Source organism: Lycium barbarum, chromosome 5 (assembly GCF_019175385.1).
Source record: "Lycium barbarum isolate Lr01 chromosome 5, ASM1917538v2, whole genome shotgun sequence".
Classification (NCBI taxonomy): Eukaryota; Viridiplantae; Streptophyta; class Magnoliopsida; order Solanales; family Solanaceae; genus Lycium; species Lycium barbarum.
In genome coordinates, this window is record NC_083341.1 from 140,092,934 (window position 1) to 140,165,022 (window position 72,089).

The 72,089-nt window shown below is 33.9% G+C and overlaps 6 protein-coding genes and 2 non-coding genes across 10 annotated transcripts in view; 4 read left to right on the top strand and 4 right to left on the bottom strand.

The window, feature by feature from the left end:
* Positions 1-3,208: 3,208 nt before the first annotated feature.
* LOC132641900 (subtilisin-like protease) lies at positions 3,209-5,825 on the top strand. Its single transcript, XM_060359009.1, has one exon. It carries the CDS (start codon positions 3,382-3,384, stop codon positions 5,617-5,619), a length of 2,238 nt encoding a protein of 745 aa, XP_060214992.1. The 5' UTR covers positions 3,209-3,381; the 3' UTR covers positions 5,620-5,825.
* A 21,049-nt stretch (positions 5,826-26,874) lies between these two features.
* LOC132642831 (putative defensin-like protein 298) lies at positions 26,875-28,486 on the top strand. The gene is made up of 3 exons (XM_060359855.1): positions 26,875-27,071; positions 27,731-27,868; positions 28,210-28,486. Exons 1-3 carry the CDS (start codon positions 27,014-27,016, stop codon positions 28,317-28,319), a joined length of 306 nt encoding a protein of 101 aa, XP_060215838.1. The 5' UTR covers positions 26,875-27,013; the 3' UTR covers positions 28,320-28,486.
* A 3,366-nt stretch (positions 28,487-31,852) lies between these two features.
* LOC132643102 (small nucleolar RNA R160) lies at positions 31,853-31,932 on the bottom strand. Its single transcript, XR_009583547.1, has one exon. It is a non-coding gene; the product is annotated as a small nucleolar RNA R160 (small nucleolar RNA).
* A 184-nt stretch (positions 31,933-32,116) lies between these two features.
* LOC132643103 (small nucleolar RNA R160) lies at positions 32,117-32,192 on the bottom strand. The gene has a single exon (XR_009583548.1). It is a non-coding gene; the product is annotated as a small nucleolar RNA R160 (small nucleolar RNA).
* A 12,881-nt stretch (positions 32,193-45,073) lies between these two features.
* LOC132641903 (uncharacterized) lies at positions 45,074-45,822 on the top strand. Its single transcript, XM_060359014.1, has 3 exons — positions 45,074-45,178; positions 45,292-45,420; positions 45,639-45,822. The coding sequence occupies exons 1-3, from the start codon at positions 45,121-45,123 to the stop codon at positions 45,725-45,727; spliced, it is 276 nt and encodes a 91-aa protein (XP_060214997.1). The 5' UTR covers positions 45,074-45,120; the 3' UTR covers positions 45,728-45,822.
* A 193-nt stretch (positions 45,823-46,015) lies between these two features.
* On the bottom strand, positions 46,016-52,026 carry LOC132641901 (WPP domain-interacting tail-anchored protein 2). 3 transcript variants are annotated; one of them, XM_060359012.1, is made up of 6 exons: positions 51,534-52,026; positions 50,275-50,378; positions 49,445-50,009; positions 48,219-49,351; positions 47,953-48,120; positions 46,016-46,493 (listed from the first exon to the last, which is right to left on the bottom strand). In XM_060359012.1, the coding sequence occupies exons 3-6, from the start codon at positions 49,983-49,985 to the stop codon at positions 46,260-46,262; spliced, it is 2,076 nt and encodes a 691-aa protein (XP_060214995.1). In that variant the 5' UTR covers positions 49,986-50,009; positions 50,275-50,378; positions 51,534-52,026; the 3' UTR covers positions 46,016-46,259. The 3 variants fall into 3 exon arrangements, with proteins under 3 accessions (XP_060214995.1, XP_060214994.1, XP_060214993.1); XM_060359011.1 differs by having other exon boundaries at positions 50,275-50,387; XM_060359010.1 differs by lacking the exon at positions 50,275-50,378.
* A 6,097-nt stretch (positions 52,027-58,123) lies between these two features.
* LOC132639920 (uncharacterized) lies at positions 58,124-60,545 on the bottom strand. The gene is made up of 4 exons (XM_060356303.1): positions 60,474-60,545; positions 59,820-60,158; positions 58,814-59,706; positions 58,124-58,715 (listed from the first exon to the last, which is right to left on the bottom strand). The coding sequence occupies exons 1-4, from the start codon at positions 60,543-60,545 to the stop codon at positions 58,124-58,126; spliced, it is 1,896 nt and encodes a 631-aa protein (XP_060212286.1).
* Positions 60,546-68,545: 8,000 nt separating this feature from the next.
* LOC132641904 (receptor-like protein 9DC1) overlaps positions 68,546-72,089 on the top strand; it is a 5,435-nt gene continuing 1,891 nt past the window's right edge. The window contains exon 1 of the mRNA XM_060359015.1: positions 68,546-68,911. The gene's annotated coding sequence lies outside the window, so the exon portion shown is untranslated. The remainder of the gene's footprint in view (positions 68,912-72,089) is intronic.

Below are 72,089 nucleotides of genomic sequence, written 5' to 3' on the forward strand. Positions count from 1 at the left end.
GGTTCGGTCCGATTTTTTGATTGTCGGTATTTATGTCCAGCCCTACAAATACAAGATGAAAAATTAGAAAAACAAAAAAAAGACAGTAATTTGATGCGCGGTGGATCTACCCCTTCGTTGAAAACTTGTATAGTGCAGATAAATGATTTCTTCATATATTTAATTATTTATATTTTGACTCTTTTTAATGAAAATATAGACTTCGTCATTGATCAACAAAGCTAAAATATAAAAAGAAGGATTAACAATACTTTTGGTCCCCCAATTGTTGGCAAATTTTGATCTTAGTCTTTGTGAAATGTGCACTTTAATCCCTTTGCTTGTGAATATTCAAAATTTACCATAGTTACCAATTGTTTCATCACTTAATTACTTATGTGCTATTTCTTAAGCTTGTACTATTACTTTAATTATATTAACACTAATATAATTCTAAAAATATTACAAATATAACATATCTTTTACAAAAAGGGACCAAAACATATATTTCAATTAATTAAAAATTAAATCTACTTTGTCGAATATCATAAGGATTGAGGGATCAAAAGTTCTAGTATTCCTAAAAAGAAAGTCAAGCCTTTGGTGGCTTCAAAAAGTAATTAGGACATGACACTAGATGTATTAGTCAAGGAAATTAATATAGAGACAACCCTATGAGTTTCCTAGAAAAAACGTTTTATTTAATTGAGATGGACACTTTTTAACATATTGTGCCCAACTGAGAAATCTGTAGCCAAGTATGGAATTTTGTAGGAAGTAGGACATGCCTCCCAACGATACATGTCACTGACCAAGTCCAGCTTCCACAATTAAAGGGGACCAATGTAACATCACCTATGTACAAGTTCGTCTTGCAAATAAATTAAATTAAACAACTTTACCTTAGCTGTATTTTCCACAAGAAAAAGAACTAGGGAAAGCAATGTTACTATTGGGTTGTGACTAGGGGTGTTCAAATGAGACCGAAAAATTGATCCGAACCGGTAAACCGAGTCAAACTGATTTAATAAATCAAAAACCGACTCGGTTTGGTTTGGTTTGGTTTTAAATTTTCAAAAACCGATAACACTTAGTTTGGTTTAATGTTAAACAAAAAAAAAAAAACAAAAAAAAAAAACCGAGCCAAACCAATAACATATACATATTTTAAAATATGTATATATTTAGAAATTCAATACTAATTCAAATAATTAAAACGTAAAGTTTGGTCAATTTGTGTGAACTGCAAGATTTACTTTTGATTTTGAGATCCATTAGACCGTTTGAGTCCTAGTGGTGTTCTTGTATGGCTAATGCGCTCCGACTTCTTTTCTTTTCTACTGATTTTACATATCACTAAATAAGCTGCAAATTTTCATTCACAAAAAACAACAACTCTCATGTTAAAGAACAAGTTATTAAATCTTGATCTTGTTACAAAATTCGTTCAGTTTCTAACTGAGCGCTCCAGGTAGTGAATGACTACTTTTTTTGTGTCGAATTAGGTTCACTTGTTTTGTCCTTGTGTACCTTACTTGTATCAATTTCATTGCATTATAAAATTAGTCCTTAAAACCCACAAATCCTGGAAAAACCGAACCAAACCGATAAAATCGACGAAATCGAAACCGGTAGAATTTATACTATAATGGTTTGGTTTTGTTTCAATATTATTAAAATCAACTTAATTGGTTTGATTTGGTTTGATTTTAATCAAAAATCGAGTCAAACCGGACCATGAACACCCCTAGTTGTGACCCATTATTTATTGGCTCCATTAAGACCTTTATGATAAGAAATTGACGTTGAGCCTAAGTTAATTACATAAGATAATTTATCAAGTGAGGATTATTCAAAATCATACTAGCCGATGTGGGATCTCAACAACTTCCGCATTCCCATGCCGGTGAACCAAGAATTGGGATAAACTTGTTAGAAATTCTCATTTAGTGGACTCACCTATTTAATATAATTGTACATAGATTGCTATCAATTAAAGAAGCCCATTTTTCTGATCTAATGAAGTATTAACTTTATGGGCTAAATATATAAATCTTATTTTATAAGGTATGCGTTTTATATGCATAGAAGCCTAATTAACTCTTCAGTTATAATTGATGGGTAACTAAAGAGTCACACCTCTTCATGTCTCTTCCGAAGAGCTGTCTTACTATTATATACTCCTATATGGTTGCGGTCCCTAAATCTATTACTGAATTCTTTTTATCTCTGTCCCATTAAGAGAAGTACAACAAAAAAAATAACAAAACTTAGAAGATCATGACTTCCTCCATTGATTCTTACGATGGATCAAGGTAAATGTCCTTACGAATCCTCTAGATTTTTATCTCTGTCTAATGATTTTTGCGATCTTGTATGGACTGTTTAAAATTTTCCAACAGAACTTACTCTGATACCATGACAACTCAAATCAAAAGTTAGCTCATGAAGTGACGATTGCTCAAGACCATATAAAGATATAGCTCAAGACCGTATAAAGATACATTCTCATTCTAAATAGTCGATGTGAAAACTCAACACTTTATGCTAGTGAAGAATTTTATATGTATCGTGCCCCAAAAGAAAAAAGAGACCTTTACACCATAATGCATTGATTATATACGGTTATACACATATTATACATGAATTAAATACATTTATTATACATTCCTCGGCTATTTTTAGTTAAATGCTTGAAATGGACGCCTATTTAGTTAGTTCTTCGAAGAAGAATCTTAAATATATTCATGATTTTGATAAAACTACACTTCAACATCAAGCTATTTGTCTACCTTACGAGTCGTTAATTCCATTTGGACAGAACACTTGCAACTTTTTATGACTAAGTGTTTTATAGGAGTTAAACATTTGTCTTATGAAAGAATCTTACTGTATCCAAATACAACTATACTCGTCCTAAGACATCATTAGATAAACTGTTCGAGAAGTCCTTTTTTTTTCAAAAAAGAATCACTTTATATAATATAATTAAATTTAGCTAGTTTCATTCACACTACTGGCCTTTCTTTTCATTAAACTTTAGATCACACTACTGGCCTTTCTTTTCATTCACACTACTGGCCTTTCTTTTCATCAAAAAAGAACTATGTGGCCTTTCTTCTCCACATAGTTCTTTTTCCACAACAAATTTTCTAACCAAAATAAAGTGCACAATTAAATTTAACTGTGTGAGTTCACGTGTAATAACCAAAAAAATTCTCCTTCCATTATATGCTTAAGCTGTCTTAGTTGATTTTTCTTGTGGAGGAAAATAAACTCATGAACTTGAATGGTTCAAGAACAAACCATTATATATAGAGACTTTCTCCAAAGCAGAGGAATTCATCAAATTCACTTTCCAAATACATCATTCAGTTCTTCTATAGGTGCCCATTTGCAGCAATGGGGTTCTTGAAAATCCTTCTTATTTTCATCTTTTGTTCTTTTCCATGGCCTAGTATTCAGAGTGATATTGAGACTTATATAGTCCATGTTGAATCCCCACAAAGCCAAATTTCTGCTCAATCATCATCTATGGATTTAGAGAGCTATTACCTTTCTTTTTTGCCTAAAACTACAACAATTAGCTCAAGTGGAAATGAGGAGCCTGCTAGCATGATCTATTCCTATCACAATGTGATGAAAGGATTTGCAGCAAGATTAACAACCTCACAAGTGAAGGAAATGGAGAAGAAACCGGGCTTTGTTTCTGCACAGCCTCAGAGGATATTGTCCTTGCACACTACTCATACACCAAGCTTTCTTGGTTTGCAACAGAACATGGGCTTGTGGATGGATTCCAATTATGGAAAAGGCGCGATCATCGGAATTATAGACAGTGGAATTTTTCCTGACCATCCTTCGTTTAGCGACGTTGGGATGCCCCCTCCGCCTGCTAAGTGGAAGGTAGTGTGTGAGTCCAATTTCACGAACAAGTGCAACAACAAGCTCATTGGGGCAAGGCCTTACCAACTTGGCAATGGTTCCCCGATAGACGATAATGGACATGGTAGTCACACAGCGGGCACAGCCGTAGGAGCCTTTGTGAAAGGTGCTAATGTATTTGGGAATGCTAATGGCACTGCAGTTGGTGTTGCCCCTCTTGCTCACCTAGCCATATATAAGGTATGCAATTCTGTCGGTGGTTGTTCTGACAGTGATATTTTAGCTGCCATGGATGCAGCTATAGATGATGGTGTAGATATTCTTTCAATATCCCTTGGTGGAGTTGTGAAACCTTTCTATGATGACGAAATTGCTCTTGGGGCGTACAGTGCAACAGAAAAAGGTATTCTAGTAAGTTGCTCTGCAGGCAATACAGGTCCTTTCATTGGCTCAGTAAGTAATGCAGCCCCGTGGATTCTCACAATAGGCGCCAGCACGCTTGATAGAAAGCTAAAAGCTACTGTCAAGCTTGGAAATAGAGAGGAATTTGAAGGAGAAACTGCTTATCATCCAAAGAACTCCAACGCAACATTCTTCACTCTATTTGATGCTGGAAAAAATGCAAGTGATGAATTTGAAACCCCTTATTGTAAGCAAGGGTCACTAACTGACCCTGCTATAAGAGGAAAGATAGTCATATGTTTGGACGGTGGTAGGGTTCCAAGGGTTGATAAAGGTAAAGCCGTGAAGGATGTTGGAGGTGTTGGCATGATTATCATCAACCAGCCACGCTACGGTGTCACTAAATCAGCTGATGCTCATGTTCTTCCAGCAATGGATGTTTCAGCTACAGATGGAATACAAATTCTTGCCTATATGAACTCAACATCAAACCCTGTTGCTACAATCACGTTCCAAGGAACGATAATTGGAGATAAAAATGCTCCCATGGTTGCTTCATTTTCTTCTCGCGGACCAAGTGTAGTTAGTCCTGGCATCTTGAAACCTGACATAATCGGTCCTGGTGTTAATATCCTTGCTGCTTGGCCTACCTCCGTGGATGACAGCAAAAACACAAAATCCACATTCAATATGGTATCAGGCACCTCAATGTCTTGCCCTCACCTTAGTGGCGTAGCAGCTCTGCTGAAGAGCGCACATCCTGACTGGTCTCCTGCTGTTATTAAGTCTGCAATGATGACGACCGCGGATACACTAAACCTTGCCAATAATCCAATACTTGACGAAACGCTCCTTCCTGCTGATATCTTTGCAATTGGTGCTGGACATGTTAATCCATCAAGAGCAAACGATCCAGGACTAGTATATGATACTCCATTTGAGGACTATTTACCTTATTTCTGTGGTTTGAACTACACAAATCGACAATTAGGTAACCTGTTGCAACGCAAGGTGAATTGCTCGGAGGTGAAAAGTATCCCTGAAGCACAACTAAACTATCCTTATTTTTCCATAATCGGACTTGGATCAACTCCTAAGACATATAGCAGAACTGTGACCAACGTAGGTGACGCTACATCATCTTACAAGGTGGAGATTATTTTACCAAAAGAAGTTGTCGTGAAAGTTGAACCCTCCGAGCTAAATTTCTCCGAGTTGAAGCAGAAGTTAACATACCAAGTGACATTTTCCAAGACAACCAATAGCTCAGACATTGTAGTTGAGGGATTCTTGAAGTGGACTTCTAATAGGCACTCTGTGAGAAGTCCAATTGTAGTTGTGCTTGCCGAGTGAAACTACAAGACTAGCCATTCTAGTGTTAATGCTTTCGGGATCGAATGAACAAGTGCCTATAGTACTCATACATTTGATTATAGTGAAATGCTGTTTCTTTTCAGTATGCTAGTTTTGGATACGTGTGCTGCACGTATAATCCATGTTATTCGGTGCAAACTTTTAAAATCACATAATAGTTAATAAAATAATATTTTAAGGTTAAAGAGTGCAGGTGCTTTTAGTAAATTGTGAAATAGCATAAATTTCTATATTTGCCATCATAATTTATTAACAAATATTATATATTTAGATCACACTTATGTTTTTCAAGGGACATATAGAAATTGATGGTTATAATTTTAACGGAAAAGGCTCAAATAATATGCCATCGAACTATTAGAAATGACTCAATTAACACCGGTTTTAAAGTGCCAAATATGACATGTGGCTTCAAATTAGATGTCCATGTTGTTTAATTAAACTAGACAAATTTATGGATCGGGTTTTAGTTTTAATTTGTGCTGGTTTAATTAAACGACGCAGACCTCTAATTGGAGGCCACGTGTCATATCTGACATTGTAAAACCGGCGTTAATGAAAAATGGCATAGATGAGCCATGTTGATAACGGCGATGGCATGAATGAGTCAAACTATTGACGAATGGCATAAATGAGCCATTTTCGATAGTTCAATGGCATATTTAAGCCTTTTCCGTAATTTTAAACAAAGTAATAATATGACAATGATAATTGCTTACCTAGAACTTTGATCTGTCTTTCTTCTCCACTTCTAAATAAAAGAGTTGTCTTTTTTTCCTTTTCTTGTACCACTAATCAGAGTAAAGGGAACAAGGTCCTACGTCTTAGCTAGGAAAGAAAATTAACGCTTTTGGGGGTAGATATCTCAAAAGATCACTCAACTTTGAAAATATATGTAGCAAAGTCATTGAACTTTGCTACATATCAATAAAATCACTCAACTTTGTCTTCTTCTTTTATAAAACTAGTAAACTTATCCACGCTTCGCGCGATAATATTATCGACATAGTCTCTAACCCTTTTTCTAATACTCGGAGATTAAAAATAAAACTATTGATTTAGTGACTTTTATTTATATTTTTCATGCTTTAGGCTCTGTATTAAATTCAAAAATCACCTTTTAAGTTAGAACTGTCTCTCTTCTTCATCTTTCAACAATATCTATTTTTCATTTAGCTAATAAAAATAATGTCAATAAATTGCATAGCAAGACACTTTATTTTTAACATTCACTCACAAAATAGACTTATAAATTTAGAAAGTTCAAACCGCATCAATTTTTTTTATCATCCTCTTTGTCCAATAAAAATAATTTTGAAACATTTGTAATGAATTACAATCTAACCTTTATCAATATAAATCTAATTTTAAGAATAATCTTTAGATATTTAAGAAAACATAATGTATGTTGTAAACCATAATATACATTTTTCGTTTTCATTAAGAAATTAGTGGGACAACCTCTTTAAAAAAACACCATAAAAAGATCTTGTAGCAAATTTTGAGGAAGTTAAGTCCTTTGTGGTTCCGACTTTTTCTACTCTATGCATATGCATAGGAAAATAATCACATATTTTTCATGTTGTCATTTGTTTGGGAAGCACGTAGAGATAATTATACTTTCTCAATTGTCACTCTATCTTTTTTCTATTGCAAGTAATGAAAAGATAACGAAAATCAATTTGAATTTAGTACAATTAGCCCTAAAATTCAAATAGACATTTTAGGGTAACAAAAGGCAAAGTTACTAAATACGAATTAGCACTATACTTATTAAGTTTGGAACAGACTAAAAGAGTAACAACACACATGTATACCCCCACTTTTTTTTTTCGAACTCTTAAGGAGTGAATACCTTTCTCTCTGATGTTGTCGTCACCTATCAAAAACTCAAAATCATTTTAAAAGCAAACACAATAAAGAAAAAAAAAGAGAATCTACAACAGTGTGCATCACGAAAACAAAATAAACTAATACATGAAAAAGCTCCTCAAAGTGGGTGTATATATATGCGTTGTTACTCTTTTCCTTTTTCTCGACGTGGGTGTTTTTTTGCCAGTCATTTTCTTTTTCGTACTCCTATTTAACTCTTCTTTACAATCGATATTGTGGTGAGCTTTTTCATGTATTAGTTGATTTTGTTTTGAAATAACAAAAAATATGTACTCTTCTGAGGTGAACAAAAAATGATTTTAGGTGAACAAAAAATACGTAGGAGGGTAAATCATACGAGACAATGACATTTGGAACAGAAGAGTTAAATAGGAGTACGAAAAAGAAAATGACCGGTAAAAAAACACCCACGTTGAGAAAAAGGAAAAGAAAAAGATGGAACTTTCTGTGCAAAAATTTGGGAGGAGGAGCGGAATGCAAATGATAAATGAAAAGGAAGAGAAAAAATTGTGCAATGAATTAGATATGTTTTGTAGTTATAGTAGCCAATACAATTATAACTTATTACACTAATATTGAATGCATTATGATCGTGGTAATAAAATTAGTATATGGTGCACTAATTTTCGTACAAATAATCTAGGAAGAATGTTCCTTTTTTCAACGGAAATAATGGCTAATTAAAACAAAAATTAGAGAAAGTTTTTTAAAAAAACATAAAAAAAAGGAGAATTAACTGAAAAAGTAATATAATTAAGAAAAAATAAGAAAAAAAGATCATTAACACTCCCAATGCAAGATGACTCTTTGGTAACACTCTTCATTGTCTTCCATTTACTACAATTCTTAATGGTCTTCATAACTTTTCATTTTCCTTCTCTATTACAACAATAATAACGAATAGAAGAGGAAGAGAGTAAGAGAATTAAGAGGTATAATTAAGAGAATTAAATAAGTAATGTTTTTGTTTTTTTAAAATAGAACATTAATTTTTAAATGAGAAAAAATTTTAAAAAAGGAGAAAAATGATAAATGGTTTTCTGGGCCATAGAGAGGTGCCACATCACCTAGCATATGCCTAGCTTTATATTATATATAGATAGATATAGATTTCCATTAAATGTTTATTTATGTGTCATCTCATTAATAACATAATTTTACTAAGGTTAAATGGAAAATAATTAATTGTGCATGAACTTCTAAAACTATAAATAATTTGAGATAACTATTTTAATAACCACGACCGATAAATGAGACAGACAGAATAACTTTTTTCAACATATTTCCCACTGGTACTTTTCTTTTACTTTTTCCGTTCTATTTTTGTCCTTTTCTCACGCTTTCCCAAGGTTAGTCCAAAGGCATGATATATAAACAGGCGCTCAAATTTGGCCTTAGCTAGCAAACATGTCATCCAACTTTGGGTGTGCACAAATAGACACCTCAACTTGTATAAAGTTGAACACGTAAACAGAAATGATAATGTGGTACTGACGTGACACATAAATTTGGAGGTGTCTAGATGATCATTTGGTAAGTTGGTTTGTTTAACTGATAAAGTGAAGATAAATTGAGATGCCTACTTGTGCACACCCAAAGTTGGAGGACGTACTTACAAGCTGAGGCCAAATTTGATGGCCTGTGTTAACAATTATGCCTATTCCCAAAAAGAAAAATCTCTCTTTGTTCATTTGTACGAATCTTCAATACTTCCTCTTCCTCCTAATTCTTTGGAGATTTTTTTTATTCATCATACCCTGCAAAAGTTGGTAAACATAATATTTAAGCGGAACTTAAATAAGAAAAGAGTTGTCAAAAAATAACAGAATAATACCTTGATAGTATTTTTTTTGTTTTGTTTCCCACCTAGTTTCGATATTTGCATTAGAGCCCGACTATATTCGGATTCGCACTGCGTAGGGCCTCATCCGGTGAAAGCGCTCCCTGCTGAGGATTTTTCCATACCCAGGACTCGAACCCAAAACCTCTGATTACGAGAGGAGCAACCTCATTCGCTGCACCACATACTTTTGTTTGGTCGTTGATAATATTTCCTATCACTCTAAATGAGAATTCACCCTTTTAATTTCTTTATATCTTCTTATTTAGTAGAGGAATCACCATTCGTTATTCTTCCCCATCTAAAGTTGTACCACCAGAATCAAAGAACAAACATTAAATATAAAACGGTATAAAAATTTCGTTAAAAATGATCGGGGAAAACATGTTAGTAGAACGAAAACTAAAATCAGCAAGAGAAGCTTTTTAAGGATAAAAAAGATTGAAATATAATAGTATATATATGAACAATTCAAAAAGGGCATTAATCAGTTTTCCATTTACCTACTTCGTTAGCAAATACCGACGTCGAAATCATCATCGAACAAATAAGTAGTGAAAATGGAAGGACAAAGGCCGAGTCTCTTCTTTCAATATAATATCGCATTAGAAACCAAAAGAAAGGGAAAATGGTCAAAACAGATTAAGAAGTAGATGAAATAGTTATACTTATATTTACCGATGAGTAACTGATGCGGCTTTACGGTTTCGTAATTAACGTAGTTTGTGGCTGTTGAACTTTTAAGCACAGATTAGAATTGAAGTGAATGAATTCAAATCTTTAAAGTTCACCTGGAAACCAAAGCACCCATCTGTGTTTTTGGTTTCCGGGGTGCTTTTCATGTTTTTATATCCAATTTTCATATATTTTTTATATATCTATACCTAGTTTGCATCGGATTTAACGGGTGCTGGAGCACCACAAAATTGGTCCGCCCTTGCTTCTAAGTTAATAAATTAAATATATAGAGTGCTTCATTGGCTAGAGAAAATTAAGTTTGATTCGATGATGTTTACTTGAAGAAATAAATGGAATTAAAGTTATATTACTTTGTTGCATCATGAACATAATATTCTGTTTCTTTTTTATTTACATCTTAAGTGTTCGTTACGTTGTGAATATTGAATTCGAGTGTATGAATTTTTAACCTACAGAATGCAAGGTTACTACTTTATTATTGAATTGTTGTTGTCTACTGTCTTCAAAATAGAAAATATAAATAGTAATAGATTTAAATAAGTAGAATCTCTTATTCCGAACTCACATAATTTCTTGTGTATCCTTAATGATTATTAATTCCCTTGTAGTATTTGATTATTGGATTGTTTCCTCCCAAAATAGAATGGAGTTACCTTGTTGGAAATTGGAATAGCGCACTTCAAATTCCAACAGCCTTCGGATGCCAAAATTGAAGCAAATTACACGACTTTATATCTTCTTTTTTTTTCAAAAATAAAATAAAATGTAAAGCATATGACGGAAAGAAAATGTCGGAAATTGACTTTCAGTTATGAGGGAAGGCCATAGTATATAGCCAACGAATAGTGGATCTAGTGGCTTTTCCAAAAAATGGTGATACCTTTACGAAAGTCATGAATAAAATAAAAAAAATGATTAGTGCGAAAATTATAGAATCAATGATTTATCCAAACCTGAACCCGGCGAGTTTACCTTCTTCCCAACGCTTTAAGCTAGTGTAATAGTGCTTTTCTATCTGTACCCAATAAATTCTTCTATTTTCTTCAATGTGGGATACATTCCTTCATTTCATATTCACAATCAAAACCCAAAGATCTTAAGTGTTCTTTATGAATATTATTACTATACTTTTTTTGAGGGACAAATATTCATGGTTGGGGAGGTGGAGAATACAAATTTTGGGCCTATAGATTGCAAGGTTACTGCTTTAACATTGAATTATTGTTGTCTATTGTCTTCAAAACTGAAAATATAAATACTATCTAAAGGGATAAGGCACTGCTTTGGCCAAAGTTATTCCATTTGATAACTTGCCACGTCAGCGCTTAGAGTGGTAATTATTCCGTTTTTAAAAAGTTTAGGGGGTAATAGGACCCCTGAAAAGATAAGGTGTGTCGTAACAACTTCGGCCAAAGTTCAGGGGTAAATAATGCCTTATCCCTTAATCTAAATGAGTAGAAACTTTTATTCGGAGCTCACAGAATTTCTTGTGTATCCTTAGGGATTATTAATTCACTTACTATATTTGAGGTATTTTCTCCCATTATAGAACGAAACTACCTTGTTGACATAGCGGAACTACGAATTTTGAGGCAAGCCCTCAATATACATAGCCAACAAATTGGTGGACCTATATAGTCTTTTCGAAAAAATGGTGGTACCTTTATGTGAAAAGGCAGGTGCCTTTTCGAAAAAAGACACAAATAAAATTAAAAAATATAAAAGAATTTCTTTTTTAAGATTCATTCAATCATTCATCTGAATCTGAGCTGAGTGACAGTATGAGCTTACCTTCTTCCCAACTCTTTAAGCTAGTATAAAAGTGTTTTTCTATATTTACCCAACAAATTCTTCTCTTTTCTCTTACATCCCTTCATCTCATATGCACAATTTGAAGGTCATGAATTCTAATCCCGTTCAAATAAAAAGTCCAACAATTATCACACAATTCACATTTTCATATGGTTAGTGAGATTTATTTAAAGTTTTGTATTTATTATCCTTTTTCAACGAAATTCCTGTCATGAACAAATCAATCAAAATTTATGAATCATCCCAAGCAATCATTCTGGGATCTTTTGGCGGTCTCCATCAAAAAGTTAGATAAATATTTCATATTAACATTTACTCACATATAGTCTTTCTTTCTTTTTCTCATTCGGTGTACGATATTTCATTTGGGGCTTGAAAATTTGAATTCATCTGGAAAAGTCTTATATTAGGATAAAAACGCTCTCTATTAAAGATTTTGAGTGATTTGCACATGCAGGATATTCAAGTGTTATCGTTTAAACACAATATAGTCATTATAAAATCTTGTTTAGAAGGAGATTATTTTCTCGATATTTTTTATACTTTCTTTTACATTAGTTTTCTCATATGTATGTCAAGTTGTATGTTATGCTTCTTTTAGTATAAGTGTCATTGTTTAACTCGTTAGAAAACAGTGCAAAAATTAATAATCGTTTTGCCAGAATTTCTTATTTGATAGTTATAATAATCGTTAGATTTTGGTCACAAATCCTAACAAATCGCCAAAAATCTTTTCAGCCATTATAGTGCTTGCGAAATCAACTGAAAGATAAAATTTGTACAGTGCCTGCGAAACATTTATTATTTTAAAGTAATTCCAATATAGGAGTAAAAAAAAATTTAATTAAAAAAGGAGCATGTCGATGTTGATGTTCCAAGTTGGTAAAACAATTCACAGTGACTTTTTGTGGAAAAACATGAAGCCAACAGCAATAAACTCAATTAAAGAAACAATTAATTATGGTTTTTTATTGTATATGACGAGAAACTAGGAACAATCTATGATTTGGTGTAAGAACAATACTCTCTTCATTCTCTTATACTAAAAACAGAGTACAGAATTTTCATTTTATTTGTCTATTATAGCAAATCAAGAAATAATTACTATTTTCTTTCAATAGGAGTACTATTTTTACTATTTGATAACTACATAATAAAGCAAGACAGTGAAACATTTCCATAACAACATTGTTTTTCTCAATTTATTTTGACAGCTATAGCGAAATGTTGGTATAAGGTACATACCTAATAGTATAACAAAACATGAAAGATAGGTTCCACAAAAAAAGCATGATTGATATAGTGGAAAATATTGTTATAAAGGATGTTTGTTATAGAAAAATCTGACCGTAATCAAATTAAATTTTCAAAGCACAATTAATATGAGCATTTTGTTAAACAAACGCTTAATAAACTATTCTCTTAAGGGAAATGCTAGTCAATAGTAAACAAGTAAAAAGGGACCGAGGGAGTAATAGTATCTCCTAAAAAATGTGAGTCCGGAGCCAAAATGGGTTATTTTTGCAGCCATTAGACAAAAATGGTATGACTTTTTTTTTTTGGACCAAAATGGGCAGTTCGTGATCCATGCAACGAACTAGGTGTTTTTTTTTTTTATTTCGTGAATTAAATGAAGAAATTAATTTATTATTTTTTTTTCTTTGCATTTCGTGAATCAATTCACGAAATACCCCTTTTTTTATTTCCTGAATAAAAAAGAAAGTGATTTGTATTTTTTTTTTTTTTTTGCAATTCGTGAAATAAATGAAAGAAACATTTTTTTTTTTTGGCATTTCGTTGTGCAATTCACGAAATAGCCTTTTTTTTTTTTTTTTTTTTTTTTGCAATTCTTGAAATTAAAGAAAGAAACGGTTTTTTTTTTTTGCATTTCGTTGCCCAATTCACGAAATAGCCTTTTTGTTTTTTTTTATTTCGTGAATATTAATTAACTTAACTGTTTTTTTTAGCATTCGTGAAATAGTCAACGAAATGGGTGTTTTTTTTTTTGTATTTCTTGAATAAAAAAAGAAATAGGAAATTATAAAAACAAATTTGCATTTCGTGTATTAAAAAACGAAATAGGATAATTTTTTTTTTATTTCGTTCATATAAAAAGGAAATTAGAAAATATATATATATATATATATATATATATATATTGCATTTCGTGTATTAATGAACGAAATAGGTTTTTTTTTTTAATATTTTTTTTTTTGCATTTCGTAATCTAATGAAAGAAATTGTTTTTTTTTTTTTGTATTTCGTGAATAAAAAAACGAAATAGGAAATTATATATATATATATATATATATTGCATTTCGTGTATTAAAAAACGAAATAGGAAAATAATTTTAAAATAGGAATACATACATACATATATATATATACTATTTTATTTATTTATTTATTTCATTCATATACCAATGAAATAGGATGAATATATATATTTTTTTTTGTATTTCATTTATATAAAAATGAAATAGGAAAATAATTTATTTATTTTTCGTTTATATACCAACAAAATGTTTTGTTCCATTTCGCAGGTATATAACGAAACCTCCCCCCCCCCCCCCCCCCTTTTACCGTTTTTCTGCTCTCCATATCGTTGTGGTTTTAATTTTATTTTTTTGTTCATTTCTGTTGGTTCAATCAGTTTCAGACGAGCATTGAATACTTGTCAAAATAATATCTTTTACATTTCGTGACTTAATTTGCGAAATTTTTTACTTTTCTTCATTTATAAATATTGTCCTATCTTTACTTATAGTATATCCTTAGTCTTTCAATTTTCTTTTATCCATCTCATATCTTTCATCTATTGTTTTCTCTTATCTGTTTCATATCCTTCAACTTTTATTTTTTCTCTCATATATTTCATAAAAGATGACGGAAACTCATGTTAAAGTGTATTTATTTTGGGGTGGTGAAGTTGTGTATGAAGCTGGTTCGGTTAGATACAACTGTGGTCCTGAAATAGGGCAAAGGTTTCCAATTTCCCTAAAATATGATCGTCTGCAACGCGTCTTAAGGAGTAAAATGTTCGTAAATGATCCTGAACTATCGGTGGTTTAACTGGACAATGTCCAAGTTCATTTACAACCGATGGTTCACCAATTTATGGTGAGATGCCAATTACGGACGATGAATCTTTATCGTCATTTCTTCGTTGTCCTGAGATTTTTAAAAATCACATATGCATAGTGGCGCTTGACATGTATGCTACAGTTCAACGCTCTACCCAGGTCGAAGTACCGACCGACAATGAGTTCGATTTTAGAGGTACTACCTATCTCCCAAGTTTGAATATTGGTTTTTCAAGGGGTGTAGTTCAACAACAAACAATTGTAGGATTTGGTAGTCAGTCAAATGATACAACTAATTATGGTACACAGTATGATGGTATGGCTTCAACGCATGATCATAACTTTGATTGGAGTGGACAGAATCGTGAGACGGTTGGACCAAATAATGCTACTACGCAGTTGCATAATTTGAATTGCAATGTACGACACCCTTCACATCCTGGTCCAAGTGAATTGGACAGTGATAGGTAAATATAATCATATTTTATTCACTTTATTCATGGATTGTATAATTGTATTTGACTCGTAAATTCTATGAATATTTCTTATTTATAGGCATAACGATTTTGAAAATAACCCCACGTTGACTCAACTCACACAAATTGTGAGCAATAATGATTTAGCTAACGATATAATAAATGAGTCGGATAGCGATAGTCCATTAGATCATGAAGGGACAGACGATGATCAATCGTCTGCTGACGGTGACGATTCTGATGAAGATGTTGCGGCCACCAGTAATGTTAGTGATAATTATCATTCAAATGTGATCCCATATTTGGATAATATATAGAAGAAGTAGAACCGGAAGATTTTGCATACATGAGAGATAACGGGTCTGTTCGGGCTGCACTTTGGAATTCTAGTAATCCTAAAGTTATCAAATCAGGTTAGTTTCGTGCGACTAATTTTTGTAATAATATATTATTTTTGAATTTTGTGATTTTAATTAGTGTAATTAGGAGTTGATATTTTTTCTTGTACATGCAAATAGGTATGTTATTTCACAGCAAGAAGCAAATGAAAGGTGCAGTGAGGCTCTATAATATAGCTCACAAAAAAGAATATAAAACAGATCAAGCCAAAGGTACATTTTGGAAGGTTATTTGCAAGCGGCATGAGGAAGGTTGTAGTTGGATGATCCGTTTTTCGTTGATCGGAAGTGGTATGTGGAAAGCAGGAAAAATGATTGAGCCACATAATTGTGATATGGATGATTATACAGAGGATCATTTCAATTTGAATAGCAACATGATTGCTACTTCGTTGATACCATATGTTATGATCAATGCACAAATCAGTATTAAGTTTGTTCAGGAAACTATAAAAGGCATCCATCACTATACTCCTAGTTATAGAAAAGCGCAAAAAGGGCGTAAGAAAGCTTTTGAGATGGTGTATGGTGATTTCGAAGGTTCTTTTAGGGCATTGCCTCGATACATGGCTGCCCTAGAACATTTCAATCCGGGCACTATTGTTGAGTGGACACACGAGTCAACTACAATGCAAGGCGAACATATCTTCAAGTATCTTTTCTGGGCCTTTAAACCAAGTATCGATGGATTCAAAAGTTGCAGGCCGGTCATCTCAATAGATGGCACCCATGTCTATGGTAAGTATGAGATGAAATTGTTGATTGTTGTTGGCATTGATGCAAACGGAAATATTTTTCCACTTGCATATGCTATAGTAGCACGTGAGAGCTATGAGTCATGGACTTGGTTTCTCAGTTTATTATGGAGACATGTTGTTTGTCATAGAAAAGGCATTGGACTAATTTCTGACCGTCACCAAGGGATCTTGCAATGTGTAATGACACATGAATGGTTACAGCCACCCACCACACATCATAGATTTTGTGTTCGACATTTAAAAAGCAACTTTAACAAAAAGTTTCTTAACTCTGATCTTGAGAAGCTAATGTGGTTGGCTGCTACAGAGCACCAGAAGAAGAAATACCAAATGAGGATGCAACAAATCAAAACTTTGTCACCTGCAGCGCATATGTGGTTAAGCGAGCTTCCGAAGGAAAAATGGACATTGTATAAGGACGGTGGTTATAGGTGGGGGGCTATGACGACAAATGTCTCTGAGTCTTACAACGGTTTATTGAAGAAAGCTCGTGGATTGCCTGTTACTGTCATGGTTCGCTTGACCTTTAAAAATCTTGTTGATCACTTTGTTAAAAGAAGCGCCCTTGCTGCTCTGCTAATGGTAAATAAGAAGACCTGGCCGCCCAGTGTTGATAAGAAGTTCCATGAATATTAGGATAGGGCCGCCATGCAAACTGATATGATGAACTATAACATTGTGACTGGGCTCTTCGAGATTCTGACATTTGCACACGAAGGTAAGGGTGGAAATGTCCATAAAGTCTCTCACAATGGAAAAAATGTTCGTGTGGGAAATGGAAAAACTACCACATGCCATGTTCCCATGCAATTAAATTTTGTCGGATCCGTAAAATTCAGCCTAAGGACTATGTTAGCAAGTACTACAGTTGTAGGTATTACAAGCAAACATACAGTGGAAAGTTTTCTCCCTTGGGTGATGAGGCATATTGGCCTGCAAGTCCCTTTTGTTTAATTGCAAACACTGCATACGAGCGAACTTCTGGAGCCTAGAGAACAACTAGAAGGAGGAATGAAATGGATATTGCTCCTGCTCGCATGGCTAGGAGGTGTGGAACTTGCAGGCAAACCGGTCATAACAAAAATCGTTACCCCAATTGTACTCAGTAGTTGTTGTTGCTTGTTTACTGTTAAGTTTTTTCATGAGTTCTATGTTATTGTTATTTTATGTAATCTTTGTTATCTTATGTAATCTTCAATAATATGTTGTCGTCCTTACTTTAAAATATAAACGGTTCGTATTGTAGAGTTTAATTTTGTCTTTAATTTAACAGTTATTGTTAGATAGAACTTACACAACACTTTATTGAATGAACATAAAATTACATTATAATTGAAAATTAAAAAACATAACACATAGTTGGTATAAGGGAGTTCGTTAGGCATGTCATCATCCGATTTGTAAAGTTCGTGTGCTAAAACACTTGTTCTTTCATGTTCTGTTAGCGTTCGATTTGTTGCTGCAGCTTGTTCTTCAGCGAGCTTAATGATATAGTACCTACAACGTCTCACCAACATCTTATTATTCTCCTTTCGAATTTGTTTCACAGCTATCTCGTATTCTACCATATCCCTGCGTTCCATCCACACAGAGAATCGACGTGGCTTGGGTGCCCCCAATTGCTCAAGCTCATTCATGAGCATATTTGACTCATGGTACCTATGCTCCCATTCACGGCGTAATCCGCAGTAGTACTCACATGGATCTAATTTTTTCAGCATCCGAAAATCGTCCTCTCGTTCGTCAAGCATGTGCGGGTTGTACATGTCCATCTCAAAATCATATGGATCCCATGTTCCGCAGTCGTTGTTGGGTGACTCTAAACTGGAGCTATCATTTCTGTTTTCCGGGAATACCCAAGCAAAAGGTGAGGAAGAGCTTCCAGGAGTGTTCTCTTTTTTGTTCGACATTTTTTGGATAGTAAATGAATTTTTAAGTCTCAGTCGAAGATTTTGGATAATTTGCGAAATGCAAAATTAAAAAAAATGGCTCTTGCTTGTAAACGCTCACCCGAAGATAACAATGACCGGTTAGAGTTGTTTATAATGTAAATTTTGTTGCATTTCGTTGCATATGCACCGAAAATGTAAAATAAAAAATTAGAGTAATCCAAGTTTATAAATAACTTTTCGTCATGGACTTGTCAAATTTAAGTTTTTTATATGATGTTGCATACTTTGCGAAATGCAAGGATAAAAAATTGTCAGAAGCTTGTCAATAGCTTTCAATTTTTTATTTTTTTTACTTGGAAATTATTTCTTTTCTTTTTACATGGACAAGTCAAATCCAATTTTATTTAAGAATCTTGTCAGAAGCATTGTTGCAGTTATCTTTTTCCAAGCTTTTATATTTCGTTGCATACTTTGTGAAATGCAAATCTAAATAATTAGACAAGTCAGAAGCTAAAAAGGAAGCTATTTAGTAGGTTTCAATTCATTTTAAGAATCTTGGCAGAAACATTGTACACTTATTTAATTTTCTCCAAGCATTATTGCATCCGTTCAGAAGAAGCTAAAAAGGAAGTAGCTTTCAATTCATTTTAAGAATCTTGGCAGAAGCATTGTTGTTATATTTAATTTTGTCTAAGCATTATTGCATCCGTTCAGAAGAAGCTAAAAAGGAAGCTATTTAGTAGGTTTCAATTCATTTTAAGAATCTTGGCAGAAGCATTGTACACTTATTTAATTTTCTCCAAGCATTATTGCATCCTTCAGAAGAAGCTAAAAAGGAAGCTATTTAGTAGGTTTATTGTACACTTATTTAATTTTCTCCAAGCATTATTGCATCCTTCAGAAGAAGCTAAAAAGGAAGCTATTTAGTAGGTTTATTGTACACTTTAAGAATTATCTCCAAGCATTATTGCATCCTTCAGAAGAAGCTAAAAAGGAAGTTATTTAGTAGGTTTATTGCACACTTTAAGAATTATTGTAGTTATATATCTTTTATATTTCGTTGCATACTTTGCGAAATGCATGGACAATTTTTTTAGCATGGGCAAGTCAAATCCCAATTTTTTTTACACGGATTCCTTGGTCTTGACAGTTGAAAGAGCTAACATTTTCTTACAATTGCATTCATCCAATTTATAAATAATCGGACTATTTCAACCAAAAAATATAAAATTTCAACCAATATTCATCGTATTCGATTATCTATATCTCAATCTAACTAACTTCATTAATGTCTAAAAAACTTTTTTTCAGCGGATGGTTTTAAAAAAAAAACATAAAGGAGAGGGGAGTTGGATTATGGCGCTGTGAACTGTGGGGCTTGGACTACGACGCTCTCGGATGGGAGGCGGGAAATCGCTCACTCGATAATGAAGATGGACGAGATGGAGAGCTAGATGAAGATGAAAATGAATACGATAGCATTTCACATAAAATACAAATTGAAATAACATTGAAAAATGAAAAGGTACAAATACAATACTTAACTAGCCAACATAACAACAGAAAATGCTTATGGAAAATCATCTTCATCAGACATTTCGCAGTCTGAGTTCCAATCAGAGGTAACAATTAACCCCAATCTGTGTCCCTCCAAACGCAACCATCGCACACGCATCCTATTATTTTCTTCGCGAATGCGGTTCAATGCAACATTCAGTTCTTGGGGTGATGTGAGCGGCATGCCTATTGCACGGCGTTTTGGACGATGCAGGCCACGACTTCTTAAATCAGTCTCAATATTATGAGCTTCATCTAGGCGGTAGTTCCATTCTCTCCTCATTTTACTAATGTATTGTCTATTGTAGCGCTCGCTCGGATTAAGCGAGTACTCAAATTCACGTTCCAAAACCCATTTCCTACCCATTGACTCAAAAATGTCACCTGGGTGATATGTCATTGGGCCGCGTTGCCAGAAGAATGGATTCCACGATGACATTTTGAAAGAGTTTTTTTTTAGCGTGGTGAGATGAATAAGGTACTATGGAAGACTATTTATAGAAAAATACATGGTGCAGAAAGGTCTAAACCCCACATGCAATTTTCATATTTATTAAAAACAAAATTCATATAGAAGTATAATTAGTCAGAAATACACCATAATTCATATTGACAGAATATATGTTGCTATAATAAGTCATATATAGTCATAGATACACAATACATTTTCAAAAGAAGTTGTTAAAGCTCCTCATGCATCCCTACGGGTGCATCTTTTCCTCCCACCAGTGCCACATTGTGTTGGCCGGCGATCCCTACGAGATCTGCGTGGAGGAACCCCCTCATGCATCCCTTCCGCACTCTATAAATATCATACAAAATAAAAGTTACTTTTTAATGCGACACTTAAATTATATATATAAAAATTTAAATTCAAAACGAACATGTGCCTCTAAGTCCTGAACATCTGGCGTAGGTGCATATGCATCATTAAAACTGAGCCTCCTTCCATCACAGGGAAAATTAGCTGGAGGTTGAGATGAGGTACTAGTCTGAGGAACTTGGAAAAGGAGGTTGTCCAAAGCCTGTTGGCTCCAAGGTTGTGAGGAAGTCTAAATGGGGTGAAACCTTGTGGAGTGACCATATTAGATAAGTTAAATGGAGCCTCCGACCGAATCATAGATGGGCCAGACATATCCATGGTCGGATAGTGGGAGCTATGTATATCCATAGATGAGTGACATGGAGCTTCTGGGGCAGTCATAGATGGGTCGGAAAATTCCATCGACGGATAATATGGGCCATGTAAATTCGTATGTGGGTCATGTGGACTGGATGGGTGATATGGGGTGGGTAAATGCGTAGGTGGATGATTTTCAGCAGTCATAGATGGGCCGACATTACAACAGAATGCATGAGCCGGGTCTGGGTGTGGCTCTAGATCGTCAACTTGATCGTCATCAATAAGCTGGTGCGCTACCTGACCTCGACCCCGATGGTTACCAGCACGACGTACATTTGCACGATCCCGACGACTAGTTGGCAACTTAGGCGGTGCCACATAAACTGCTGGTGGTATATAATCGGGATCAAATGTCAACCTCGTCCCCATTGCAGCAGCATTCAGAGACTCAGTCGACATGTTAATAAACCTTTGCATCAATGCATTCATACCCTCAGAATCTGAAGGCCACTCTAACGGACTTTCCTGAACACTATAAGCCAAATGTCTAACTCCATGAATTCCACGAGCCTACAAAAAAATATATAACAAACAGTGACGTAAGAAAGCCACTAATATTTGCATGTAAATCGGTTCCAAATCCTTTATATGATGATTTAGTTAGAAAATATAATTAAATTACTTTCATAATCATGGTCAATTTATTATTATACAGTCTTTTTGCTAAATAACGAAAGAGATAAAGTATAAAAATCAAAGCACCTAGGTTAAGATTTTCATGGTAAATTTGCCTGAATACTGGCATTGGATGAGTGTAGTAAGTCAAATTCTTAGACTATTTTTCAAGATATATTAATTAGTACTACCAGTAATTTTGTTTCTACTCAAATGTTAGAAAACTATATAGTACATCAATAACTGTCTATTTAACTTGACATGCACCAAAAGTTACGTACCAGTGCTTCGTGCCTCCCTGCGAGGTGTTGGTATCCCATATCCACGGTACGTTCTGGATTTCCTATCAAGGTGCGGGAGTACCTCCGGTACCATTTAAAATATTCAGAATCCGGTCCGGGAGCTACAGTAGTATATGGAGCTTCAACTATTAGTTCCCGACGGCTTTCCCACAAATATTCAGTTTCCTCAAATATTTGCCCCATCTCCTGACTTACCTTAAATCGCTTGTCAAATGAAAAATGAAATGGTCTATGTGGGGGGATTGGTCCCGGAACAGACTGCTCCTTACCAAATTATCTGTTGACCCGACCCGCCATGTTCCACTCTCGGTAGATCCCACAAATGAGTGGCAACTGCAACATCCAAATGTCTTGACCACGTTGGCACCACTCCGGAAGTCCATCATTGATGGCCTCTGTATAAGGCTCCCACACAAACTACGATAGCAAAAATATTATACAGTCATTTATAATTTATACTACAAATTATAAATTTTCTCATTACAACAAACATCCATTATGCATTTTCAGTTAAGTAAAGATTAGAACATTCAAGCAATTTCCTTCCTTCTAAATACACAAAATTTCATCATTTCCAAACCGTGCAAATGAAGAATAAAAAATACTCAATAGTAGAAAGCGTATCATGACCAAATCCTTGCTAGGAGCACTTTCTTTTTTATTCAGTTCCAAAGCATAACAAGAACAGGCTAACTTGAAAATTCCATAATGAATTTTGATGGAAATAAAAACAAAATAAAATACTTTAGTAACCTTCTAGCCATTAAAACAAACCTAGACAAAATACTAATTATGCTAAAAGAAGAAATGGGATCTAAAAAATATCACAACAAGTAGCAAGTTGTAGCAAATTAGCTATAACAAATTAAAACAAAATTAACCTATTATCATAGTACGATTAAGCAAAAAATGAACAAATCTATAAAAACTCTATTGTTGTTATATTTTTCACATTTCTTATCAAAAAGATTTAAAAGGAAAAATACCTGATCATTAGTTAGGTTGTCTAAAACATCCCTACAAACTACTAGCACAGCTCGTGCCTCGCTTTCACGAACTCCACGACGAGTCCACTTTGCGCAAATACAATATCTCGTTCGTTTACTCTTGGGGAACGAAGTAATGGCTGCATCGGGATTATTCGCTCCCAATCCCAAACTTGTATAAGTAAATTTAACTATATAAATATTTTTTGAATTAAATAAAATAACCCGAAAATACACATGAAAATTGTGTTGTTATGGTTGGGTTCCGATAATGCGTTAATATTATTGTGCAAGCTATTCGGCAATATTATAATTTTTAATGATTTATTATACAAATTATAACACTAGGAAATCTAAAATATCATTTAAAAGATAGCAGAGAAGTTGACTATTTAAACGTGTATCAAGCAATACTTTTAAATTGTTAGCGTGACAACTCAAGGAAATATGGTTAGCTGACATTTAGAATTATACACAAATATTAATAATCCAGATTGCATTATATATAGTGGTACAATTAGTGTTTATAATAAAGCTCGACTTTCGATTCCTAATTTCATTTTTCAAAATTTGGGTAATGGTGGTTATAAGAATACTGCTTGATCTCTTATTTCTACTGAAGTAGAGCAATATATTATTGAAATTCACGTACCTGCAACAAAACAATAAATCCACAAACATCACGGCTATTGGCCATCGAAGCACGGCATAAACAACTGTACAAGTATGATAATGCTGCTGCTCCCCAAGCTTTCCCGCCTATTGCATCAAGGTCTATTATGTCAAGCAAAAAGTGTAAACTAAGCTTTGAACCACTATTATCAGGGAATATATATTGCCACCAATCAACCAAAGCAGGTACAACCTGGCCCTCTTTTGTACCTCAGCCTCATCAGTGTGTTCATCAATAATATCATTATTGGCAATCAAGGTTTCCAAATGATTAGATAATTGTGTTATTACCAACAAGCTATTACCTATAATTGTTTCTTCTCCGGAAAACCAACCAGTAAGGTCGTACATCAATTCCTGCCTCCTTGATTTAGTTATATTTTTAACATTTCTCTGCACCAATGGGTGGCCATCCACGGGAATGCCATATAACACCTCGACATCCTGCAGTGTGATGGTACATTCGCCAGTCCGCATATGAAATGTATGCGTCTCTGGACGCCATCTCTCAATAAGTGCAGTGATGATTCCTTCATCATACTGCACATTACCTACTGCTAAAACTCCCCCAAATCCACACCTCTCAAAGTAATTAAGGATGCGATTATGTAAAAGGTATTGCCTCACGTGATTCCAGAATTCATGATCTGCACGACGTATAGTTAAACACGCGTTCTTTCCAGTCAATGTTCCATCCCACACAGCCTGGGATCTATGCTCATGCTGGAGTATTAATAAATCATAGTTTTCTGGACCTTGATGTACAATGACTTTGGGGCGATCCATATCTATAACATTGCAACACCAAGCCACTGCTATTAGAATAATGGACAACACATTACAGAATTGTTTACTATATATTCAATAGGAAAATCAATAAAGGTCAAACTATAAGATATATTATCACGTGAGAAAAGAAAAAAAAAATAATAAGAGTACAACTGTCAAAAAATAATTGCAGTTCCCTATGTGGTGAACGAAATGTAATTAAACTTTTGGTTAAGCTCATAATTAATTGCCATAATAGTATTCATATTACATATAACTACTTCTTTTCTATTTAAAACAAAGCATATGACTGGAGAGGGGATGCAAGGAAAATATATTATTTTTTTTAACGGATCGGAATAGTATTTCGTCATTATCCAACGAAATACCCATTTTGGTATTAAAAAAAAGGACATGTTATTTTTGTCTATTAGCGTCAAAAACAACTCCAACTTCCTCACAGTTTCTTGATCTTATACTTTTAATTTGAAAATTAAAAATTCTTCATGCTTATCAACAGAAAATAATCTCCAACGACTAGTCACAATTTGAACATAGAAAATGACCCAACAAATGATACAAATATCTTTATGTTATATTTAACAATCTTACTTTCCTCACAATTTCTTCATTTTTTTTTTAACTGTTGTTCTATGAAAATGGCTAACTAAAAGAACATTTATAATATAAATTTATACCTTTTTAATCAGTAGCTTCAACGATTTTTTAAGTATTTTAATTGTAGTTCGTTGACCGATAAACTCTACTAACATTTTTTAAAAGCTTTTTTTAATTGAAGCAACGATTGAAATTACCAACTATTGATTAATTAAACTTGTAACTTTTGTTTTCTTTATTATAGTCTACTACACTAAGTATAACATATAAATAAATCAAAAAAATAAATGTGAACTAATTTATAATGACTAAATCAAAAACTATATGTAAAAACTTATAAAATTAATAAATTACCTCAATTTGAAGAAGATTATGGAGCAAAAGTTGAGGAATCCTTCTGATAGGATTAGTAGAAAAAAAAAGAATCAAGAACGGAAGAAGAGAAAGAATGGAGGTAGAGGAAGAACGGAAAATGGAGAAGGGAGAATGGAGAATGGAGAAGGAAAAATGGAGAATGGAGAGGATAAGGTAAAATAATATAGGGTAAAAGTGGGGAGCAGAAAAAGGGAATATGAACGAAATAAAAAAAAATCCTATTTCGTTGGAACATAAACGAAATGCAAAAAAAAAAAAAAAAAAATCCTATTTCGTTTTTATATAAACGAAATACCAAAAAAAAATTATATTTTCCTATTTCGTTTTTATATAAACGAAATATAAAAAATAATTATCCTATTTCGTTCATGTATCAACGAAATACAAAATATATATATATATTCCAATTTTGTTTTTATATGAATTGCAAAAAAACAAACAGTTAAGTTAATTAATATTCACGAAATAAAAAAAAGGCTATTTCGTGAATTGTGTCACGAAATGCAAAAAAAAAAAAACAGTTAAGTTAATTAATATTCACGAAATAAAAAAAGGCTATTTTGTGAATTGGGCAACGAAATGCAAAAAAAAAAAAAAAAAAAAACCAGTTTCTTTCTTTAATTTCAAGAATTGCAAAAAAAAAAAGGCTATTTCGTGAATTGCCCAACGAAATGCCAAAAAAAAAAAATGTTTCTTTCATTTATTTCACGAATTGCAAAAAAAAAAAAAAAAAAACTATTTCGTGATTTGTGTCACGAAATGCAAAAAAAAAAAATACAAATCACTTTCTTTTTTATTCAGGAAATAAAAAAAAAGGTATTTCGTGAATTGATTCACGAAATGCAAAGAAAAAAAAATATTAAATTAATTTCTTCATTTAATTCACGAAATAATAATAAAAAAAAAACACCTATTTCGTTGCATGGATCACGAACTGCCCATTTTGGTCAAAAAAAAAAAAAGGCATACCATTTTTGTCTAATGGCTGCAAAAATAACCCATTTTGGCTCCGGACTCTAAAAAATGTTACCACTTTATTCGGTTACACCAATTCCGAACAAATAGAGAGAGAATTGATCTTTTTTATTATATATCGTAAATCTTATTTGATACCAAATGTTAATATTCAAGATAGTGGTATTAAATGTTACAAGATCCTTACACCATGAGAGTCATATAAAGATCCCAAATCTTAATTGCATTATACGAGATTGGGAAGAAATGTAGTAGCAAATCTCTATACGATGCGTCTTTATTTTATTAACTTTCATAATTTGTGACCAAAGTTAATTTCAAGATTTGGTTATGGAAACAATTCCAATTGGGTATAACTTGTACTAATTAACTTTCTCTATAGAAGGAAAAGAGTTTTTAATGAACTAGCTATTATACAATGTGGTAAACATCAGAAGAACTTCAAATTCAAGAATAATTCTTTTATACAATATGGCCAAGACTTTGATGACTCTGTTTTTGATAGTCTCCTTCTTGATTATTTCACAAGGTCAGTCTATCTTCCTCTCTTTGTCCCTTTTTATATGTTTGTACAATCACTTATATACACAAAATTCGAGTAAAGTTTAATATTAAGATGAGATTTGAGTAAAAGGTTTTAAGAAGTTTCTTTTCAAAGTGATGGTCTTTACTCTAATAATATGGTGGATCTAGTTTACAATAACATGTATGATCGGTTGTCGCACCTAATATTTTTCAATCACACAATATATGTGGAGGTGAAAAAAAATCAGATTGTATGTATACATAATGAATTATATCGGTAATGACCCCAACAACAATAGATTTAACGCGAAGCACTTTTTTATCACTCGTGAATTCACATCACATCTGATATACACTCACTCAGTCTCAATTTATGTGATATAATTCGGATTTTGAAAGCCAAACAAGAAGATTTTTTATCGCGATTTATTCGTATGTTCTTAAATATTTTAAATTGTTAATTATTGTGACTTGTAGTGACTTATAGTACTTTTTATGTAGTTTCTAAATGTAAATTATTTTCAAGAAAAAACTTAAAGATTGTAAGTGCGAATTCACAATAAAAAATAAAAAAATTGACTCTCAAAATCAGAATTGTTTCACATAAATTGAGACGGAGAAAATATAACATATCGATAATTTATGTAACTTTGTTATTTTCAGATATGGTGATAGTAGAAGCATGTTGTAAGAGTAGAGAAGAATGTGATGGTATGGCATGCAATGTAGGGTTTGGAACTTGTGTTAGTGGGTTTTGCGTATGCTTAGCAGATCTCAAGACAGATTCCACCATTCATAAAGGTCCCTCCTTTCCTCTTTCTTTTTTTCTTTTTGGAAAAGTTTACGAATATGTCAATTCGGTCAAATAATTTACCAACATGACCGAAATATATACAAGATATACTCTATCCGTAACTTATACACTATCAGTGTATATGTTGTGTAGGTATGTATGTTCTGTGATTTGCGTAAAAAGAGTTTAACTGAGCCAAACAAATTCTAGGTTTGCCTAGTCATTTTCAATCACTCGTGAACTCACATCGCATGTGATACATATATACTATTTGGTTGTTTTTTGTAATGAGGTCCATCAAAATTAATTTGTGTCTATACTATATGCTGATGAATTTTGTGATCTTTAGGAAGAATGATGGAAGAATGCAAAGATTGTCAAACTAGAGATGATTGTGGTGAAATGAAATGTGAAATCGGGATTGCAACTTGTATTGACGGGAATTGTCTATGTTTATGATTAATTCGATGTTGTTTAATATTGAAGAATTAGTTAAATGCAATAAAATTGCATTACTTGGTTGTAAGATGACCAGACAAATTTTCTTTTTCTATTTTTAGAAGATCTAAGTTTTTTGTTTTGAAGGGACCAATTCTTAATTATATAATGTTGCAATGAGAAGGGCTTTTCCATTATATTCCTTTTCTTTAATTTATTTCCTTTCTTTTCTTTAATTTTCCTTCTTTCGAAGCCGAGTTCTTTCGCCAAGAGCATCTCTGCCCCACAAAGGTTGAGATAAAGTCTGCGTACATTCTATCATTTTCAGACAGACAAATTTCACTTGTGGAATTACGCTGGGTATGTTGTTGTTGCAATGAAAAGGGCTCTCTTTTTTCATTTTTCCCCCCTCTGAAAGATAACCCTTCTCATGCTCTCTGTGTCACTCTTACAAAATCACAACCTGCAAACATACGTTATTACCTTAGTAAAGTTTAATAAGCTCTGATTTGATTAAAATTTCTTTCAAGCGACACCATTTACTCAAAATATGGTGGATCTAGATCCAACTGCTTTAGCTTTAATCATATGATATTACTTTGGAATCATTCGTCAACTCATATCACTTGTGATAGGCATGGTTGTTTTAGCATGAAGCACGTTTTACTTGCCATAACAATCGTAATTTATATAACTAGGTCTTCCAAAAATCAATGTACGTGCATTCCACTTAACGAATTTGTGATCTTCAGATGTGATGACAAGACGGACGTATAAGAATGGTATAAATTGTCAAATGGCTTTTTAATCATGTTAATCTAATACCTCGAGGGAGAGTAAATTTTAAGGGATAATCATAGTATAAAACAACGTTTATTTGACAACACAAATTGGCAACAAAATAAGCTGGTCCTTATAAAGCAAAAAAAGTTTCGTTTCTACTTTCCTCCAATTCTCATCGATGCCTGATTTTCATGGTTAATTAGGAGATGTATTGAAAAATAACGTAAAACTACAATTTTACAAATATTTAGTGATAAAAAAATCTAATTCTGGCACGTTTATTGGACTGCACACATAAACTAATTTATAGCCTGTTTGACCAAGCTTATTTTTCCCCCAAAAATACTTGTTTTTTCAATAAGTACTTATTTTTTCAATAAATACTTATTTGAAAAAAAGTGAGAAAATAAGTGCTTCTGGAGATGCTTTTAATCATTAATTTAATTTTAATCTACTTATTTTATATGATTATTTAAGACTCATGTCTTAAAGAATACGATCAAACCCAACTCTCTAAGTCTTAACTCTTTAAGTGTAACACTGAACAACAGAACCTCGCATATCTTTGAGCCGTGAGGGAAAAGGAGAGCTTCACCAGAAATTTGAAGAAAGTAAAGAAAGAATAGTTGAATTAACACTACTAGTCATAAATCAAAAAATCGAACCAACCCCACAATAATCAAATCAATAATTTTTATTTTATTTGGGTTGGTTCAATTTTAGACATTTAAAAATCAACTAAATTGATTTAATTTTAGACAATTACCGAACCATGAACACCCTTAGTTACGGTTTGACCTATGGCCGAACAGACCTAATTTTAGACAAAAGTTAGACTTTAAGCGAAGGACAAAAACTAAAAATCACCCCTGAATAAGGGCAATCGTGCAAAGTGCCCGAATAAAAGAAACCTTATTTTATGGTATTTAGATGACATTCTTCTTTTCCAGTAGCTTGTTTTGAGAAACATTGAGATCATGAGATGCATAAGTCCCGAATGGATTAACAAAAATGTACAAAAGCTTCATTTGTCTGTCATTCTACAAGTCTATCTATCTTCCTTTTTTAAGTATGGCATCGTCTTTCCCTTTGGTTTGATCCACTAATTCAGAGATTAATTTGAATATCACATTTCAACCCAAGACAATTTCAAGATGTCTCAACAATTACCTGATAAACTAAGTTGTTCACATTTCCAGCCCACCAAACAAAACCAGTGGTGTCTTTGTCACAGCCACAACCACCCAAGGCTAAAGTTACATTAAAGAGCGTTTTTCATTAGACTCATCCTTGAGCCGTCATTCAAGCGTGAATACCTTCATTTAAGAGCATATTCCAGTATAGAAAGCCTCAAATTCAAAATCATGGCATGTGATTTTCCTATATTAATGATAATCAAATGAAACACCTTAAGTAAACTGGTCTACCAATATTTGTTATGGAAAACTCTGTAAGAACTGAGGAACAGGTTTATAGCCTCAAAACTTACAACTTATGTATTTCTTATTCTAAAAACATCCTTAGCCACTGACCAAAACATGAGAAGTCAAGCGACAATAGATAAATAAGAAAAATTAATGTAGCACCATGCTCGTAAAGTCTGAGGGTAAGTATAAGACGACAGACTATGAATTTTGGTGCTCAAATCCTTCACATTAGTCTAGTTAACTAATAAAAATGAGATTAATGTATTTCTTATTCTCAACACACATCTTTGCCACTGATGTAACATTGAAGAGTGGCAACAGATAATAAGAAACTTTAATGTAGCACCATGCTCGTAAAGTCTGAAGATAGTATAAAACAACAGACCATGTATTTTGGTGCTCAACAAATTGAGCCTACATCACTTTATCCGGACTTTTATTCCAAAAAACTGTTTGGACATAGAATTGTTACAACTTGCCGGAATTTGAAAAACTCCAAAAACCAAATCACTCACAAAAATTCAAAAACAACTCCAATACATTCATGTCCAAACAAAACTCCAATTTCCAAATACCTTTTTCAACTTGAAAACAAATAAGCACTAAGTAGTTTTTTTCTAAGTTGCGCGGACTCTTCACTTCCGTTGCCGCACCCGTGTCGGATTCTCCAAAAATGCACTCCTTTTGGAGTGTCCGACACGCACCCGCCGATATTTTATAAGAATCCGAGCAACATAGGTTGTTTTCCAAATTTCACAATTCCAACTAACCAATGAAACCATCTAATGCCTCCCACTAGCTCCACTAATCAGATCAACAACAACATGCCCAATACAATCCCACCAGGTGAGGTCTGGAGAGGGTAGAGTGTATACAGACCTTACGCCTACCTTTACCTTTTGACGAGACTAATCAGATCAAAAACATTCACAAAAGACCCTAAACAGAGTTTAACTAGTGCTTCCCTTAAGTTTAACCCCTTTTTACAAATAACAAATATATACTAACCAGTAGCCTAACTACAAAGAATCATCTAAAAGTTATCTTAATGGCTTAAGACATAATTTAAGTTCTTCTACTATCTTTACAGTAATGACAAACTATATAACTAACTTGAGAATAAAGGTAATTTTGATATAAAAAAGAATAACATTGGGCCTTGAAGGAATAAGGGGTGGCTTGTATATGAACTTTGTTGGGGTTATTATTTGAGTTCTATGGGTCTACTTTACTTCCCTATATATAAATATAATCCAATAAAACTTCACAGAAAAGATTTATTTTTATAATGAAGGTAAAATGAAAAAGGAAAATGCTCTACTTGGTTTAATGCAAATAAATCATAGCAATGCATCAGAGAACTTTGAAGGCATATGATATATTCAACATAATATTTCAGCTAAACAGTTCCTCATCATTTTGCTTTGCAACTTTTTCTAAAATAAGAAATAGAAGTCTTTCTAATAATAACCAGCCCCTACATTCCAATTTAACTACTTGATTTTAGTGGTCAAAGATCACAAAACTTGACCAAAAATGTTACATAATGAACTAAATATTTGTAATGAAATTAACTAATGGTAGCACTCAAGGAAAAAGATTGACCATTTTAATCAGAGAACTTTGAAGGCTAATATATGATATTCAACATATAATTCAGCTTATATATTCTCATCATTTTACTTGTCAAAAATAATTAAAAACTTCAAAAAGATTCTAAAAAGCAAAAGTTATTTTTTTTTATTTTGGCAAAGTAGAGCTGAATAAATGACTAAAATATTCAACCAAAAATTTTGCCAAAAAAATTAAGTTTAGCACCAGAAAAAAACCCTTTATCTCGTGTTTTCTTTGCAATAACAACTTTATATTACAAAGGGCTATTTGGTGCACAATATGTACATAACATACCATTTCCATATAACAAACTAAATTTCAAGATTCAAATAAAGTAAAAAAATATCTAGCAAAAAAAAAAAAGACAACTTACTACAAAAACAAAGCAATATATGCTCCTTGGGTACATTGATTTAACTGATAAAAATCAATTTTGCAAAACTATCCACAATTTTTTGCAAGTCTTTTGACTTTGTTATTAGTGAAAGGCATGGCTGCGCTCTTTTGGGGTAGGACTATTATTATGGTCATTTTATAGGGAAAGATTAGGGTTTGGGTTTGGTTTATAAAAGGGAAAATGGACAAAATTGCCCCCTAAAGTTTAGAAAATTACAAAACGTTACCCGTCATTTGCAGATTGTTTCAAATATGTATTTGAGGTTAATAAAATGTGTCATCCTTATCCTTTTGAGAAAGACAAATATAGCCTGCTACTTATGTAAGGGCAATTTGCACGATTGCCCTTATTCGGGGTCCTTCGCTTAAAATACTTCGAGATTCTAGGTTAGAATCTTGGTTCAATAAAAAAAATAAAAAACGCAAAGCAGAGTTCGTTGTAAAATTAAACCTATTCGGGCAAAAGTTAGGTCTTAAGACAGCTTTTCTAGAATTCCAGCAGGGTAACAGGCAAATCTCTGCCTTAAAGCAAACTCTGCCTTATAAGGAAGATTTTTCGTGAAGCCTTGCCTTGCAATTTTTTTTTCTTTTTGAAAGCGGGGTTCGAACCCAGAATGTCAGAGTATTTTTGGTCACTTTTTTAAGCGAATAGCAAAAATTAAAGACCAACAATTTGAGGGACAAAAATTAAAGATCAACACCTTTGAAGGGCAATCCGTGCAAAAAATAAATGCCTATGTAAATTTAAGATTGATTAATACTCCCTCCGTCCCACAATAAGTGTCACCTTAGCCAAATTTTTTTGTCCCATAATAAGTGTCACCTTAGGATACCAATGCATATATTGACTAGTTTTTTTCATCTTTGCCCTTGCACAAAAAATGACAAGTTTCTTTATTCAAGGCCAAAAGTTGGATTCATAATGTCGAATTTTGGGTTTCATGTGAAAATGAAAGTTTTGGACTATGGAAGATAGGATTAGGAAGAGGCAAAAGAAGTAGTAGTACTCTAAATGATGATGGTTAGATTCTCAACGTCAAAAGATGAACTACTTGTGCATGCTCTAATCATCAAGAAGAAAAAATATTTTTTTTACATAAAGGTAATTTGATAAACTTTACACTTCATCATTGGTTTCTTCATATGTGTGTTTTTTGCTAAGATAACACTTATTATAGGACCGAGGAAGTAACATTTTTAGAATACCTTTTACCAACTAACCAAATATCAAGATTTGTGAAGAAACAATCACTAAATGAAAGTAATAAGATTATACAAATCTCTTAATTAGTAGAAAAATTAGGAGGTTCTTGATGAATTAGATACTATATACTGTTGCAACTTGAAATAAGACGTAAACTAAAGTTAAAAAAGGCTTTCCTTTAGGTAATTGGACAAGGCTTCAAGGACTGTGTTTTTTGTAGTCGCCTTCTTCTTGATCATTTCATGTGGTTAGTACACATATATATACACACTAGTCTCTATGAACGTGTCTCGCATGTTAATAATAGCACGCAGATGTTCAGGCGACCAACATTAATTATGTTATTCCCCTGCTTCTTCCACAAGTGCATATTCGTTTGTGAGTAAAGTGCTAACAATATTTCATAATGAACCAATTAATTAATACCGTAAAGAACGAATATCATCTATTGCTACTCTGATAATGAAGAGCTTCCCTTGATGTGAGCAGAACTATCTATTTAAATTATGTTGAAAACGGCCTCTATTCCTGCTTTGAGAAGTAGATTGAAGGGCTTATCGCTTATCATACTGCTGCTCCCAGCACCGTTCCACAGCCGACCGATCTGCTGCCAACACTTTAGAAATATCGTTTTTGTTCAACATTTATTTTTTGTATAACTACATGTCAATATTATGTTCATATGTCAATATACATATATAGATCATGACCGTAGTTTAGGGCCTTTTCTTTTTTATTTATTTTACTTTCTTGATTGAAGGTATCAAAAGTTTTAGTTTCTTTTTAATATATTCTCTACTGCCTCTTATTATTTTAGTTTATCTAAACAAATTATAAAATTACTTTTATTCAAATAATTCTTTCAATCGAAATCAAAATGACATACTTCATCTTTTAGTGGGAAAGACTAATTTAGAGGATGCAGGTGTATTTTGTGGCACATTAATTAGCTCATCATAATTCTTTTTACTGTTCCTTAGTTTTAGTTAGACAGCTAACTTAATATATTTACTAAAATCCTTAAAAAAAACCTTCAATTAATTAAAAGCATAGTATGGATCTTATTTTATTATCCAGCAATATGAAGTTACCGAATTCACAACCTAATATGATAGATAGCAAAGCTAGCTCAGCTATAATAATAATGGATAGATAGATAGAAAGATAGAAAGACAAAAGATAAGTCACTACTCCTACTCGAATTTGATATTTTTAAATATTATAAAGATGTACTCACAAATTGAAATCATTTTTCATTGGCTATTCTTACCATGTGTTTGGTGTATTAACTTATAGTAAATTTTTCCTAACCAGTTCGAAATTTGGTGGCTACCCGAATTCTATCACAAAAAAAAAAAAAAAAAAAAAAAAAACTTCTTGGCCACGTATTGTTCATTACTAACGTGATTTAGGTTTATAGTTTTAGGTTTTTAGGTTTAAGAAGTATGTCCAAAAGAAATAGGATTAGAGCTTATTAAGGGTATAAAAGTCGTTTAATATTTGATGAATATTTTGGTCAATTAATACACACATATATATATATGCCCCTCCGTCTCTCTTTATATTGGAATTTATATCACTAAGTCATCTAAAAATTTATCAATATACAAGATATATACTAACGAGTTTCATAATATTTAGGTGCGGTGCTAGGTGATTGTCAGAAGTGTAAGTCTAGAGTAGATTGTCATATGAAATGTGAATTTGGGTTGCCAACTTGTGTTGGTGGGATTTGCGTATGCTTAGCAACCAAGACATACTCCACCAGTCAAATAGGTACGTAACAATAATTCAAGTAGCAAGTCACAAAAATTAGGACAGATGAAGTACATTTATAGAGTTCCACTGCATAAGAGAAATGTGTTTAATTACTTGACGAATTAAATGGTTGTTTTTAGCAGGAAACACCTTTTACTTTGTCATGTGTTGACAATATATCTAACTAAATTCTTCAACAAGTAATATGTATCAAGATACTAACGAGTTTTCTGATCTTCATATGTGATGACAGGAGAGACATGTAAGACTAAAGACGATTGTCACATAAATTGTAAAGGTGGAATTCCATTTTGTGTAGAGGGGACTTGTACATGTATTTGATCATGGAGATAGCGGTCCAATTAGTGGTAACTAGTGATTTTGCAAGGTCTTGAATTATATTTAAAGGAGCGTTATTGTATAAGATAATGCTTACTTGATGAAATAAATGGCAATAAAGTTTACTGTTGCATTATGATCAGGAAAAAAAAAATCGTTGTGCTCTATTTTGGATCTAGAGTTATTTATGAATACTTATGATTTTTGGAGGGGGTAACGGAGAATAATTTTATACTTCTTACCTTTAAAAAGAATGAACCTATCTGCGGCACTATAAGAAAGTATAGAAATGGCAACAAAAAATTTAATATTTGGCAACAACTTAGTTTTCTTGTTGGCAAATGCACTTTTTTGTTGCCAAAAAATTTAATTTAAATTTTGTTGTCATAGTATTGATTATTATTATTAGGCTTAATACCTAGATGGACCCTTAAACTTGGCATGTTTTGTAAGATAGACATATAAACTTACAAGGTGACCAGATAGACACTTAAACTTACTCAAAGTGTATTTTTCAAGTTTTCCAGTTATTTTGAAAACAAAAACTATATTTTTCAAACACTCACAATTTTCATGGCCAAACAAGCCCTAAATATATCACAATTTTATTTTATTTTTAAAATGCAAAAATAAGGCAATCGCATATACATGAGACTATAAATGTGCACTTAAACCAATAAATACTCGCTAATCGCAATTTTGCAGCTTTCAATTAACTCGGTTTTTTTTTTACACTTGAATAATTAAAAAACAATAACTTTAACCAATAAAAATCCTTAAAAAAAGAAATTTCAAATTAAGAAATTTCTTTTTTTTAAGGATTTTCTTCTCGGCTTTACAGTTTTCTTAATTTGAAATTTCTTTTACACTTGAAATACTGAACTTAGAAATTTCTTAATTTGAAATTTCTTTTTTTAAAGATTTTTATTGGTTAAAGTTATTGTTTTTTAATTATTCAAGTGTAAAAAAAAAAAACCCGAGTTAATTGAAAGCTGCAAAATTGCGATTAGCGAGTATTTATTGGTTTAAGTGCACATTTATAGTCTCATGTATATGCGTTTGCCTTATTTTTGCATTTTAAAAAAAATATTTTGTGATATATTTAGGGCTTGTTTGGCCATGAAAATTGTGAGTGTTTGAAAAATATAGTTTTTGTTTTCAAAATAACTGAAAAACTTGAAAAATACACTTTGAGTAAGTTTAAGTGTCTATCTGGTCACCTTGTAAGTTTATATGCCTATCTTACAAAACATGTCAAGTTTAAGGGTCCATCTGGGTATTAAGCCTTATTATTATAAGAAAGTACTTTTGGCAACAACAAAAAAAGTTGTTGCGCATTGTTGCAATAACAACCGTTGGGAAAAGTCTATGCAACAAATTTTTTATTTTTTGTTGCCAAAAGTACTTTTTGCAACAATAATCAATCTATGACAACAAAAAAAAAATATAGATTTTTTCTTGTAGTGCTGGTTTAAGAAAAAATAAAGGATTTTGAAACTTATAGTCTAAAATAATTTATAGATTTTATGTGCTTATAACGTCATCTTAATAAGTGTAAAATGAGAAGTTTAAACTTACATTGTTTTTAAATTTAAAAAGAAAATGTTTTTAAAAAAAAAAAAATCATTTCTTTTTTTAATGAAGGGCGTATGTCGTTACATTAACATCACATTTATCCGTGGTCACTTATCTTTCGTATTATGGTTGTGACATGTGGTAAGGATGACGACCCATTTATCCCACAAGCAAGTTTTGATAACTCTGTCAAAATTTGTGAATAGTTTTATAAGAAAGATGAAATAAAAATAGTACTCCGTCAACTTGTGAACAATAAAAAAAACACATGCAATTTTTTTCATCTGTCATAACTTGTGTGAAAACTTGTAATCCGCCATAACATTGTATAAAAATTGTCATTTGAACTAGTCAAAGTAACCTCTTAAATCTCCGGTATAAGTTTTTGCTCAACTCTTTACAATTAAGAGCACATGTCCCGAACTTTAAATAGAGGTAAAGTTGGCCCATTTCGAGAGGAGGGTATTTTTGAGTTATTTGGCAAATTGGAAGGCATTTTTCGCTAAAAACGTAACAGCGGTGGCATTTTTTAGTCAAAAACTTAACGGCGGATAAAATTGATTTATTTCAAATAGTTTAGGGATATTTTGGCCATTTGCCCTTAAAAATTGGGAAAATGACCTAATAATACTACTTAAGACTCGATATTATAAAACATAAAGATATTTTTCCTTATTTACAAAACATACCAATTTAATTATAAAACATAACAGATCTGAAAAAATTAAAAGTCCATCCTTCCCTTCGCCTTCTCTAATCTGCCCAGATCTAGAAAAACAAATAACCGACCTTTCCCGTCCACAAATAACCGACCCTTCCCGTCCCCTTCTCTATCACAATCTGCTCATATCTGAGGAAAAAACCACTCGCGGATGCTCTGTTTCATCCGTGCTTTCCGGCAAAGCCCCGCCCCAATTATGAAATCCTTCAACCAATAATCAAGTGTGATATACGGATCATTAGTTCTTTTGCCTTTTGAGAAGATGACTACTAAATTTCTACCGATGGGAAGTACTTATGTTACAAGGTGCACTAGCAGCTTTATATCGTTCTCCTTTGATCCTTCAACCAATGACTACTCGATTTTCAGTATAGAATGTCTCAGAACTAACCCAAATCTTCTCTAATAATTTTAAAGCTAGGGTATGGAAATGAAAAACCAAGCCACTTAGAGTTAATTGCCCCTCTAGAAATTTAGAAGAAACAAAAATTTCTATTTTGATTTTGGACTATTTGGAAATGTATTAATATTGTATGAAAGTTGTATATAATGTTATTGTAGTTATATTAAATTTCATCCGAATTTCGAAGTGAGATACAAAATTGTATTAAATTTGTATGAAAGTTGTATAAAATGTTGTTGTAGTTGTATTAAATTTCTAGAAAGCTAACATGAATTTATAAAAAAATTCATACAGTTATATACATATTTTATACTATTTTTATACAGTTTTCATACACGAAAAATGTGAGAATTCTAAGGTTTGAGCAAGATATACATATTTCATAGTATAATTTTCATACACAAAAATTTGAGCGAAATTTATAAGTCTTGAGCGAGATATATATATTTCATACACAAAATTCTAAGCGAAAATTTTAAGCTTTGAGTGAGATATACACATTTTATACTTTTCATACACAAAATTTTCGTACATGTTTTGTAAGAAATCTATTGGTATGTTTTGTAAACTGAAAAGTATCGTCATAATTTGTAAATATGTCACACCCTGAACCATGGTGTCATACCCCATTTTAACCGGGTTAAATTAGAAGTACGACATATTGGTGATTCCTATTTTTTGTTTATTTTAAAGAGTCGCCACCTAATTATTTATGGTGAATTAGGACACCTAAAGTTTATTAAAGTTATGTTTAAAGTTAACTCTGTTTAAGGTCTGCGAAACTTAAGATTCTAGGTAAGGGTTCAATTAGTCTAAAGGGAAGGTATTAGGCATCCTTTAAGACCCATTAACAATGGTTAACCGACCGGACTTAATTAATTAGGCTAAGAAAACATCTTTATAAGAATTGTTATAGTTTGGATAGGTGTACAAGAACACTATTTAAAGTAAGACTGGTAGAAAATAATGATTTGCATAAAAGGGTTTAGTTGTGGGTAAACTGAGAAAGTGCGGGATTGTATAGCATTTTATAAATATTAGAGAAAATAAGTTATATCTACTAACAAATTAGAGTTATTGTAAGATTAATAGTAATAAAACTTTAAAGGTTTTGTAGGAAGACTTATTAGTTCAATATAAGCTGTGAAAAGATTGTTTAACAAATACGTATTTCAAGTGTTGGGAAAGTAGCTAAATTAGAACAGTTATCCATGAAAATAGTTAGTTTTCCTTATTTCTCAAAATAAGTTAACGTCAGTGCAAAATTGGTAACGCTTTAAATTGCTAAGATAGTGATAGTGAATCTTGATTCTCAAAGTATGTGGTCATGCTATTTTAAAAACCAATTATCCCAACAAGTATTATAGATGCTATAAATAGTTTAGAACATAAACCGAAAAGAATGTAAATTTGTGAAATTAACTACCCATTAGGCTAAAGCTAACCCACTAATTTTACTAGAATTCATCTAAGTTAGGAAAACAAACAAAGTAACGGGTTAGTCAAATAATACAAGCTAAATGCACAAACAAAATAGAGACTGAAATGAAATTAAACGGGCTCGGCCCATTTTCTGGACTGCTGTGGATCTGACTACTATTGGGCTTCGGCCCAGTAGCAATTTTATATGTTGCTGCTGTTGTCTTGCCTATTGGGCTTTGGCCCAGATTTTATTTCCTGTTTGGCTGCGGATTGGCTGCTACTATATGGGGGCTGACTCGAAGAGGTCATGTTGGGCTTTTAGCCCAACGCCAAATGTGGAAGAAAACGAGTCGCTTGCACTCGTGTGCGAGATGTCATGCATAAAAACGAAAAAAAAGATTAGTACATAACCAACAAATAAGACCAAACGTGTATAATGCAAATTCAAACAGACCAATGGATCATGTAGATTGAGTACATATTGTGTATACTGAGTGTACTTCACATACTGTCAACAAAACGAACACATAGAGTGGTAGTCTAGGCAGGGTGCGATTGTACCATTAAGACAGCATGACAACTGAATAAGCAAGCATGTGAAGAGAACAAGGAAAACATTACGTAAATAATGGCAGCCCAAAATAAAGCTCGCTGCCTGGTTGCGTGACAGATAGAAATAAATAAAAATGAGCAGTAAAGCTCAATACCAATAAAACAGTTAGAGGAAAACAAGTTCAGGCCTAAAATCGTGTTCAAGCAACCAAAAGAGTAGAGCAAATTCAGTTTCCAGGACAACAATACACGAATAAAGTCAAACAAACTTCACACTATTAACAGAGAAACTAAGGAAGAAATCGGCTATTTGCCCATTTAGAGTATTAAATTTGCTTACAGGAAGAAAGCTATACATCACATTCTATATGTATCAAAATTGAGTACATTTATTTAGCCACACCTAACTGAACAATTATTGGACAGAAGCAGGGTTATTCACTCAGTTAAAGGGGCTGGAAACAGAGGAATCATGCAAGGTTCAGATGTTACTTCCAGAAGGAACATGCATATAACCAACACATCGCATTAGACAGAATAGAAGAGGAGACATCCTCAAACATGAAGGAAAACAGAGCACTTATCTTTAAGCAAACACCATGAAGTTCCTGAGATCCCATTTTGGACTTAACATGCTTCTGTTGGTGCAGTGAATTGGGGTGTCGAGGTCGTCGAATCTACTCTCGAATACCACAAACGATCTCGAAACTCGAATTACAACAATCCAGAAGTTCTTGTTTTCCAGAAATGTTCAAAAGCAGACTCGAATGATTTATCGAATCGTGTCAAATGTAGGAGTAAGCTACCCGAAAATGTTAAGACTCAAGAAATCGATATTTTTAAAGAAAAGACCTCAACGGCTAGAAAGAACTTGAAACAGAGTAGAATTAGAACAAGCTAAGACTTAAAATAGTAGTGGAAAGGTGAAATGCTGAGTATGGTGAAGTATTCTGTTCCCAATTGTTAGGGTTTTTGGTCTGTTTTTCTTGATCGGGTTTCTTGCTCATCAAATCCCTCTAAAACGATTCAACTCGAATTACATTTATAGGGTTTCGTTTGTATTAGAGTAAAGAGAGGAGCGTGGGAGAGAGACGAAGGAGCGGCAGAGAACGTGGGGAATAGGGGAGTGTGGAGGTGAGTGGAGAGGAACGTGGGCGTGGGGGACAACAAAGTATGGAGGTGCAGAGAGAGATGAAGGAGGAGAGACGAAAGAGAGGAGGGAGAGGGAATGAAGGGGGCGGCTGTGGTGAGTGGAGAAAGAAAAGGAAAGAGAAAGGGATTAGGGTAGAAGAGAATAAAGGGGTGGGCTGGACCGGGTCGGGTAGATGGAGTGGGCTAGTTAGTGAATTATAGAGTGGGCCGCGGATTGGAATGGGTAGTGGACTGATTTGGGCCATTAATTGGCTGAAAATTGTGGTCATTCTTCCTTCATTTTTTTTTTTTTTTAGGCTTCTAATTTAATAACTAGTACAATATATATTATATGAAGACCAATAGAAATTAATGTGTAGAAAGTAAAGAATTTAATAAAGTAAAATTAATTTAACGAGTAGAAATGCTAAAATGAAACGATGACGAACCATTTAAAATTTGTGATAAAGTAATACTAGTAATGTTGAAAATAAAAGTAGCGATATTAATAGTAGTAGCAATAAGAAATAAAATAATGAAAATAAAGTATTTAGCTCGTCAATAAATTTAGAAGCCCGAATGAATAAAATTAAATAAAGGAGGGACAAAATTGGGTGTCAACACATGGCCTGGGCGAAACACGGCATTCGGTGCCAACTGCATGTGACCGAGCGAACCACATGGCTTGCTGAATCATCTTGAGGCATAACATGAGCGGAATATAACATGAAATGTGATGAGCTTTTATAAAACATGAGATGTCATAATGATTTAATGAAATACATGTTTAAATCATGAATGCGAAAATATCATAAATTGAGTCAAAGATGGCTACATGACTCTGAGTATCTGACATAACTGACTGACTAGTCTATGAAACCTCTAACATGAACATGATTCTACTAAACAAAATTGCTGGGACAAGGCCCCCAACATACCTTTAATGCATAACTAATAGGTAATAGATAACTGACTAAATCCCGAAAGAGAAGGGGCTCACCCACAAGTTGAGACATGTAGAGTCTTACTAAGTAGATGCGTCGTCCTGTAAATTTGTAACTGCATCGTGAAATGCAGGCCCCCGGGCAATAAAAGGGGACGTCAACACATTGAATGTACTGGTATGTAAAGCAACTGAACGAAATAACATGGGACATGTAAATAACATAATAGAGACTAAACTGAAACATGATCATGAACATGAGTACATATACATATATAACATGTGTAAAGTATTGTGAGTAGGGAGAGCAGTAAATATAACCCACAATATGATCTGGTACTTGCGTCCTACCAGCAGAACACTCATACCTTGCTAGGGACATGAGATTTAATAATACTATGAAATGATCCAGTCATTATGAGAGATCGTCCTAAGCATGGGTGGAGCGATCCTCATCCTACGGTGGCTATGTAGTTTCAGGCTGTTTGAAGCCTTTTCGGTAATTAATGCAACTCCTAAAAACATGAACATGGAAAATAAGTGGCACTTGCTGCCCATGGCTTTTCATGAATCATAACTTGCATGTACATGGATATCATTCATATTATTCTTGCATGAACTTATAAAACATATATAGTTTTTCTTGAAAATATCATAATAGTTCATAAACTTGCATGTAAGAACCCATGGGATGCAAAGTATGGGTTTTCATGGATTACAGACAGATTCTCAATAATCATAATGATGTATCAAGAACAAAATGAAGAATTTATAACAATTTAATACATAATATAACATGGGGCATGGACCTAGGGTTATCATGAACATGGTTAAAAACCCTAGTTTTCATAAAGCTTCATACTTTATGGAAGAAGAAGCCTGGGGAAGAACAATCATGTTCCCACACGTAGATAGCAACCCTACATACTTGTAAACGCTCCAATCCAACGAACTAAACTGCTTCTCTGATGAAGAACACCAAAACTCTAGCTTTGAATCGCTTGAGATGTATTTACCTTGGAAATCCTATGTTTTGGTTGAAGAATCATGTTACAATTCATGATTACTGTAACAATTACTTAAGAATCGTTAGAGCAATCTTACCTTGACGTGGGAGGATGAGGAGAGGAGGAAAATGGTTGCTTAGGGTTTTAGAACGAAGTTGGAATGTCTGATAAATGAAATTTCGAGTTAAGTGTTGAATTTATAGCATGGGGCATTTTGGACCCCCAGGCTCGCCGAGCGCGGTCTATGGCTTGCCCCTGCCTCGCTTTGGGGCCAGCTCAGCGAGCTCCCTTGTCCATTTTACACTTAGATGATTTTCTTGATTTTTTTCCACTTTTGGACCACTACCTCGCTGAGCGCAGCCCAAGGCGAGCCCTTGCCTCGCTTTGGGGCGAGCTCAGCGAGCTCCCCTATCACTTTTACACTTAATCGACAGAGTTCAGTAAAATGGGCATAACTCCTAGCATAGAGCTCTATTCGGTCTCCACAATATACCGTTGGAAAGCTATTTCAAAGGAATACAACTTTTATGGTTTAAGTTTTCTCAAACTATCAACGATTTTTCCAGAAATTGGGCTGGAAGATAGACGTATCGAAAACTTAGTCGATTCTACCGAATCTTAAGAACCTCTCTATTAGCCATTTTGAGAAGATCATATCTCCTTGGTCCAAACTCCAATTGGCCTGGTACTTATATGCCTGGAAAGGTATTTCTACTTACTATAACTTTCATTAAGGAACCTTTTACAAATTCTCAATGAATCAAGGGGTTATGGGTGCCCGAAGTGGGCTTGTCAACCACTTTCGTAATACATACAAATTTTCAAATTTCCTCTAAAACTCTAACGATATGAGTCTAACCTTTATTTTAAGATACGGGGTGTTACAAAATATACCCTATTCTTATGTATATATAGGTTATTCTCCCAATTGAATTACATGGAGTTTATAAGATGCAAGAAATCTTGATATAAGGTAATGTTGTACTCCCTCCGCACATTTTTACATTCATGTATTGGCTTGGCACATCCCTTAAGGAGTCATAAATAGAATGACAATTTTACTATTATATCACCCATATATTACTAATTCATCTAATGAATGAAATCAATCAAACATACTTTAAAAGTTGTATAGCCACTAACAATTTTTTAAAGTTTCCAACTCAGTAATTAATAATAATGATAAAATAGGTATGAAATGATAAATTATCTCTTGGTTTTCCAAACTGGACAAGTAAAAGTGAACATCTATTTTTAATATACATGACAAGTAAAAATGGACGGAGGGAACACGTGCTATATATTTTTCTTTGACTAACCCTTCATAGACGAAATAATTCTTTTTACTAACTAACCAAATTTTAAGATTTGGGAATAAACATTTAATTCCTTTTACCAACTAATCAAATTTCAAGATTTGGGAAGATACCATTAATGACTAATCTCTGAAGTAGAAAATTAGCAAGTTTCTTGATGAACTAGCTACTACTATATAATGTTGCAATAAGAAGCACAACAAAATTTAAAAAGTCTTTCTCTTAGGCAATATGAACAAGGCTTCAAGGACAGTGTTTTTGGTAGTCACCTTCTTGATCATTTCATGTGGTTAGCATATCTCTTTCCCTCCTCTCTCTCTATGTTGGAATTTATTATATAACTAGGTCCTCCAAAAATTTATCAATATATAAAGATATTTTAACGAGTTTCATAATATTCAGGTGCAGTGATGGGACAGACGTGTAAGAGTCCCACGGATTGTCGAACGGGATGTGAAATAGGGTATCCCTATTGTGTTAGTGGGGCTTGCTATTGTTTAGCACCAAATACATACCCCACCGACCGTAAAGGTACGTAACAATAATTCAGGTAACAAGTCACATAAATTGGGACAGAGAAAGTATATTTTATAGAGTAGTGTTTACTTGACAAATTAAATGGTTGTTTTAGCAGGAAACACCTTTTACTTTGTCATATGTTAGACAACTTATATAACTAAATTCTTCAGCAGTATTATTCATCTGCGCAAGATACTAACAAGTTTTGTCATTTTCATATGCAATGACAGGAGAGAAGTGTAAGACTACAGCAGATTGTCATGTAAAATGCAGACCTGGGATGCTATTTTGTTATGATGGGACTTGTGCATGTTTTTAGAACAAAACACATTCCATTGTTTTTGAAGGAGCGTCATTGTATAAGATAATGTTTACTTGACGAAATAAATGGCAATAAAGTTTACTGTTGCATCATGATCAGAAAAAAAAAATCCTTCTGCTCTATTTGATCTTAACAGTCTTATCTTCATTGGTGTTGGTGCAAACTGTTTACACTTGTAACCAATAAATAGTAGTAATACATGACAATAAACAATGCAGTGAAGACTCAAGACACTAAGTTGGTCCTTTCAATGGTGCTTCAAATTAGAGCATCAGGCAAAATAAGTACAACAATCCACAACAATACTCATTCCATTAACACAATTGCTTTTACAAATGGCACTATCTTCAGTTTACAATACTGATCATTCCACTAATATAATTGCTTTAAAAAAATTGCTCTATATTGAGTTTTGAATTAGAAAAAAAAAAAAAAAAAAGAGATCACAACCACATTTACAGGCACGAAAAGAAGACCATGAACACAAAAACTATCAAAGAATCTGTACAAAGTAATCCAACAAGTACTATCATTTAACCATCAACCAGTCGAGCATGTCGTTTCTTTTGTCAAAAAAATATAATCCTAATGTCGAAAGTAACAAGATGAGGATTGCCATGACAACATAGTTGTGGTGGTGTTGTCTTGACTGTAGCTGAACCTCGGGCTCCTCCGACTTGACAACCATATTAGGCTCTTCATTTATCAAAAGAGAAGACTTGCTGCTTTGATCGGTAGATTTATCAGGAGGTAATTCATTCACCTGAATCAGAAAACCAACATCCTCTATTAGGATTATTGAATGAAATCAACACCTATATGAAGCATATACAAACATGATCACAATTGGAACAGCAGATTATGGTCATTACAGCAAAATTATAAGTTGAAGGAACTTTACTCCTTTATTAACAAGTTTCTGTTACCGAGAAGACACTGAAGAAAACACTAGACAGTATTAAAATATGTATCAAGTTGCTCACACCAGAAAGTAATGTCCTGATGAACACGTTAAAAATGTTTACATTGTTTGAACATTTTCATCTGTGAGAACCTAACGGCAGAATTTGGTGAATCAAAGGATGATGCTAGAGCTTTCAGAAGAGAAATTAACTAAAATAGAGCGACAGCTATTTAGTTATGGGATTCGGACTATTTTTTACAAATGATTCTGAGCTTTAAGAGGCAGCAACCTCAGAAAGAAAAGTTAAGACCAACATGAGTTGGCAGATGATTGAAGAAACTTAGATAAGCATGTGAACCATCAATAAAGAAAGCAAATACTCAAGATTTAGTTTTACAGATTAGATGACTTAGAACAAGATCACTAATCCTCAGAACCTTAATCCATAATGAGCATATTTAGACTACTTTTTTTATTAACCAAGAAATCCCAGAGGCCCAGTGGCGCATGGTTCAGAACTCAATGGATAATAGGCCCGCCCCTCTACACCTCACTTAAATACTAGACTTTTATTTATGCAGAGTTCGAACCAGTGACATGCGCCTAACTCGCACATCACAAGCTGAGTTCTTACCACTAGAGCAAAGCCCCGAGGTTATCTTTAGACTACTTTCCATCAGTGGCTTATGCATCAAAAAAGAAATTTTTGGTTTGAGCTTGGTAGTTGTAATGTTGAGAAGGAAAGTTTATATTAGATTGGATGATAAAATTTAATCTGGAAGAAGCTTATTAAGAGAAACAAAAAGATATCTTCTGGAAGACTAAACCTATGTAAGCTCAAAATTCAGTGTGCTGCACAAGCAGTCTGACAGTCATAAGACCTCAATCCTGAGGCTAAGACTAAAAATCATCTGAGGTATCTGGTCAGGTTAATATCTTTAGACGTCACAAATAATATGCCGAGTCTGTTCATTAAAGAGTGAAGAAACATGCGAACCACAAGTCTTAATCACACCAATAGGACTGGAATGTTGTCAGAGAGTATAACTAAATAGACACACCAATAGTGTCATTTCATGAAGTAACATTCATATACATCAGATATACAGCGCATCCAATACTGTAGTCCAGATGATATTCCTTTTGAACTGTGGAGGTAATTTTCTATGATCACAATATTAAACAGCAAACAGCACCCAGTGTCTTTTTTTGTTTTTTGTTTTTTGTTTTTGGCTAAAGTGAAGTAGGATACTAAGTGGCATATATTGGAACATAACATATTTAGGAAATGATGAATGCCCTAAAATAAAATAAATACCTGGGAGCTTTCCGGTAAGGATTCTCTTTGCAGCTCACGAGAACTGTCTGTAGCAGTAGCGATTATTGAGCCACCACCTCCATTCTCAAGTACATTTATGGACGGTTGCTCCTTTATTGACTCCAACTTCCTGATCAATGACTTGTTTTCCTTGGCCAAACAAAAAATCTGCCCCCAAAAAAAAAAGGGAAAAGAAGTTGGTGCTTACGCTCGCTTCTAACTTTATATTCCAAACAAAAAGCAACAGAAAAAGAAAACTGAAGCACCTGCTTTTGTACTCGCTCCCTTTCTATAGCTAGCTGCATGACCAAATCCATGATAAAGCTGGTTTTGATGTTAATGTCTTTTGTACTTGCAAGTTTCTCAACAGTAGCTTGTTTCAAAGAAGTCTCCAACCCTTCAACTCTTGATCTAAGAAACTCTACTTCTTTGGTAAGATCTAAATTAGCTTCAGACAAAATAAGGCACTGTTCCTCTGCATGCTCAGTCATGCTTTCAGCTTTTAAGACCTTTTGTTTTAGTTCATCAATTAAAGTTTCCATATCCCAAATGGCAGAATACAACATATTTTGTTGGTCTTGACCTGCTTCGGATGATGCCTTAGCATTTTGTAACTGAAGTTCTAATTCCCTGACCTGCTTCTCAAGAATGCTGACCTTTTTAGCATTACTTTCATTGCTACTCTTGAGAAAATCCAACTCTTCGTGTAGTTCCAAGTTTGTCTCCGTCAAATGCGCAACCTTTTCCTCTGCACTTTCAGCCTTATGTTCTGCGATATCGATGTCTTCTTTCTGAGATTCTACGATACATTCCAGTTCTTTAAGCCGTTCTTCGCTTAGTTCATTCAGTTCGTTTGCTTTCAGCAATTTAGACTCGGATTCTTTCAATTTACCTTCTAAAAGTTTTTGCCTGTCCCTTAAAGAGGATACTTCGGTATTTTCAGCAGCAAGTTGTTCATTGCAGGTATTAAGGTTTTGTATGGTAATATCTCTCGCATTTATCTGTCCTAAGCAATTATCAATCTTCAAATTGAAATCTTTCTCTCGTTGAAGTGAACCGCTCAAATTGAAGTTAAAAATCTGTAATCGGCCCACCATCTCTCTGGAAATTCCCATAAGCACCTCTGCTGCATTTTCCGACTCTAAAAATCTACCCCAGATAACCTCCGCGCCCTCTTCCATGCACAGAGCTACTTTCTCAGTTAACCGGAGCTTCAACTTTAGATCATCTTCATTTTGTTTATGTAGAGTCAACTTCTTCTCAAGATCCAGCTCTCTCTCAAGGGATTTTTCCAACATTCTTAATATACGTCTTTGCTCAACTGTTTGCACATGTGGCTTCAATTCCCTCGCTGAAACATCATTAATATCTGATAAATCCAAACTCATCCTATGTCTCCCTGTTAATATATGCACCAGAAAATGATTCAATGTACATGTTAGTAAAGAAAGAAAAAATGCGTACTTGAACGTTAATAAGTTTCATAACTTACATTCGTTTTGGTTGAAGGCTAATGAGGTCATCTGCAACTTAGCGAGCTGCATCTTCATTTCTAGGACTCGCTCCTTTGATTGTCTCAATAACTCTTCTGTATCATGAAATTTATTCTCCATTATCATCTGCAATTCACTAAATTCTCTGCATGTAGATATCTTTTGCCTCGCTTCAATAACTAGGTCATGAAGAGTGCCAATGAAATTGTCCAGTTGTCTTATTTCGGAGTTTAAAATGGCAGATAAGTGATCCAACGTCAGTACTTTCTCGATTGAGTCTGGAGAAATCTCATCATTCTCGAAAGAAATTGCTTCAACTTCATTTTCGCAAGCCAAGACGGACATCAAAAGATTGTCAAGATTCGTCAATTTCTCATCAGAATACGCAAGGTCCAAACCTACTTTACGCAAGATTTCCATGGAACTCGTCATCTCTTCCATGTCCTTGGCTTCACTTGAGTGATTTTCAATCAACAAGGTTTCCATTGCTTGTGGATCGATAATATCAGTAGTACGTACAGCCAATTCTTCAATTTCCATCGATCCGCACTACTGACAGGGTAGCTGCAAATGAGAAGGGAAACATCACAACATGAAAATGCAGGCACATACTAATTTCCAAAGTGAAAAGACCAAATGAATAACTTCGAAGCTAAGAAGCGAAAGAGAACTTGAAGAAATATATAGCAAAGCTGAGGTGTAAGAAGCTTACATTTTCTATTTGCTATAATAGTGTGCTAAAAACATGACGAACCATCTATAGGAAGACAGTAACCCCAAAAGAAAAACAGAAATAGAACATGATGAAAGGTAATCGAGACATTAAAACCTGCAGAGATCATCCCCATGCTTACACGGATGTACAGATGCTTGAAAATTTTATACCACAACCCCCTTTTACAGCAAAAGTGATATCTCCAGATGTTGAAGCATCTGAGATTTCTAAGAGAAACAACAAACATAACATGTTCTGAGTCCTCATATTTGCCGACAATAAAACTATGTTGCTGTCTTAGCTAACCCCGTAACATCTTTTATCCAAGCAAAGAAACTAATCAGTAAAATTGTGAAAGATGATCAATCTGAATTTTTCACTCATGACTTGGTTAAGACTTCCTCATTGTTCAACTCCTTTCTTTCCTTTACACAATCTTCTCACTTTCTCCTCATAAATAACAAAAGTTCTGTTACAATTGAATATTTAACGAGAACAAAGTACGATAATCTGTTAGCTCTGTGCTCTTTGAGAAAATATCGAAAAGCTAAATTACCATCAAGTAGATCCAAATCTCAAACTAAGGATTAGAGCAAGAAGCCACCTAATTAGCTAAAATGGCAAGGATTATCAAAAAGTTTATCCTTACTCTTTCATAAGTAATTTCTTTCTGTATACTCTTCTTAACTATGATTTCCTACAGTACATTAAAGTTGTAACCATGTATTTATAGACATCAAATTGCTTATGTTTGTTGAGAATTCGACCACGGAACTTTTGTGCTATCTATCTATAAAACAAGAAATCATACAACTGTCAACACAATCTCGTCAGGATTTCACTAACAGGATTCAAAATATACAGAAGTAGACACACGAAGAAGTCAAGGAGATTCAACATATACTATATATACATAGGAAATAATTTTGACCTTATATACAGTGTAATCTTATGGCTAAGGGTGTTCAGATAAACCCCCTTGCACCCCCTAGCTCCACCTAATGTCACACGAAACCTAATATAAAACATGGAACTTCAAGTATTTATAGCTTCAAACTAACAGTGGCAGCATGTAAATGTTAAGAGACAACATAATTCAACTTCCTCCATGCTCAAAACATAGAAATTGCTGTGCCAATCTCTTTTTCTAGTCAAAGTTCAAGGCTTTTTCCACAAGAAAATTATGGACAAACACTAAACAAGAAACCTTTATATCCACCAAACAACTATAATTACACAAAAGTAAGTAATTCTCAAACACTTCTCCAAACTATGAAGAATTAAGCCAAACATAACTTTCATCAACTACTACAAATTTCCTTAAAGAACCAATATTTCAAGAAGGAAAATAAAACAAGATTTTCACTACATACCTTTTTGTAAACAAAATTTTATGTGGTTCTGAGTGAATGCTCACACCATGAAGATAAAATAGCTTTCCATTCTCATATAACTTGAAAACAGTTAAATTTAGAAAGTGGCAAAGAATTTTGTGATCTAGGGGGACTACAGGGTCAACCTTAAGATATTTTGGCTCATGGGGTTGGTGGCTAAAGTGTACTAACATGGGACCACAACATTCAGACAAACCAATGACATCTACCCACGTCAGCAACAGGAGAGAGAATATCAGACAAGCTTCATAAATTCTTTGGTCACAAGAAAAGAACCATATTCACATAAGAAACTATAATGTTCTTGTACTTTGTTCATATTTCTGTAAATTGGGATTGTCAAGGTGATTTCTTGATTTTGTCATGAAGTTTTTTATTTTTGCAGGAAAAAAAGAAAGAGAAAAGAAAAGGAAAGAAGCTTTAGTGGAAAGGAAATGATGTTGCAGGTACACACGTTGGGTAGTGGTGGGATGTAAGAATAGTACAAAAATCAATAATTGAGGATTAGCCTGTTAAGGGGTCCAACCAATAATAACGTACAAAATAATGCTAAAATCCAGGCTCTAAAGTTGCCAATTACAGATTTACAGTACTACTTTCTTGAGTTTTAATTTTCTCCAATAATGACGTTTTTTTTTTTTTTTTTTTTTTTGTAAATCTCTCTCCGTCCCAATTTTATGTGACATATTTTGATTAGGCACGGAGTTTAAGAAAAAAATGAAGACTTTTAAACTCGTGGTCTAAAACAAAACATAGTTATTCGTGTGGCTTTAAATCATTTCATTAAGGATAAAAGGGAAAGTTTCAAGTTAAATTATTTCTACATGTAAAAATGTACTCCCTCTGTCTCAAAATATTTATCGCATTTTTCATTTACACGCCTATTCAGAAAACATTTATAATGATAGCATTTTAATTATTTTATCCTCTTAACATATTTCATCATGTTATCTCTCATCAATAAATATTTACTCCATTAATGATGAAGCTTCTTAAATGTTGGTATGTGAACTCACAAAATTATCTCATTGATGTGATTAATACAAGGATAAAATGGGAAAAAACTACTTAATTTTGTCTTGGATAAATAAAACGACAAGTATTTTGAGACAAATATTTTCAGTAAGGACAACAAATATTTTGAGACGGAAGGAGCATCACATTTTTTGGGACAGACTAAAAAGGAAAGTGTATCACATAAATTGGGACAAATAGAGTATCTCATATGGAACTTATTGGGTTGAGTAATTTAGATTCACGTTGTATATGACCTATTTAAAAGGAAATGTTCTTTTAACAAAAAAATTTCATTCTTATAACTCGAATCTGAAATATCTGCTTAAGTATCCATCCATCTCATCACATCCCTTGATGGTATATTGACGTTCCTTAACAAGTTTTAGGCAAACTTACTCAAATGACTACCTTATTGTAGCTTCCTATCATTTGTAGCTACCCTTTTAAATATTACCATTTGTAGCTACATTTTGGTAAAATGGTGTATGTTTTCGCGTGTATTTGTTGCCAACAAATACATGAAAACATGGTAAAAAAAATAAAAAATAAAAAGGATCCTTGATTTTAGCCTTTAACGGTGGAGCTATTAAATTAGCTATTAATATATTTTTTTGATGTATTTTAGTGATTTCTTTTTTTGCTTTGATGTATTTCAGTGATTTTCTTGTTTTTTGCTATAATGTATTTTCGTGCCTTTTTTTTAATGTATTTCAGTGATTTTTTTTTAATGTATTTTATTGATTTTTTTGTATGTATTTCAGTGGCTTTTTTTGATGTATTTCAAATACATTGTGTACATTCCAACTACATATGAAGCCAAATATATTCAAATTTTCGTGTATTTGAATGGATTTCAACAAATACATTCAGATACAAGAGACAAAAATTCAAATGCATGACAAATACATTAAAAAACAGTGTGTTTGGCTATTAACAAAATACACTCAAAAAATACAAAGACAAATACATTCAAACATAGTGTATTTGTGAGATGTAAATTTTTGAATGTATTTGTATTTAGCTTTTAACAAATACACACGGCCAGATCTGAGACACTATCACCACCAAAAACCCTAATCTCTTCACCACCACCAAAATCCTAATCTGAGACACCACCACCACCAAAAACCCAAATCTGAGACACCACCACCACCAAAAAACCCCTAATCTTTCCACCACCAGTAAAACCCTAATCTCTCCACCTCCACGTCATCTTCTCTGCCGCTATCTCAAAACCAGTGCCATTGCCGCCGCCACCAACAATACAAACGGTCAGATCTATGCCATCGTCTCACCAGATAGAGTGAAGAGAGAAAGAGAGGGGGGTGAGCACAGAGGGAGAAGAGAGAGAGGGGCAGCGGAGAGAGAGAGGGTTGAGCACAGAGGGAGAGGGAGAAGAAGAGAGAGAGAGGCGCGACCATGGTGTGGTGGTTGAAAGAAGGGAAGAGAGTTTTTTTAGGGTTTTGAGAAATAAAAAATCTGAAATGGGTAGTGATTGGGAAAAAAGAAAGATATATGTGTTTGGGTATGTATTTTTTATATAGCTACCATTTGTAATTTAGAAAAGTTAATTATTTACTAAATATAATTAAATAAAAGGGTAGTTAATATTAATAATTAGGTCTTAAAAGAAGCTACAATGAGTAAAAATTCCTAAGTTTTAACTATTAGAACTTCAAGTTAACTTATATATTGTGTAAATAATTTTTATATTATCAAATCACCTTTATTTGTTGTCACAAATAACTTATCTTATGTTCAAGATTATAACTTCTTTTTCTAGAGGATTATTTATAGATATCTATTAAGTGATCTGGTAGTTTAAAATATATATATATATATATATATATATATATAGCCGAAAATAAATATCTATTAAGTGATCCGGTAGTTTAAGAAAAAAAAAATATTGCCGATTAATAATAGTTAAACTCTAAAATATTATCATTAACTCATTGTGCATATCCTGGTCTTAATTGATTCTTCCTCTTATCCTCTAGAATCCCTCTCTCAAATGAAAATAATCCCCCAAATTTAAAATGAATATAAATTTGAAGGAGAAGTTTGATTTTTAAAATAAAAAACCTGAGGGGGGGATATAGCTTAAAGCCATACCAGTCGCAGTTTGAATTTTTTAAAATTACATTGAAGGTTGAAAGTGATACCCAACATGAATTATATCAATGTCTAGGATTACTTCCTCTTTGGTTTGGAGAAGATATCTTATTGTATAGAACATATCTAAGATTATTTCTTGATTTGAAGCAATTTATTTTATTCAAAACTGGTTATCTTTTTAGTTAAGATCAAAGCCAGCTCCCACTTGGTTTGAAGTTGTGTAACATATTCCTACAGTCCAAATTTGAACCTTGGGATTATTTTTTTAACATAAAAACAAAAAGCCAACTCCCACTCCATAAACTATTCTCATTCAGGCATAGATCTTTTTCCAATTTTTTAAAATAAAATTTACATATTTAAATACTAAAGAAGATACGATAACTCAGAATAGTTAATAAACTAAAGTAACTAAAGATATTTGAAAAATATTATTTGACTCCAGAAATAGTTAGTTGTTACGTATCACATAAAACGGGACAAAGAGGTCGAGTAAAAATGAAACTAATTTTAAGATGATAAGTAACAATTAACCAAGCAAAAACTAAAATTAAATTAAAACAGAAATATTTCGTTAGAAAAGACTATAACTTGAGATAAGATAGAGTAAATAATGATCCTTCCCCATAATTGTAACATTGTGTGAATCACAGTTGTGAAATTGCCAATTAGACCTCAAATATGAAGGTAGTTAAATCATGACTTTGCATTCCACAACAAAGGCAGCAAACTCATGACTTGCACACTCCATATAAATACAACAGAGAATTCAGAGAATTGATTGTTCCTTTTCAAGTTTCAACAGAAGTGAAAAATATTGGAAATAAATGTTTACGTAATGCAAAGAATAAAGAAACTGTATTTTTTTCTGATTTTATTTTTGTAGGTCCCTTTCATTTTATTTTCCCTTGTACTGCGTGAAAATCAAAGCGTCTGATCAGTGATTGTGGATTGAACTTTTTTCCTACCAATATTGAATTATTTTCCTTTGGGATTGTAAAGAGCTAGTAAAAGAGAGTGGCATCTCGCATATGAGCTTTGAGCTTGCGAGGCAAAACGGGTGCTAGATTCAAATCCCTTTAATGGCTGAATTAATCTGTTTATTTGTATTTGAATATTCTCTTGTGAACAAAAAACACATAGAATATCTTCTTGTAACAAACAGAATTCTCAACACAAATATACATAATTGCAAAATTCAAACTACTGAATTACAATAAAACATACTGAAATAACTAGTAATTAAGGACAGGGATAAAAATGGGGGTGAGAAGGTCAAACATTTTTTCCTCAACAATACGATAACCTCTTCTCTCTAACGGCTAGTACTTTTGTATCAGTTGTTAATTGGGTCTGGATCCTAAATAAAACACTCTAACATTTTACTTGGCCTAGCTGTTGGAAATATTAACAATACTGATAAGTAAAACAAGCACAAGGATAGAATCAACTTATCGGATTAACGTTGCGTCGTGGCAAGCCACTGTCTTGAAAGCGATTTCAGACCAACTATGGTGCAAATTGTTTAGCCCGGTCGCTCCCAGGGTTCCATAGCACTTCCAAACACTTGCATTAGTGGCTGGAAGTTTGGAGTTTGCACAAATACAATTGCCCATAAATTGAAAGAAAAAGAAGAGAACTTTTAAGAAAAATAAAAGATGATTTTTCTGTATGTATTATGTTCACCACTGACACAACTTATAATAGGATATGGCAAAAGTTGTTACAAAGAGGAGACTTAATGGAATTAATGAACATTAATGGAATTAAAGAATCATTATTCCCTATGTTACAAAATTCATTTGGTAGAATTAATGGAATTAATGGATCATTATTCCATATGTTACAAAATTCATTTGGAAGGAATGAATATGTTCATATTCTTGTAACATATCTATATTCTTTGCATTACACAAAAGCACAAAAGGTAGGATTAATTTCATCAATCCCCCACTAATGCAAAGATAAATAGTAAGAACAAATTTTGGGCAAAAGGAAAGAACATTTACTTAAGTGACAATATCTTTCGATTTGAATTGACACGTAGTGAAGTGAGGCAACAACTAATATCCACAAAGTAAAGTACTCTTGAACTAAATGGACATAAGTTGAGACCCCCACAATACATACGATATTCTTAATTTTATGCTAACTCTGTGATACTAACAAAGTGCTTTTTTGGTCATGCACACACCTTGGGTCTTATGAGTGCTCTAGAAAGATAGCTCAAGTCTTTCATAAAAGGCGACCACACCTTTACACTCATGTAGGTGATTCCATCAAGTCTATCTCAAATAGACCACATTAAGGCTATGGAATCATTAAGAGCCGAATAAGCTCAACCTTCTCATATCAAGCGGTGAATCCACTAAGTGCTTCTCAATAGCACCACATCAACGGGTTATGGAAACTTTAAGAGTAAAACTCAAGTAAATCCATCAAGTGCGCCTCGAACGCACCCTCACAACGGGATATGAATTAAGAGTAAAAATCAACCTTACAAGACACTACCACACGCCATAGGGATAGGATATATAGTGTATATTAACGGCCTATATGGCTTCATTTGACCACAAACGGGTATCCACCGTATTACCTCAATCCATGGGCTTTAGTCCTATCCCTTTCGACGTTTCAAGAATTATTCTCTTTGCCAATTTTTTTTTGTTAAAGGATCTGCCAAATTTCTCTCGGACCTTATAAATTTCAAGCTTCAACAATTGTTTGACAACATCTTGTCTAACGCTACCTTTTCAACTCACAACAGGGCTTGTAGAGAACTTCTACCTTGATATTTGTGATTTTTCAACTCTTTGTCACCTTGACATCCACAAAAGAGATGTAATATATCTTTCCACCTCTACTAATTGTGTCCTTGAAATCAGCTAAGTCTGAATTCACTAGTTCAACCAATTCTGTTTTTTTACTAACAAACTTGTTAGGCTTTTGCTATGTTTTGCTTCTACACAAATTGGGCACTTAGAAAATTCATCACCATTCAACGCAGGAATTAAATCCATATTTCTAAGTCTTTTAGTAGAAGCAATATTAACATGACATAGCCTTCCATGCCACAAATCAATAAACTCAACAATATAAGCAAAACTAGGAGTACTTTTCATTATTAATGATCTCTTAACGACTAGATAAATTCACATTTTCAGTTATTAAACATCCTTCAAAAGAGACATTAAAAAACAATTCACTCTTTAAAGGATAAATATTTTGAAAATCCTAGCGTTTCAAAGAAATCAATCAACAAGTTACTAGCATTTTCATTCATGACTAAAAATATTTACCACAACTAAATCATGGTTACAATATCCTTTGCCAACAAAAAGATTTCCTTAATTAAAATAATCATAATGTTTTCAAAATAAATCTTTACTCCAACATTTCCTAATAATTCCACATTAACCAAATTAGTTCAAATATTAGGAATATCCAACACCCCAGTTAAAGCCAATATTGTGACCATCCCCCTTGCAAATCGAGCACTTGTTTCTCGTCCCTTTGCTACTTCCCTTGGACTTGAAAGATTCCACGACGCCAGGAATACACTTCACTCTCTTCCTTCCAAGTTTGGGGTCGTAAGGGGGTGGAGGAATATACATGTTTGTGTACTTCTCTAGGGCTTCCCATTCTGAATCTGCAGGGACTACATTAATAGTTTCACCAAATGCAAGAATGTAAGACTGAACTTTATACATGGGCGAGGAATACTCGTAGATGCTTGAACCATAATCAGGTCCGTACTTCAATCTCAAGGCTGCCAACGCGTAAGCGCACGGTAATTTCACCAAGTCGTACTCTCTACAAATGCATGTTTTGTTCAGTAGATTGACTTTGGTAGTTAGGCCACTGCCGACTACAGTGAACTCGTCGGTATCCCCGTTTATATTATTGACAAACAAGGAGTCGCCCTCATTCATCTTTTCCCTTAGCGTCTTTTCAGCCAAAGGAACAAATAAATTGATTGAACTGCTGATATCTGCACGTCTCTGCCTGAATATTTTAGCAAACCTCCTAGAAATGGAAGTGAATAAGGCAGTCACAGGGTACTCTCTTTCATCCCTCAATATTGAGTTTAGCGAATCCGCAATGTTGTGGTCAGCACATCGTACCGATTTGATGGAAAATATGTCCTGCTCCACTTGTCAAATCCAATATCAAACTTGAGGTAATTAGCAGCTTCGGGGCATTTATTCCTTAATTTTTGAAAATGTTTTTTAAACTCCTGGAAACCGTATGCCTTTGCTGCATCATAGTACATATGAAGAGAATCTCCACATTGGAAATTTTTTCGAAGGTTATCACCAAGATGCTTTATGCATAGTCCATGGTGAGCATGCTCAAAAATTCTGGAAACACCGTTGGCCATGCTCTTGTGCCTATCAGAGACGATGCAAAAGTCTGGTTCATCAGCGATTATATACCTCAACTGCTCGAAGAAGTAGGTCCAGAATTTATCACACTCCTTGTCCGTCACGCAAAAAGCAATTGGATAGATATGGTTCTCAGTATCCTGTGCGACGGCAGACAACAACACACCCTCATACTTCCCGTATAAATGTGTGACGTCAACGGTAATAACCTTTCGCATGTGTTTATATCCTCGAATGCAAGCTCCGTAATCTACGAAGTAATATTTGAACCTGTCTGCATCATCAAGACTAATGCAAATTCTGGAACCTGGATTTAGATTTTCAACCATGTACGAATAAGTCGGTAAGCAAGCATACCCGTGCTCCGGTGTACCCCTAACCATGTGCTTAGCCGTTACACCTGCCCTCCAACACTGCCAATAGCTTGGTTTACAATGGAGCTCCCTGAAAACCGTCCTCTGGATTTCCTTTGTCGTTGGCCCTTTGTTGTCAATATAGTCATTTATCAAGACTGATGCAAGGACAGTTGTCGAGGCATGCTTATGAGTGCTCGTAACGTGTTCAACCCCGCAAGTGTGATCACCAACGTACTTGTAAATGCGAAACCTGTCCGAGTTGTCGTACTTATTGGCCTGCAACATCCAACCACAATCAGGAGAGGTGCATTCCACCTTATAATATTTGTTGTTACTGTTGGTTGGTTAAAACCAAATGGGGTCTTTATTGCAGTTTTCTTCAATAAAACCTTTAAATACTCTTTGTTCTCAAATGTTTGCCTACAGTAAAAATCGGTTCCATCACTGAAGTTGTGGCTGCTTTGTGAACCACTTGGTGGCTGCCCATCACCCCTATCATTTCTATCACACTCTTTGTCATTACTATCAGGATCATCCATATCCATAAAATGATCCCCCATGCTCTCATGTTGCATTGAAGCTTCACCGGCTGGCGGTTGTGGCAGTGGTGGGTCTGTGGGTGGGGGTGCTGCTGCTGATGTAGAACCAACTTGAGACCTCTCAACAACACTTATTCTTAAAACAGGCCTAGAACCATCAGCAACAACATCAAGCAAGTACAATACCACCTGCCTATCATTCGTTATGAAAGAAGGATGGGTTTTTCCCTAGTGGGCAAGTCGCTAGGCTCACAATTTAACTCCCCGTTTTCCATTACGCTCGTGACCAAGTCATTATACGTACCATTGCGATGCACGACAATTGGCACTGTCACCTTGCTTACAGAATTCCAATTCTAACATTTTGGGGTCTCCTCCGATTCACCCATGTAATCACCATCTACTATAATATATTCTGCAATCGACGCCATAATAAAATATATGATAGACTATGACTTTGGTCTATGCATGGTCGATGACTCGTTGATGACTGTGGTCTATTACTGATTGGAGAGTTGTACCATATGCAGGATCAAAAAGAGCAGGGATAAATCTCTTACCAGTAGGGGTGTCCATGGTACGGTTCGGGCGATTATTTTATGAAATTTATACCGTATCAATTTTTCGGTTATTTTATTTGTATAACCTAAATTAGACTTTTCAAAACCATCCCATCATCTTGATTTTTCTTCAGTATCGGTACGGTTCGGGTAGTTTTCGTTGTTTTTTTTTTTTTTTTTTTTTTTTGGAAAACATCATGTAAAAGTCACTAGTAGAAGTTAGAACACGATGCCATGCATACTTCTATAGGACTTTGGCAAAAATTCTCTAGACATTTTCACTGTTTAAAAGGTGATGAATAAAGAAAACGTGAAAGAAGACAAGAATAAAAATTCATCTTACTATTTTACGGTAGTGTAAAACAAAGTTAAGTAAAGAAAAAAGATATACTTTAAATCACACAAGCGGGAAGAAATCAATCAAGAGGGAACTCAAGAACTGAGTATACTAAGATTAAGTATCTAATAAGAGAAATTTAAATCATACAAAAGGAAATATATCTAATACCTTGTAGCTTACTAACTAAGATCGTTGGAATACTACTTGAGATGTTAGAACTAATTTAATTGCAATATATAGGAGTAGTATGATAGGTTTCAATGTTAGGACTTTGGGTGTTAATTATATTATCAGCTGTTTCCATTGCCTGAGACTAAGCAAAAATATTAATATTTTACTGCTTATAAACTTAATATATAAAATATAATTACACATAAATTTATTCGGTACGGTTCGGTATTTTTTCGGTTTATTTTATAAAATTTAAAACCCACCTAATTATTCGGTACGGTTATAACTTTATATAAAAACCGTCGATTTTATTAAAAAAAATATAAAAATCGGTTTGGTACGATTCGGTTCGGTCGGTTAAGTCGTTTTTTTAAATACCATTGACACCCCTACTTACCAATTGCGAACTGAGGTATATGCATGGAGAAGTGACGGAATGTCGGAATGAAGCCGAAATTTTCGTCGGAAAAGTGAGATTTTACAACAATGAGGAAAGCTCCTTCTCAACGATTTCTACCAGATTTTACTTATAATGGCTGAACTATTGAAGCTTGCCGTCATTGGGGACCGATTATCCGGTGAAAAGCCAGAATTTTCGCCTAAAAAATGGCCAGAAAACAGTAGCTTTTGAAGCTTTTGGAGCTTTTTATTTTGTTTTTATTTCTATTTCAGCTAATAAAAATATTGGGGCTGAAGGGGCCAAAGTGTAGTTTTCTAAACTTTAGGGCTGGGATTTGACATAGCAATTCTCTGACGCTGACGTCATAAATGGTGGCTAAAGCACCAATTTCTGAACACTTATGGCCTTTTGGCAAAATAAGTTTCCAAAGTAGCCTTTTGGCCAACTCCCCCTAGTTACATTCAATTCCTTAATATATGGGTTCTGCAAAGCCGGAAAGTTAGATAATGCAAGGAACTGGGTTGACACTATATATGCACATGGGTTGATACCATCATCGAGGACGTACACAATTCTGATGGATTCCTATGGTGAAGAAGGAAAAATGCAAGCCGTTTTTGAGTTACTAGAGAAAATGAAAGCAAGGGCCATAGAACCAACTCATGTTACTTACACAGTGATAATGAAATGCCTCTGTAGAAGAAGGCAGATGCATGAGTCTGTCCGGATACTAAAGGGTATGTTACCGGATGGTTTTCAGCCAGATGAAGTTTTTTACAACACTGTTATAAAAAATTTATGCGAAGCTCGAGATATGAAAGGTGCTTCCCGATTACATAAAGAGATGGCGGTGCACAAACTTCACGTATAACATTATCCTTAATGGTTTATGTACAAATGGAGACCTAAAGGATGTTGAGGAACTATTTTCTACACTTCAAGGTGTTGGCCTGATGAAATGTGATTACACCATTCTAATAAAAGCGCATTGTGCAAAAGGATCATTGTATAAGGTATCGTCAATCAGCCTATCTGATGCCTGTTAAATGCTTGATATAATTAATGTACTAAAGATGGCAGGCAATGTCTATGCAGAACAAGGAAGAAAGATGCAAACTACTACTTGTAATTTGAGAAGTTTGTGCTGATAGTGAATACAAGAAATTCAAGTAAAACCAAATTACAGAAGACCAGTTCAAAAGCATGTCTAAAACAAACTTAAGCCTCCATCAAATTTGCGGCTCTTATTCTCTCTTTGATAGTGCTCTAACCTGAAACTAATACCACTCACTGAAACAAATAATCTCACTACTATCATGCTCGCTCGCACAAAAGAAGGTGTTTGGTGTTTCTCCATTAGCACCATGATTAACAAACTTGTACACGCAATAATTTTCTCCCACACAAGTCTTAAATGCTTCCGCAAATATTGCACCGTCAAAGAGTGGATTTGCTTCCTCAGTGCAGGGCCAACCTTCAGTAACATACTCTGTGAAATCATCCCACTCTGCAGTCTTAAGCTTACCCCTAAAAAGTCACAGGATTAAATGCTAATGCATAAATATTCCCTCCGTCTCAATTTATGTGAATCTTTTCGGAGTACGAGGGTCAAACTTTATAACTTTGATCATAAAATTTGACATAGATTTTTCAAGTTTGTAAAAATAAAATTTATATATTTAGAAACTACATGAAAAGTACTATAAGTTTTGATAATTTATAATTCAAATACTCACTCCATTTACTTTTACTTGTCCACTATGGACTTTGCACGCTCCTTAAGATTTAATAAATGAAGTGTATAATTTACTATGATACCCATATTAATTGGTGTCTAGTCTTAATGGTTTTGGAAAGTGATTTGGAATTAGCAATTAATACCAAGGGTAAAATAAGAAAAATAAATTATTTTTCTCTCAATATGCGGAAGTGGACAAGTAAAAGTGAAAATCTATTTTTAGAATAATGGACAAGTAAAAGTGAACGGAGGAAGTAGTTTAGAAATGATGTAAGGAAAATGTGATCAAAAAATCACCTCGTAGACTCCCCAAATAGGAATAGGTTCACATAAATTGAAACAAAAGAAGTATTATTAACCGGGATAACGGGGAGGGGAGGGGGAAAAAAATTTACCTGTAGTCCACAAGATTTTCTAAAAGTTGATTTGGGGCCTAAAGAAAAAGTTTTACTAGCCTCACTCTCTGGTTATCCCTGCTTATAACTTGTAATTATATATAACATAATTTTACAAGTATAAACAATACAATGAAATAAAAGCTATTATGGAATACAAATCAACTGTGACATCTTAACTTTCAAATAATGAAAAAAATTACAATTTGTTAAAACAATATTACTATGACACTGTTCATTTTATATCAATAAACTTTATCAGTATTATAATTAAAACAACTCCTTCATGAATAAAATTAAAATTACTTTCAAATAGCGAAATAGTAAAATATGATAACTTTGATACATAGGACAAAAGACCAATGACAAGTGAAAATGTACAAATCGACTATGTATTTTTAAAAGAAATATTAAGTGATATCCACCCTCGTGATGTTCTCAAATAGTAAATATGCAATACTACAACTTGTTATTTGAGTTACACCCAATCTTCTTATTTATATAGATGAAAAACTATTAAGTATCATTCATTTATTAAATAATTAAGAGGGTCAACGATTATAATTAAGGAATTTAACATATAATTTGTGTAAGAATTGTTAGGTGAGCCCCGAGCTTTGGGCGTTAGGCGTGTTTAGGGCATACATTCGGGCTCTTAGGATGTAAGCCTCACAGGAACTAAGCCTCGCACGTGAGCCCCAGGGCGTTTTGCCAGTGCCTAGCCCTGGAGCGAGCCCCAGGACGGGTCCTGAAACTGCCTATTAAAACACTGGTGCCAATAATTCGGATGCTATATTATTCACTTGTTTGATTAGGATATAATGAGATTTTCCTATGCGTTTGGCCATAGAAATCATATATTTTTTTACTTTATTTGGAATTTTTGAACATGGAATTTTATGCAAACATAATGATAATAAATAAATACTCTCCTCCGTCTCAATTTATGTGGCACTTATTATTTTCGATAGTCAATTTGACTAAACTTTGAAGCTAAATTAGATTGGATTGGATTGGATTAACTCAATATTTTAACATTAAAATTCATATTTATGAAAACAATATTTATTGTCCTTTGATTCTTGCTACTATATGTTGTTTCTTATACTTCGATTATCTTATTTATATGTAGTAGCTACTGCTCCTTTTTTCTCAAATTGCTTTATCATGACTTTTTCGCTTTCGTTATAGTTTTCATTTTCATATTTCTTTGAACTGTTTGCGCTTATCTGACCTTTTCTCGTCATCTTCTCTCTTGAGCAGGGGGTCTTTCGGGATTTAACTGGGTAAGTTGTTGTTGTTGTATTTATGAAAAGGCCAAATACAACCCATTAAAATTGACATTAAATTTCATTTTGGCACCTAAACTAATGCTTGTACCAATTTGACACTCCAACATAATTAAAAGTGTTCCAATTAAACACAAATCACAAATCAGAAAAAACAAATTAATAGTGTGAGTTCCAAGCGCGTGACATGGCAAAAGTAACCAACAAAAAAGAAGCCATGGCGCCTTGACTTTAATTGAAAAAAGGCTGTAATATGAACAATTTGTCACAAAAAGCAATCCAGGGTAATGACGAGTTACACCTAGGGTAGGACTTGTTAATGGCAGAGGCCAGAGTGATCATCCAACAAATTTGTTGATTCAACTTGTATAGACTAAACTTTTTTGATTTTCCATATTTGCAGCACGTCTCTGTTTTCATATTTTCAAAAGACTATTATAGGAACTATTTCAATCACCAACTTATGAATCTCATAGTTGGTTTCTCTTTCCACCAAGAATTTTATAAGGGCTCTAATGATCCCCTTTTGCGCATAAATACCCATGGGGCTTTATAATGGCTACTTTACATCACTATAATATTCCAAGTATAGCAGCCAAGGAGTCCTATGAATAATCTGTACAACTAATATACAGTTCGGCACTTCCTTCTCATTCTACTACTGCCTTCTACTTGAAAGTAACTGGCTTCTACTTTCCAAGTTTGCAATTGATTCCAACCCCCCACCCCCACAAGGAGGAAGATCGATCGGTATCTCGATAAAAGATATAGTACATTGTCCTCAAACATATTATTATGTCTTTATGCTTCTTCCTTGGCCCTGCTCTCCCACCACCAGAGCTGATACCTGACGAAGGATAGTTATGGTTCCCCTTCGGTTCATAGGAGGGATGTCAGTAAATGTTGGGTCAAGGTTCTCATTTACGCTCTTAGTTGGCCTCTTCAGTCTCTTTGGCCTTTGTTGTTGCATGTCGATGTTGCAATTGTACAGCCTAAGCAAATACAATCAGAACAGCCACCATCTCCTTCGTCCATGCTTTTTCTGCATATAAAGTAAAATATATTCTTGAAGTGACTGCTTTCAGAAGAGGACCATGGCTCTTGAAACAAAAAGCCCGAAGTGAAGTGCATTATTTACGAGAAATCAAAAATATAAAAGATCAATGCTTCCGAAGAAAAACAAAAAAAAAAAACAACAACAGCGCCTCAGTCTCAATCAAGTTGGGGTCGGTTATATAAATCCCCCTTTCTTTTTCCACCATCCAATAATAGCATACCAGTGTAATTCCACAAGTAGGGTCTGGGGAGGGTAGGATGTACGTAGACCTTATCCTACCTTTGTGGGGTAGAGAGGCTATTTCTGATAGACTCTCGGCTCAACATTTGAATTCATACAATGGCTCGAAAATAAGATTCTCACAAAAACAGTGTAAAAGCTACATCTTAAATTATTACAAACATAAAAAAACATAAGCAAATGCAAATTATTCACATGGCTCTTTGCATTTTTTCCAGCATCCAATATAACAATAATGCCGATATAAAGTCAACTCAAAATTGAGATTCAAAAGAAGCGACCATTCCTCATTGTAATCACTTTGGGCACTATTGTTTGAACTGCAAACTAACTTCTTTGAAGCAATGAAGCGGTGGCTTTTAACAACAACACTGCTTAGCACGTGTAACATTGAAGACTTGAGCATAGTGTCAACTGTCAGGGAAGTATGATGGACGTAGAAAGAGATCAAGCAAAGCCGCTTAAACCTTGTTATGGTTAAAGTTAAACTCGTATTTAGAGTTATTCTGGGTGTTAAGCTGATGTATATGGTTACATGATGGGGTATGGGTGGGACTTCTGAGTTTATAGGCTGTCCGGAGTATAAAAATCAGGGAATTTTGGGAGTACGGGTAACATGTTAATGTATAACAAAAGGACCAAGGAGTTCATAGGCTATGTGCTTAGAGCACTTAGGTGCTTCTAATATTCAAATAAAGGGGCCAAGTACACATAATGGAGAATTTTTTGATTTAATAACACATAAAGTGAAGTTTATCAAGTACAGTACAGGCGTATCAAATTGAGAGTTAATATTTTTCTTTGCTGCCTATCTCAAACATATTAACAAAAAAGACTCATCCTAATCCCTTTTGTACAAGGTACGCTTGTTATTAATTTGATTCTCTTTCCCCAGTTGAAGCTAATTAACTAATTGAATATACTGCTGTCAGATTTTATCACCAAATAAAAAGAAACTTAATAAAATGGTATTTATATATTTCCACTATAGCGTATTGCTGTTCATCTGATATCCTGAAGAAGCATGAAACATGTAATGTTTTTCTTTTTAAACTATCACTCAATCAGCCCATCAAAGTTCAGAAACAATCCATAGCTGCCTAGCCACTAGCTGTGTAGCAGCAGATAGCTTGTCTGTTCACAATAAATCTCACACTTATAACACCTACTACACATTAAAATCTCCTCTTATGCAGAGTTGATTGTGTCAAAAAAGCATCAAAAGTGACAATCCAACAGAACCCAACCACTTTAAGAGGTGCTTTATTCCTCCAGATAATCATCCAAAGGCAAATTAATCGAGGAGATGTTTGATGAAGCGATAAACTTTTAAGAAAGAACCTCATACTCTGTGATGCACCGAACTTTCCATCCTTTTTGTGTTTCCACCTCAGAGTATCCGTCCCTTCTAGTAAAACATTTGTGCCTGCCAGTTTCCAGGAAGCTAGGCCATCTTCTTAACTTCTTAATCCTCACAATTCCATCTAAAATTTACCTCCCAGCATGATCTGATTTGTACTGTGTAATGCTAGCATTAGTTTTCCTGGTAAAATTGAACTGTTGTGGGAATTCAACTTTTAAGGCGAATGTGTACTATCCACGTATCACTTTTTATTTTTATTTTTTGTAACCGTAGTGTCCGGGCAAGCTTGCGAGCACCTCTACTAATTACACGGGGCACCTGCTACCTCCCAATAGTATGGGTAACTCTATCCACCGAGGCTTTGGACAACGGAAAGAAATCACCTAGTGTTTTTGCCTCCGCTGAGAATTGAACCTGAGACTTCATGGTTCTCAACCCACTTCATTGATCACTAGGCCAGAACTTTAGTTGAAACAACTTTGTTTCCTCCCACAGCTTCCTCACATTCTTCCACGATACAACTTCATGTGAATATTACTGGTCACTCATCAAGGATCAGATTTACTGGGATCACCTGTTTCTAAAGGTCATTGTAACCTGGCAATATCTCCACAACTAGTAATATAATGTGCTCTCGTCTCTCAATATCAAACTTTTATCCCTAAACTTCCCCTCCTTTATCGTAGTTACTTTGCTCCATTATCCTCTTTATCTCCTTCACATTGAAAGAAAACAAGATTTTGAGAAAATTTCCTGATGTAATATTCAGTGTATACTCAATCAATATACATTGTCCTATTTATAGCTATGTAAAAGAATATTTCTAATAACTAACTATACAGCTGTCCTATTCGTATTTATGTTGAGGATATTTCCACCAAATGGGCTTCTGGGAATGAAAACGTGTAGGCCCAAGTCTTGAATTGTTGATCAGATTTGTTGTAGCCCAATAACCCGGTCCATGAACATTTTCAAACAAGAACTCTAAGGAACAAAACCACCAAACATAGTTTAATCCAAAAACTAAATGCTTTTCCTTCAACTCATTTTTCTTACCGTCTTTTTCTTGTTCTTGACCATCTAAAGTTTTTCGACCATCGGATGATTTCTTCTCACCAGCATCCCCCCTCAAGTTGGAGGGGGAGGTACGAACACCCAACTTGCCCAACATAGATATGTGAGAAGAACCAGATAGGGGTTTAGTAAAGAGATCTGCCAACTGAAGAGAAGAAGGAACAAACAAAAAGGAAATGAGACCTGCTAAGAACTGTTGCTTAACAAAGTGACAATCAAGATCCACATGCTTGATCCGTTCATGGAAGACCGGATTTTTAGCTATGTGGAAGAGAAAGAGGAACTGAAAGGTCATCCACGAGTCTAACTAACCAGGTAAGCTCCGCCACTACCCTCCCGCATGGATCTGTACTCTTGTTCCGTTCATGGCTCTTGTTCCACATAACTGTTTTTGGATGAGAAAAATCACAATATGTAGAAGCACTGTGATTTATGGTAAACATGTGCTTGAATTGTAGCAAAGCATGAGCTTGATCTTTGGGACACAAATGAGGTAAGGATGAAGAGAAAACAAGTTGACAGAGAAAGGTTATATATAGCAGAAAAAATGCAAATATTCCATAACCCATTTCTGTTACTAAAATGATCAAATCTAAGTACTTAGTGGAAAAGAAATCAAGATTGTTTTTGCTCTGTTCCTCGATTCAATAAATATTGAGTTATATATAGTAGAAAGCAAAGAACATTTACTACTGTTGCTTTGCGGTAGTAAATTTCAGGAAACTCACCTAGTCATTAGTTTCGGTTAAAATGTAGAGCTGTCAATTTCATATGCACATTCTCTTGTGTGCACAAATAAAGCAATTGAACAAAGACATTATAAGCGTTTTTGAATTACGTACCTGTGAGTGTTATCAACAAATCATGTGAAAAATGAAGTTTCTCAACTGATCAGAGAGGAATTATTGCTTAAGTTTTGTAAAGTTGGAAGATAAATAATTTCACTAAGATGCTTTGCCCATATTAAGAAATCCCCCCTTGTTTTGTAATTGAACAATTGTTTTATGCATTATTACTCATATTTTACAAGGCTTTTTTATAAAATAAGTCCGGTTGGTTAACCATTATTAATTGATCTTAAAGGGTGTTTGATTCCTTCCCTTTAGGTTAATTGAATGCTTATCTATAATCTCATAGGTTTAGTAAGACCTTAAAACGGGGTTAACTTTAGACAATAACTTTAATAAACTTTAGGTGTCCTAATTCATCATAAATAATTAGGTGGCGACTCCTTAACTTTAATTAACCTCGGAATTTCTGATATTTTGTAAACCATTTTGACTTCAGTTAAAATGAGGTATAAAATGCCTCATGTCTATTGTGCGCGCAGGTGGTGAGAAATCAATCAATTTTTCCTTGAATAAGTGGTACTTACTGCTCTAAAAAATTTGTTGACCAACTTGATATGTTATCCTTTATTAGCAACTTGACACAGGCCTATTGAATGCAATTAGTTGTCCTCTTATGAAAAGAATGTAAATTACTTAATATGGACAAACCATCTTTGTGAACTTATAATCTTCCAACTTAACAAAACTTAGGCAATGATTCCTCTCTGACCAGTTAAGAAACTTCGTTTTTCACATGATTTGTTGATAACACTCACAGGTAATTGCTTTATTTGTGCACACAAGAGAATGTTCATATGAAATTGACAACTCTACATTTTGACAGAAACTAATGACTAGTTGAGTTTCCTGAAAGTTACTACTGCAAAGCAACAATAGTAAATGTTCCTTGCTGTCTGCTATATATAACTCAATATTATTGAATAGAGGAACAAAACAAAAAAAAAATCTTGATCTCTTTTCTACTAAGTACTTAGATTTGATCATTTTAGTAATAGAAATGGGTTATGGAATATTTGCATTTTTTCTGCTATATATAGCCTTTCTCTGTCAACTTGTTTTCTCTTCATCCTAAACTCATTTATGCCCCAAAGATCAAGCTCATGCTTTGCTACAATTTAAGCACATGTTACTATAAATCCCAATGCTTTTAATTATTGTTATTTTTCTCATCCAAAAACACTTACGTGGAAAAAGAGCACAAATTGTTGCGAATGGGATGGAGTTAACTGTGACAAGTGCTAGATTTGGGAAGTAATAATTTGAAGGGAATAATCCCACAATGTTTGGGAGAGATGAGTGAAGTTTCGATTTTGGATTTGAGCAACAATAATCGTAGTAGAACAATTAATACAACTTTTAGTACTGGAAACCAACTTAGAGTCATTAAATTGCATGGAAATAAGCTAGAGGGGGAAGTATCACGATCTTTGATCAATTGCAAGTATTTGGAACTTCTTGACTTAGGTAACAATGAGTTGAATGACACATTTCCAAAATGGTTTGGAACCCTACCTAATTTGAAAATTATAAGCTTGAGATCAAATAAGTTGCATCGCTCCATCCAAGCTTCAAGGAACGAAAAATTATTTGCTCAACTCCGAGTAATGGATCTCTCATCCAATGGATTTAGCGGGAATTTATCCGTGAAACTTTTTGAGAACTTTGAAGCTATGAATTAATTGATGAGAAAAACGGAACCCCAAGATATGTAGCAAATTTAACAATTTACTACACGTATTATTTGATGATTACAACAAAACGATCGAAACTTGAATTTGTTCGAGTTTCAACCTCAAACATAGTTATCGATCTCTCTAACAATAGATTTGAAGGTTATATTACCAGTATTATTGGAGATCTCATTGGGCTTCATACGTTGAACTTATCTCACAGTAGCTTGGAAGGTCTTATACCAGCATCACTGTAACATTTATCTATACTTGAATCATTGGATCTCTCATTCAACAAAATTAGAGGAGAACTTCCTGTAACACCTCATAAATCCGTACTAAACCATATTCATGACTCAGGAGGTTAGAAACCCAAGAAGGAGAGTGTTGGAATCGAAAATATGTTTTAGTTTAGAAAACCCAGCGTTACGCTTCAAGGGACGGACCGCAACGTGTGTTACAGACCGTTATTCATATCGTAACGGGTAAGGCTTGAAAAATCACCATCTCGAAACTTGGACCAAAGGACGGTTCATCGTTACGGCCCAAGGTTACGGACCGTAACACCAGATACGGTCTGTATCTCGTGTTCATAACCCAACCTCAAACGTAGATCCTCTCTGGAATTTTGACACGCGTTACAGTCTAGTGTTACGGACCGTAACACGATCCGTAACAGTGCCGCGACTGCAACAATTAAAAGACGGGAATTCAGTTTTTATTTCATAAGTTTCATTCCTCTAAAGCCCTAACACAAAAGTTCTCTCCTTTCAACTTCTCCAAGCATTAAGGTAAGCTCCTTAATACCATCCTAAGTGAATTCCATCAATTACCCATGAATTCTAAGTAGGAATTTCATGTTCTTAACATAGGGTTTTCAAGAAAACCCACCTAAAGGAATCCAAGACCAAGGATTAGAATTCTTCTTCCAAATTCAGATTTTTATTTCAAGCTCGGAGCATTACCAGGTAT

What these genes read in the sequence shown, in the direction of transcription:
- LOC132641900 (XM_060359009.1), top strand. Translation starts at nt 3,382, where the DNA reads ATGGGGTTCTTGAAAATCCTTCTTATTTTCATCTTTTGTTCTTTTCCA.
- LOC132642831 (XM_060359855.1), top strand. Translation starts at nt 27,014, where the DNA reads ATGGCCAAGACTTTGATGACTCTGTTTTTGATAGTCTCCTTCTTGATT. An exon ending in CTTCTTGATTATTTCACAAG is followed by an intron (nt 27,072 to 27,730) that starts GTCAGTCTATCT and finishes TGTTATTTTCAG; the next exon opens with ATATGGTGATAGTAGAAGCA. An exon ending in AGATTCCACCATTCATAAAG is followed by an intron (nt 27,869 to 28,209) that starts GTCCCTCCTTTC and finishes TGTGATCTTTAG; the next exon opens with GAAGAATGATGGAAGAATGC.
- LOC132641903 (XM_060359014.1), top strand. Translation starts at nt 45,121, where the DNA reads ATGAACAAGGCTTCAAGGACAGTGTTTTTGGTAGTCACCTTCTTGATC. An exon ending in CTTCTTGATCATTTCATGTG is followed by an intron (nt 45,179 to 45,291) that starts GTTAGCATATCT and finishes CATAATATTCAG; the next exon opens with GTGCAGTGATGGGACAGACG. An exon ending in ATACCCCACCGACCGTAAAG is followed by an intron (nt 45,421 to 45,638) that starts GTACGTAACAAT and finishes ATGCAATGACAG; the next exon opens with GAGAGAAGTGTAAGACTACA.
- LOC132641901 (XM_060359010.1), bottom strand. Translation starts at nt 49,985, where the DNA reads ATGGAAATTGAAGAATTGGCTGTACGTACTACTGATATTATCGATCCA. An exon ending in AGCCTTCAACCAAAACGAAT is followed by an intron (nt 49,352 to 49,444) that starts GTAAGTTATGAA and finishes ATATATTAACAG; the next exon opens with GGAGACATAGGATGAGTTTG. An exon ending in CCTTACCGGAAAGCTCCCAG is followed by an intron (nt 46,494 to 47,952) that starts GTATTTATTTTA and finishes TTTCTGATTCAG; the next exon opens with GTGAATGAATTACCTCCTGA.
- LOC132639920 (XM_060356303.1), bottom strand. Translation starts at nt 60,545, where the DNA reads ATGGACACCCCTACTGGTAAGAGATTTATCCCTGCTCTTTTTGATCCT. An exon ending in ATGGTACAACTCTCCAATCA is followed by an intron (nt 60,159 to 60,473) that starts GTAATAGACCAC and finishes AATGATAGGCAG; the next exon opens with GTGGTATTGTACTTGCTTGA. An exon ending in ACATATTTTCCATCAAATCG is followed by an intron (nt 58,716 to 58,813) that starts GTACGATGTGCT and finishes TTCCATTTCTAG; the next exon opens with GAGGTTTGCTAAAATATTCA.